This window comes from Muscardinus avellanarius, assembly GCF_963383645.1.
Source record: "Muscardinus avellanarius genome assembly, chromosome: 18".
NCBI classification, from domain to species: Eukaryota; Metazoa; Chordata; class Mammalia; order Rodentia; family Gliridae; genus Muscardinus; species Muscardinus avellanarius.
Genome location: NC_137804.1, coordinates 48,819,853 through 48,891,941, shown reverse-complemented (window position 1 = coordinate 48,891,941; position 72,089 = coordinate 48,819,853).

The window sequence follows — 72,089 nt, the reverse complement described above, 5'->3', positions numbered from 1 at the left end:
ATATAAAATTAAATAAATAATATAAATAATATATATTATATATATGTATTGGCCAAGTGTAGTGGTGAAACGGGGGTTTCTTGAGAGAAAACCCGGCGAGTTCTTGTCTACGGTGTGTGAAGAATGACACCCGCAGACCTCAGGAAGGGGAGTAAAAGGTTTTTTGGAAGCAGCAGGGAATGGGGCAAGGGTGGCTGAACACCCCCAAAGGGGCTGGAACTCTGGGTCCAGCAACTGCCTTAAGGACAATACTTGAGAGTAGCCCAAGCCAAATCAGCTAATTTTGCTTTTGTTGTTATACTGGGAGTGGAATTCAGGAGCCTTCTACCTTCAAGCCAGGGTGTGGAGGTCCCAGAATTCAGTTCCTGCTGCTTAAGTTTTTTTTTAGGATCTGAGGATGGAACCCAGGGGCATTCAACATTCGAGCCACACCCCATGCTCTATTTTTTAATCTTTAATTTGAAATAGGGTCTCTCTAAGTTGAGGAGACCTTCGCTACTTAGCTGAGGCTGTCCACAAACTCCGATTCTCCAGTCTCAGCCTCCTGAATGATCGGATTACAAGTGTGCGCCACCGCGCTTGGATAGATTTTTTGTTTTTGAAAAAAGAGCTCAAGAGCAGAGTGTCGTGGCGCACGCCTGTAATCCCAGCATTTGGGAGGCTGAGACCAGAGGATTGCGGTTCGAGGACAGCCTCAGCTCCTTAGTGAGGCCCTTTGCAACTCAGTGAGACTCGGTTTCCAAATAAAGATTAAAAAAATAGGGCAGGGGGTGTAGCTTGGAAGTCAGATGTCCCTGGGTTCCATCCCACACCCTCAAAAAAAAAAAAAAAGAGCTCTCAGGCTGCTGAGTCTTGCCACCTGTTGAGAATGGGTCAAACCCACAGTCCGCTTTTACCCTCTTCAATGCTGGAATCACAGGTGAGTATGCAACCACAGCCTGCTTTATAACTTAGTTACCTAACGAGTTTATTTATGTATTTATTTTAAGATGCTGCGATTAAGTGACAGGCATTCTACCCTAAGGCCAATTTTTTATTTTTTTATATTTTAAAACAGGGTCTCACTATGTTGATGGGAGGCTCACTGGGTTCCTTGGGCTGCCTTTGAAGGTGTGGTCCTGCTGTCTCAGCCACCCAAGTGCTGGGACCCCAGGCCGGTGCCACCATAACCGACCGTCCTCAGGATTCTGTGCCATTTTGGCATCAGTGCCCACAACAGAACCACAGATCTGCCAGCGAGCCTAGCAACTCGTCCCCGGGTGCGCAGACCTCGCCCCCCTCCCGTGTCTGCCTTTCTTCTCTGGCTTGCCCCCTGCTCTCCTGCCTGGTGGCAGCCTGCGCTCTGACCTCTGCCTGCTGGGCCTCTGGGGTCCTGTGAGCTCTGCTGCTGTTTGTTATCGCCTAGTGTGTGAAGTACGGGTCACATGGCCCCTGAAAATGGGGACAGGCACATAGGAGTCCGTGTGTACTAGGGACTGGATCAGGGCAGTGGACTCTGAGATACATTCTGGCCCTGTTATTTTATTTTTGTGATACTGGAGATTGGACCCAGAGGTATTCTAACTTGAAATTTTACCCCAGCCCAATTTTATTTCTCATTGGGAAAAGTGTCTCACTATGTTGATGAGAGTCTGACTACTTGCTGAGACTGTCCTCGAACCTGCAATCCTCCTGTCTCAGCCTCCCAAGTGCTGGGATTACAGGCATGAGGCACCACACTTGGTTACTCTCTTCTTTTAAGATAGGACCTCTCTAAGGTGCTGGGGCAGGCCTAAACCTACTATTCTCCTGTCTCTGTCTCCCAAGTAATGGAATTATAGGCACATGTAACCACATGCAGCTAGGACTTTGTTTTGAGAGGTGTCACAGTGCACAGAGAAAAGTTGGGATGACCCTGAAAGACTGTGGGTGTTTTGCTGTGAAATTTTTTGTATGTGTGAGTGTGGTACTGGAGGTGGAACCCAGGGGCTTTTCTACCTGCGGGGTATACTCCCAGACCTATTTTATACTTTATTAAGTGGCTGAGGCTGGCTTTGAACCTGTATGATCCTCTTATCTCAGCCTCCCAAACCCTGAGTTTATAAGGGTCTGTCCTCATGCCCAGCTTCTGCTGTGGAATAAGCAATAGTTAGAGCCTTGTATCAGAATTGTTGCAGGACATGCTGGGCGTGTTGGCACACGCTTGTAATTCCAGTATTTGGGAGGCTGAGATAGGAGGATTGCGGTTCACCAGCAGCCTCAGCTACTACTTTGTGAGGCCCTTTGCAACTCAGTGAGAGTTATTTTAAAAGAAAAGAATAAAAATATATGGCTGGGCATATATCTCAGGTGTAGAATGCCCCTGGGTTCCACCCCCAGTAATGCAAAAAGAAAAAATTGCAGAACACGATGTGGGGAGGGATGGAGCGTGAGCGCATACTGAGCAAGACATGGAGGGGACGTTTAGGGAACAGAGCATCGTGTGAACGTCTCGTGAGGTTGGTGTAGATCTGCCGTGACCTGAGCCTCACCCCTCATCCTGGAAATATGTGATGTTTTAGGTGTTGGTGGCTTTTGAGGATGTGGCCGTGACCTTCACCAAGGAGGAGTGGGCTTTGCTGGACCCATCTCAAAAGAACCTCTACCGCGATGTGATGCAGGAAACCTTGAGGCACCTGGCCTGCGTAGGTAAGGGCGGCGTCCTTCCCTGCATTAGTCAATGAGTGCACGTGGTTCTTGCTCATCAGGGCTGAGGCGTGATTTGAAATGTTGAAGGGGAACATTTAGTAAATTAGCAGGTAGCTTTGCATTATTTGTATCACACATTCAGCCTAGAATATAATAATTTTTCTGGATTGTTGTAATAATTCATAATGATCCTTCTGGGTGTACACTTTAGGTCATGACCAGGAAGAACAGAACATTAACGATGACTACAAAAATCCCAGGAGAAATCTAAGGTAATTTTCACTCCCATAAACAAGCAGTGGCAGGGGAAGGTGATGCACATTGTAATCCTGGTTCTTGTGGGGTCGAGGCAGAAGCATCGCAGGTTCAAGGCCAGCCTCAGCAACTTAGTGAGACCCTGTTTGTTTTTGTTTTTGTTTTTTTTTTTTTTTGGTGGTACTGAGGGTGGAACCCAGTGCTTTCTACCTCCGGGCTGTACTCCCCGACCTATTTTATATTTTATTTGGAAACAGGGTCTCACTAAGTTGCTGAGAGCCTCACTATGTAGCTGAGGCTGGCTTCGAACCTGTGCGATCCTCCTGTCTCAGCCTCCCAAGCGCGGGGATTACAAGCGTGCGCCACCACGCCCGGCTGTGAGACCCTGTTTGAAAACCAAAAAAAAAGAGGCTGGAGGTATAGCTTGGAGTTAGCATGACCCTCGGTTTAATCTCTAGAACTATCCCACATTAGTACTATTACTTCTACTACTACTACTACTACTACTACTAATAATAATAATAATAATAATAATAACAATAATATAGATAGAAAGAGAGAGAGGAAGCAATGCATCTCCATAATCCCAGATGTCAGGACATTTAACAAGTAAGCGGGGCAGTAGAACAGTTGTGTAGCATGTATAAGGGACTCGGTTCCAACCTCAGTACCACAAAATATCAAGAAGACGGACAGAACACATGACTCAAAAGAGAGAGAAAGGCCTGATGGGAGTTCTATTGCTTAATAATAACTCCCAAATCTACCATGAAGAGCATTCTAACCAATCATGTTTCAAATTCCTACATGAGCCGGGCAAGCGGCACACGCTTGTGATCCCAGTACTTGGGAGGCTGAGACAGGAGGTCTCAGGTTCGAAGCCAGCCTCTGCAGCTTAGTGCGGTTCTCAGCCACTTAGTGAGACCCTGTTTCCAAATGAGATATAGGGCCGGCGTGGTGGCGCACGCTTGTAATCCCCGCACTGGAGAGGCAGAGACAGGAGGAGGACACAGGTTCAAAGCCAGCCTCGCTGGTTTTAGAGACCTGGTTTCCAAATAAAATATAAAATATGTGTGGGAGTGTAGCCCGGAGGTAGAAGGGTTCCATCCCCAGTACCACGTGGGTGGGGGATCCAAATAAGATATAAAGAATAGTCCTGGCAGAGTTACCCAGAGGTAGAATGCCCCTGGGTTTCATCCCCAGTACTACAAATAAATAATAAATTAAAATAAATAAATAAATATTCCTGCATGACATAAATCCAATGTATCTCATAGAAAATCATTAATAAACACATCAATAGTAATGTGTCTCTTCTTTTTACAGAAGTCAAGTGTTAGAGAGATTCCTTGAACATAAACGAGGTACTGAATGTGGACCAACCCTTAACTGGTCTCCAGACCCTAACCTCAAGAAAAAAACACTTCCAGGACTCACCCCAGGAGACAGGCAGCTGTGTGGAGAAGTTCTCACTGGTCACTTGTCCTTCAATGAGCCCCCCAGAGCTCAGTCTGGACAAACACTCTGTGCGCATTTGAGATATGGAGAGAAATCTGATAAATGTAATGAACGGGGAGCAGCCTTGAGTTCCCCCCAACGCCTTCTGAGGCATGAAGGGAGTCCCAGCAGAGATGGACTCCATGAAAGTAATCACTGTGGGAAAGCCTGGAGTAGTTTTCATTCGCTTCGGGGACATGAGCAAACACGCAAAAGGGAGATACGATATGTGTGTAAGCACTGTGGCAAAGCCTTTAGTAGATCTCGTTATCTTCGTGTCCATGAAAGAATTCACACTGGTAAGACCTATGTTTGTAAGCAATGCGGGAAAGCTTTTATTTCCTCCGCCTCCCTTAAGAGCCATGAGGTACTTCACACTGGTTTGAAGCCCTTTGTATGTCAGCAGTGTGGGAAAGCCTTTAGATCTTCTAGATACCTTAAGAGACATGAGCCAATTCACACAGGTGAGAAGGCCTATGTGTGCGAGCAGTGTGGGAAAGCCTTTTCTACTTCTACGTATCTTAAGGTGCATAAGGGAACTCACTCTGGTGAGAAGCCCTATGCATGTCAACACTGTGGGAAAGCCTTTAGGCGTTCTAACGTTCTTCACAATCATGAGCGAATTCACTCTCTTGAAAATCCCTATGTTTGTAAGCAGTGTGGGAAAGGCTTGAGTTCTTCTCATGGTCTTCAGGTGCATGAGCGAATCCACTCTGGTGAGAAGCCCTATGCGTGTACGCACTGTGGGAAAGGCTTTATTTCTGCAAACTCCCTTCAGAGACATGAGATCCTTCACAGTAATTTGAAGCCCTTTGTATGTCGGCAGTGTGGGAAAGCCTTCAAATTTTCTAGATACCTTAAGAGACATGAGCAAATTCACACTGGTGAGAAGCCCTATGTATGTAAGGAATGTGGGAAAGCCTTTAGGAGTTCTTATTCTCTTCAGTGTCATGAACGAACTCACTCTGGTGAGAAGCCCTATGTGTGTAAGGAATGTGGGAAAGCCTTTAGTAGTTCTTATTATCGTCAGAAGCATGAACTAAATCACTTTGTTGAGAAGCCCTATGTGTGTAAGGAATGTGGGAATGCCTTTAGGAGTTCTAATCGCCTCAAAATTCATGAGCGAATCCACTCTAGTGAGAAGCCCTATGTGTGTAAGCAGTGTGGGAAAGCCTTTCGTTATTCCTGCTCCCTTCAGACACATGAGTTCCTTCATACTGGTTTGAAGCCCTTTGTATGTAGGCAATGTGGGAAAGGCTTTAGATCTGCTCAATGTCTTAGAATACATGAGAAAAATCACTCTGGTGAGAAGCCCTATGTGTGTAAGCAGTGTGGGAAAGCCTTCAAGTTTTCTCATCATCTTGGGAGTCATGAACGAACTCACTCTGGTGAGAAGCCCTATGTGTGTAAGCACTGTGGGAAAGGCTTGAATTCTTCCAATCAACTTCAGAGGCATGAGCAAATTCACTCTGGTGAGAAGCCTTATGTGTGTAAGCAGTGTGGGAAAGGCTTTAGTCATTCTCCTTCTCTTCAGTATCATGAGCGAACTCACTCTGGTGAGAAACCCTATGTGTGTAAGCACTGTGGGAAAGCCTTTAGGCGTTCTTCTCATCTTCAGGGTCATGAACGAACTCACTCTGGTGAGAAGCCCTATGTGTGTAAGCACTGTGGGAAAGCCTTTAAGTGTTCTCCTTACCTTCAGGGTCATGAGCGAATTCACTCTGGTGAGAAGCCCTATGTGTGTAAGCTCTGTGGGAATGCCTTTAGGCGTTCTTCTCATCTTCAGAGTCATGAACGAACTCACTCTGGTGAGAAGCCCTATGTGTGTAAGCAGTGTGGGAAAGCCTTTAGGCGTTCTTCTCATCTTCAGGGTCATGAACGAACTCACTCTGGTGAGAAGCCCTATGTGTGTAAGCTCTGTGGGAATGCCTTTAGGCGTTCTTCTCATCTTCAGAGTCATGAACGAATTCACTCTGGTGAGAAGCCCTATGTGTGTAAGCACTGTGGGAAAGGCTTGAGTTCTTCTCGTTCTCTTCAGCGGCATGAGCGAATCCACTCTGTTGATAACCCTTATGTTTGTAAGCACTGTGGGAAAGCCTTTATTTCTTCTTATCATCTTGGGAGTCATGAACAAATTCACTCTGGTGAGAAGCCCTATGTGTGCAAGCACTGTGGGAAAGCCTTTAGTTCTTCCAGTCAAGTTCAGAAGCATGAGCGAATTCACTCTGGTGAGAATCCCTATGTGTGTAAGCAGTGTGGGAAAGGCTTTGGATATCTCCTCTCCCTTCAGACACATGAGTTCCTTCATACTGGTTTGAAGCCCTTTGTATGTAGGCGATGTGGAAAAGGCTTTAGATCTGCTCAATACCTTAGAACACATGAGAAAAATCACTCTGATGAGAAGCCCTATGTGTGTAAGCAATGTGGGAAAGGCTTTATTCGTGCTCGTTCTCTTCAGGTGCATGAACGAATTCACTCTGGTGAGAAGCCCTATGTGTGTAAGCAGTGTGGGAAAGGCTTTAGTCATTCTCCTTCTCTTCAGTATCATGAGCGAACTCACTCTGGTGAGAAGCCCTATGTGTGTAAGCTCTGTGGGAAAGCCTTTAGTTGTTCCAGTCACCTGCAGAGGCATGAGCAGATTCACTCTGGGGAGAAAGCCCTGTGTGAGTAAGCAATGTGGGAAAGGCTTGAATTCTTCCAGTCAACATCAGTCATGATCGAATTCACTCTGGGGAGAAGCCCCTTGTATGTAAGCACTGTGGAAAGCCTTTATATGTACCAGTAAACTTCCGAGGCATGAACAGGTTCACTCTGGTGAGAAGCCCTGTGTGTGTGCGCACTGTAGGAAAGCCTTTATGTGTTCTATTACCTCATGGTTCCTGAGCGAATCCACTCTGGTGAGAAGCGCTATGTGTGTACGCCCTGAGAGAACACATTCAGACTGTACAGTTCAATGTACACACGTGGAAGAACTCACACATTAGAGTAACCCCAATGCACACTGGGGAGGCTTCACTCTCACAGAAGGACGCGCAGTTGAGAGGCCCCTGTCTATGGAACGCAAACCTTACAGCTGTGTAAAGTGTAAAGAAGTTATCAGTCACAATAAAAAATTCTGTTTCTTAAAAATAGCACTTGTAGTAGAGTCCTCTGAAGATGTGATTATGAAGAGTTCGTTGCCAACGACTTGTGTGAAATACTACAGAAAACTCAAGTTGATAAAAATGATCCCAAACTTAGGAGTTTATTGCTTTCTCTGTTTTTTTTTTTTTGTTTTTTTTTTTTTTCCTGGTACTGGGGATGAAACCCAGGGGCATCCTACCTCCTAACTGCATCCCCTGCCCTACTTTTTATTCTTTATTTGAAATGGTGTCTTACTGAGCTACAGAGGGCCTCACTTTAAAGTGGTGATGCTGTGAACGAAGAGCCTCCTCCTTTGAGTCCTGCTGTGATGGCTTTCACTGTTACCCTGCTCCAAGTGGTTTTGCCCTCTAGCTCCTCAAGATGATGGTCCAGGTGGCAGGCATGAGTCCAGATGCTGTGTGCCCAGGAAGCATTCCGTTCTCTGCTTTTTTTTTTTTTTTGGTTGGTGTTGTATTTTTGTGGAGATAAGCCCTCTGTATACAACCAATGTGTTAAAGCCTTCTGTGCTTCCACCTACACCCCCAGCCCTATTTTTTATTGTTTGTTTTGAAACAGGGTGTCACTGAGTTGCAGAGGGCCTAAGTAGCTGAGGCTGTCTGCTAACCAAGATCCTCCTGTCTCAGCCTCCCAAAGGCTGGGATTACAAGAGTGTGCCGCTATGCCCGGCTCTTTCCATTTTGTCAGAGAGGCCGACCTTTCTTCCCCTCACTCCTGGTCCTCGTGTGCATGCGGACCCCTCCCAATGAACCTGGATATGTGGAGCAGTGTCAGGATATTTAGGGGTTTGGGGGCAGCCCAAGGAGTGCAGGGCTGAGGAACAGGCCATGGACTGGGACCCTGCTTCCGGACAACTAGAGAACTGAGGAATCCAGTCTGTCAGAGGTGGCAGGAAGAGGGGGACCCACTCTGCTACCCCCCAGCTCCAGAGAGGTCTCCTAGAGGACAAAGGCCAAGAGCACTGCAGAACTGAGTGTTGGATGGGCCTTGCAGTGAGACCCTGCTCAGACCATTAGAAAGTCTTCCCGGGGAGCCAGAAGGGATCAGAGACCCACCTCACTGCCACTCCACATGCCTTAATGGGAGTCTTGGTTAGATATGGTGACATGTGCCTGTAATAAAAATACCTGCTATAGCCGGGAGTGGTGGTGCAAGCTTGTAATCCCAGCATTTGGGAGGCTGAGACATGAAGATCGTGGTTCGTGAAAAGCCTCAGCTACTTAGTGAAGCGCTTTGCAACTCAGTGAGACCCTGTTTCCAAATTAAAAAAAAAATAGGACTAGGGGTGTACCTCAGAGATGGAATGCCCCTAGGTTCCATCCCCAGTACCACAAACTACACACACAAAAAAACCTGCTAAGCCGGGTGTGGTGGTGCACACTTGTAATCCCAGTATTCAGGAGGCTGAGACTGGAGGATCAGAGACAGCCTCAGCTACTTATGCGGCCCTCCACAATTTAGTGAGACCCTGTTTCAAAATAGGGCAGGGGGTGTGGTTCGGAGGTCAAATGACTCTGGGTTCCATCCCCAGACCCACAAAAAAATAAATAAAAATAATACTGTGGTGGTGGTGGTGGGGGGGGTCCTTTCAGTGGTTGACTCTCCACTGGTTCATCCCCAAGTACCATGGCCCAGGTGAAGGACTCACAGAAGAGAATGTAGAGGTCAAGGGTGGGCGTGTGGAGCCCAGGGAGAGGTGCACTGTAAGGGCAGAAGTAAAAGGAGGAAAACTGCAAAGAAAGGAGATAAATACAGCTTTAAAATTTAGAAACCTCATTATACCCTGCAGGGTGTCTTCTGTCTTAGATAAAAGGCCCTAAAGAGGCTACACTAGTCATCACTAGGGCAGATCTCCTCACCTGGAATCCCTGTGCTTTGTGCTAAAGAATTCCTCCCAAAATCTGACCTTGGTGGAGCCCAGGCTGCCCCAGCCCCAGCCAGGACAGCAGGACCTTGCATGCCAGATAAGAGAGGGCCAATTTCTGCTCTGTAAACCTGCCTAATAGCTGGCTCAACCCTGTGGTTTTCTCCCTTCTAAACCCCCACCCCATCCAGTGGTCCGCCCCTCCAGTCAGATTTCTGGACTGAGGGCACCGCCGCCTGCCAGCTAATACAGGCTGTTGGCACAATCCCTCGGACTCTGCACTCTCTCTTTTCTCCCTAACCTGCATAAAAGGGCAGAGTGGTGTGTGTGGGTCCTTGGAGTGGGGTGAGGAGTTAGATTTGAGACTGACCTCAGATTGGGAACCCAGGGTGTTATGAATTGCAGCCAGAGAGTGACCTATATTTACGCAACACACTTCCCCATCCCCAACACCGTGGTGCTTGGGTATTCTATCTCTGAGAAAACACCCCCACATTTTTTTTTTTTTTTTTTTTGGTGGTACTGGAGGTGGAACCCAGAGGCTTTCTACCTCCGAACTATACTCCCAGAACTGTTTTATATTTTATTTGGAAACAGGGTCTCACTAAGTTGCTGAGAACCTAAGTAGCTGAGGCTGGCTTCGAACCTGTGTGAGCCTACTGTCTCAGCCTCCCAAATGCAGGGATTATGAGAGTGCGCCACCACGCCCGGCTTCACCCCACCCTTTTTAAAACATAAAAACAAGGTCTTCCTAAGTTGCTGAGGTGGCCTGGAAGCTGCGATTTCCCACTCAGCCTCCCAAGTACTGGCATTACAGGCATGTGCCACCACGCCCGGCTTACACACCACACTCTGACACCCAATGTGTGGGTACAACAGATCTCCACGTCTGCAGACGCCGAGCGGGTGTGGACCAGAGCCGCCGAGTTCTGACTCTCCAGGAGCTGGAGTCTCCCGGGACACCTGGCTGGGGAGAGAGTTCCTGGGCTGAGACTCAACCTATCCTTAGGCTCCTCTGCCCTCTGTGGACCGCGCCCCTGTCACTCATTGCTCAGGGGCGGGTCGTGAATCTCTATCCAATCAGAAGCTCAGGGCCCTGTGCGTCTTGTCCAATAAGGAGCGGAGCCGGCAGGGGCGTGGCGGCCCGCGGCTCCCGGAATCTTTGGGTGCGCGGCGCCATCCTCGGACCAGAGCGCTGAGGCCTCAGAGCGCTCGGCGCTGGCGGCCACCGAAGCCGGGAGCCCTGGGCGGGACCCCGGGGCCAGAAGCCGACAATGGTGAGGATGGACCAGGGCAGGATGGAGGACTGGAGAGGGGGGGAGCCGACGCGCTGCGAGCCCGCCATGTGGACAGGGGGCAGCTCGGCGCGTCCTTCCCTGAGCCGGCGGACCCGGGCAGCCGGGAGCCCCGCGGGCAGCTCGGCCCCAGCCCTTCATTGTGGGGCGCGGAGGGTCCTGACCCGACTCCGAGCAGCGACACGGTCCCGTCCTCCCCCTCCCCAGGCGGACACCATCCCGGTCTCTAAGGGTCTGGAGCAGGTCTCAGCGCACGGCCTGTCCCCAGCCCCGCTCTGCTCGGCTGCAGTGAATCCCTGAGCATCCTGACGCCAACCCAGCCCAGACTCTGGGGAAGGGGCCGCACGCCCGCGTGGGTGGGAGGGAGGGCAGGAGACGGCTAGGCCTCTGCCAGGAGACCCTGAAAGTGAGAAAGGAAATGTGACTTTAGATGAAGGGCACGTGGCGGAGGGGAAAGCCCGAATGGAAGTGTGCAAACTTGTCAGTGTGGAGGAGAAAGGACTGTTCTTTATAAGCTGGAGCCTGCAGGGTAGAGAGATGGAGGAGAGAGGAGGAGGGTGGGACTTTGAAAGACCCCTGCAGAGGGGAGACCCTCAATCAAGCCTTGGGATACGCGAGTCCAAGTACACACAAGAGACTTTATTTTCCTTGATGCAAAAGCAAAAGGTTTATTAAGGAGCCAGTGGTCTGGGGCCGACTTGTATTACAGGCATGAGGCACCACACTTGGCTTCTTTCTTCTTTTAAGCTAGGACCTCTCTAAGGTGCTGGGGCAGGCCTAAACCTGCTATTGTCCTGTCTCTGTCTCCCAGGTGCTGGAATTATAGGCACATGTAACCACATCCAGCTAGGACTTTGTTTTGAGAGATGTCACAGTGCACAGAGAAAAGTTGGGATGACCCTGAAAGACTGTGGGTGTTCTGCTGTGGAATTTTTTTTTTTGTAGTACTAGGGGTGGACCCCGAGGCTTTTCTACCTGTGGGGTACACTCCCAGACCTATTTTATACTTTATTTGGAAACAGGGTCTCACTAAGTTTCTGAGTGCCTCACTAAGTGGCTGAGACTGGCTTTGAACCTGTGATCCTCTTATCTCAGCCTCCCAGTCCCTGGGATTACAAGCCTCTGCCATCATGGCCAGCTTCTGCTGTGGAATAAGCAATAGTTAGAGCCTTGTATCAGAATTGCTGCAAGACATTCTGGGCGTGGTTGCATAAGCTTGTAATTCCAGCATTTGGGAGGCTGAGACAAGAGGGTTGTGGTGCACCAGCAGCCTCAGCTACTACTTAGTGAGGCTCTTTGCAACTCAGTGAGAGTCATTTCAAAAGAAAAGAATAAAAAAAAAATAGGGCTGGGTGTGTAATAAGGATGTAGAATGCCGCTAGGTTCCACCCCCAGTAATGCCAAAAAAAATTGCAGAACACGATGTGGGGAGGGATGGAGCGTGAGAGCGTCCTGAGCAAGACATGGAGGGGACGTTTAGGAACAGAGCATCGTGTGAACGTCTCGTGAGGTTGGTGTAGATCTGCCGTGACCTGAGCCTCACCCCTCATTCTGAAAATATGTGACGTTTTAGGTGTTGGTGGCTTTTGAGGATGTGGCTGTGACCTTCACCCCAGAGGAGTGGGCTTTGCTGGATCCATCCCAGAAGAACCTCTACCAGGATGTGATGCAGGAAACCTTGAGGCACCTGGTCTGCGTAGGTAAGGGTGGCGTCCTTCCCTCCTTAGTCAATGGAGTGCACGTGGTTCTTGCTCCTCAGGGCTGAGACGTGATTTGAAATGTTGAAGGGGAACATTTAGTAAATTACCAGGTAGCATTGCATTATTTCTATCACACATTCAGCCTAGAATATAATAATTTTTCTGGATTGTTGTAATAATTCATAATGATCCTTCTGGGTCTACATTTTAGATCATGACCAGGAAGAAGAGAACATTAAAGATGACTACAAAAATCTCAGGAGAAATCTAAGGTAATTTTCATTCCCATGAAAAAGGCAGCAGCAGGGGAAGGTGATGCACATTGTAATCCTGGGACTTGGGTGGTCGAGGCAGAAGCATCGCAGGTTCAAGGCCAGCCTCAGCAACTTAGTGAGACCCTGTTTGAAAACCAAAAATAAAAAGAGGCTGGAGGTATAGCTTGGAGTTAGAAAGTCCGTGTGATTAATCCCTTGAACCATCCCACATTACTACTACTACTACTACTAATAATAATAATAATAGGAATAATAATAACAGAGATACGAAGAGAGTTAGAGAGGAAGCAATGATTTTCTATAATCCCAGATGTCAGGACATTTAACAAGTAAGCGGTGCAGTAGAACAGTTGTGTAGCATGTATAAGGGACTCGGTTCCAACCTCAGTACCACAAAATATTAAGAAGATGGACAGAACACATGACTCAAAAGAGAGAGAAAGGCCTGATGGGAGTACTATTCCTTAATAATAACTCCCAAATCTATCATGAAGAGCATTCTAACCAATCATGTTTAAAATTCTTACATGAGCCGGGCAAGCAGCACACGCTTGTGATCCCAGTACTTGGGAGGCTGAGACAGGAGGATCACAGGTTGGAAGCCAGCCTCTGCAGCTTAGTGCGGTTCTCAGCCACTTAGTGAGACCCTGTTTCCAAATGAGATATAGGGCCGGGCGTGGTGGCCCACGCTTGTAATCCACGCGCATGGGAGGCAGAGACAGGAGGATCGCGCAAGTTCAAAGCCAGCCTCGCTGGTTTAAGAGACTCGGTTTCCAAATAAAATATAAAATATGTGTGGGAGTGTAGCCCGGAGGTAGAAGGGTTCCATCCCCAGTACCACCAAGGGGGAAAAAAATCCAAATAAGATATAAAGAATAGTCCTGGCAGAGTTACCCAGAGGTAGAATGCCCCTGGGTTTCATCCCCAGTACTACAAATAAATAATAAATGAATAAGTAAATAAATAAATATTCCTACATGACATAAATCCAATGTATCTCATAGAAAATCATGAATAAACACATGAATAGTAATGTGTCTTTTCTTCTTTTTCTTCTCCTTTTTCTTTTTTAATAGAAGTCAAGTGTTAGAGAGATTCCTTGAACATAAACGAGGAACTGAATTTGGACCAAACCTTAACTGGTCTCCGGATGCTAACCTCAAGACAAAAACTCATCCAGGAGTCACAGCAGGAGACAGGCAGCTGTGTGGAGAAGTTCCCACTGGTCACTTGTCCTTCAATGAGCCCCACAGAGCTCAGTCTGGACAAAAGCTATGTGCGCATTTGAAATATGGAGAGAAATCTGATAAATGTAATGAACGGGGAGCAGCCTTGAGTTCCCCCCAACGCCTTCTGAGGCATGAAGGGAGTCCCAGCGGAGATGGACTCCATGAATGTAAGCACTGCGGGAAAGCCTGCGGTAGTTCCCGTTCTCTTCGGAGACATGAGCAAACACACACAAGGGAGAAACGATATGTGTGTGAGTACTGTGGGAAAGCCTTTACTAAATCTTGTTATCTTAGTGTCCATGAAAGAATTCACACTGGTAGGGCCTATGTGTGTAAGCAATGCGGGAAAGCCTTTTGTGTTTTCTCTTACCTTCAGATACATGAGCGAATTCACTCTGGTGAGAAGCCCTATGTGTGTAAGCAATGCGGGAAAGCCTTTAGTGTTTTCACTTACCTTAAGGTACATGACCGAATTCACTCTGGTGAGAAGCCCTTTGTGTGTAAACAATGCGGGAAAGCTTTTATTTCTTCCTCCCCCCTTAAGAGACATGAGTTAATTCATACTGGTTTGAAGCCCTTTATATGTAGGCAGTGTGGGAAAGGCTTTGGATCTGCTGGAAACCTTAAGGCACATGAGCAAATTCACAGTGGTGAGAAGCCCCATGTGTGTAAGCACTGTGGGAAAGCCTTTAAGTATTCTTGTTACCTTCAGACACATGAGCAAATTCACTCTGGTGAGAAGCCCCACGTGTGTCAGCAGTGTGGGAAAGCCTTTGCGTGTTCTCGTTACCTTCAGTCACATGAGCGAAATCACTCTGGTGAGAAGCCTTATGTATGCAAGGACTGTGGGAAAGCCTTTGCAACTCCTCATTACCTTAAGGCACATGAGCGAATTCACTCTAGTGAGAAGCCCTATGTGTGTAAGCAGTGTGGGAAAGGCTTGAGTTGTTTTCGTTCTCTTCAGGCACATGAGCGAATTCACTCTGGTGAGAAGCCCTATGTGTGTAAGCAGTGTGGGAAAGCCTTTAGGAGTTCTTTTCGTCTGCAGTATCATGAACGAAGTCACTCTGATGAGAAGTCTCATGTATGTAAGGAATGTGGGAAAGCCTTTATGTATTCTCATCGCCTCCAGAATCATGAGCGAATCCACTCTGGTGAGAAGCCCTATGTGTGTAAGCACTGTGGGAAAGCCTATAAGCTTTCTAAAAACCTCCAAAATCATGAGAAAATACACTCTACCTAGAAGCCCTATGTGTGTAAGCACTTTTGGAAAGCCTTTAAGTTTTCTGATTACCTCCAGATTCATGAGCGAATCCACTCTGGTGAGAAGCCCTATGTGTGTACGCACTGTGGGAAAGCCTTCAGACTGTACAGGTCAATGTACACACATAAAAGAGCTCACACATTAGAGTAACCCCAATGCACACTGTGGGGAGGCTTCACTCTCACAGAAGGACGCGCAGTTGAGAGGCCCCCGTCTATGGAACGCAAACCTTACAGCTGTGTAAAGTGTAAAGAAGTTATCAGTCACAATAAAGAATTCTGGTTCTTAAAATAGCACTTGTAGTAGAGTCCTCTGAAGATGTGAAATATGAAGAGTTCATTGCCAAAAACTTGTGTGAAATACTGCAGAAAACTCAAGTTGATAAAAATGATCTAAAACTTAGGAATTTATTGCGTTCTCAGTTTTTCAATTGTTTTTTTCTTTCAGTACTGGGGATGAAACCCAGGGGCATCCTACCTCCTAACTGCATACCCTGCCCTACTTTTTATTCTTTATTTGAAACGGCATCTTACTGAGCTACAGAGGGCCTCACTTTAAAGTAGTGAGGCTGTGAACCAAGAGCCTCCTCCTTTGAGTCCTGGCTGTGATGGCTTTCACTGTTACCATGCTCCAAGTGGTTTTGCCCTCTAGCTCCTCAAGATGATGGTCCAGGGAGGGCTTTTTAAATGGCCTTAGTTCCGCCGGGCGTGGTGGCGCATGCTTGTAATCCCCGCGCTTGGGAGGCGGAGACAGGAGGATCGCGCAGTTTCGAAGCCAGCCGTACGCTGGCTTAGGAGACCCTGTTTCCAAAATGAAAATGTAAAAATAGGTCTGGGAGTGTAGCCCCGAGGTAGAAGGGTTTCCAGGAACCCCAGTACCACCAAAAAAAAAAAAAAAAAAAAATGGCCTTAGTTCCCATGGACTCCTATGACCTAGAACCCTGGGCAAGAGGAGTCTCACCGTCGTAATGTGCACACAAGAATGCTGGCTCAGTTGGCGCCACAGATTAATAGTGATGCCCAAGACTCATGGAGTGCTGAGCAGGTGGCAGGCATGCGTGCAGGTGCTGTGTGCCCAGGAAGTATTAAGTTCTCTGTGTGTGTTTTTTTTTTCATGTGTGTGTGTGTGTGTGTGTGTGTGTGTGTGTGTGTGTGTGTGTGTGTAGATAAGCCCTCTGTATATCACCAATGTGTTAAAGCCTTCTGTGCTTCCACCTACACCCCCAGCCCTATTTTTTATTGTTTATTTTGAAACAGGGTCTCACTGAGTTGCAGAGGGCCTAAGTAGCTGAGGCTGTCTGCTAACCAAGATCCTCCTGTCTCAGCCTCCCAAAGGCTGGGATTACAAGAATGCACCACTATGCCCGGCTCTTTCCTTTTTGTCAGAGAGGCCGACCTTTCTTCCCCTCACTCCTCCTGGTCCACGTGGGCATGCGGACCCCTCCCAATGAGCCCGGATATGTGGAGCAGTGTCAGGATATTTAGTGATTTGGGGGCAGCCCGAGGAGTGCAGGGCTGAGGAACAGGCCGTGGACTGGGACCCTGCTTCCAGACAACTAGAGAACTGAGGAATCCAGTCTGTCAGAGGTGGCAGGAAGAGGGGGACCCACTCTTCCGCCCCCCAGCTCCAGAGAGCTCTCCTAGAAGACAAAGGCCAAGAGCACTGCAGAACTGAGTGAGGGATGGGTCTTGCAGTGAGACCCTGCTCAGACCATTAGAAAATGCACGTCTTTCCGGGGAGCCAGAAGGGACTAGAGACCCACCTCACTGCCACTCCACACGCCCTAATGGGAGTCTTGGTTAGATGTGGTGACATGTGCCTGTAATAAAAATACCTGCTATAGCCGGGAGTTGTGGTGCACACTTGTAATCCCAGCATTTGGGAGGCTGAAACATGTGTATCGCGGTTCCTGAAAAGCCTCAGCTACTTAGTGAAGCGCTTTGCAACTCAGTGAGACCCTGTTTCAAAATAAAGAATAAAAGAGAAAAAAACTAGGGCTAGGGGTATACCTTGAAGATAGAATGCCCCTGAGTTCCATCCCCAGTACCACAAACTACACACACACACACACACACACACACACACACACACACACACACACACACACGCGCGCGCGCGCGCGAAAAAAAAAACCCTGCCAAGCCGGGCGTGATGGTGCACGCTTTTAATCCCAGCATTCAGGAAGCTGAGAGTGGAGGATCGTGGTTCGGAGACAATCCCAGCTACTTTGTGAGGCCCTCCGCAATTTAGTGAGACCCTGTTTCAAAACAAAGAATAAAAAATATGGCCGGGGTGTAGCTTGGAGGTCAAATGACTCTGGGTTCCAACCCCAGAACAAACAAAAACAAAAAAAAAACCCTGCTATGAGACAGAAGGATCACAGGTTCAAGACAAGCCTCCGCAGATTAGTGAGTCCCTGTTTCAAAACAAAATTAAAAAGGGCTGGGTGTGTAGCTTGGAGATAGAATATCCCTGGGTTCAATTCCCGCCATCACACACACACACACACACACACACACACACACACACACACACACACACACTAGTGTTTTAGCTCTCAGTCGCTGTCAGAGCAAAAAAAAACCTGAATATTTAGCACTTTCTGACTTGGTACAACACATTGTGTGTCACCCCGCCCACTCCCACCCTCATACCTCATTGGACAGCTCGCACTGGGCAAGGAGCCTCTGATTGGATAGTGATTCAGGACGGGCCAATGGGAACGAAGTAACCGGGAAGGAATCCTCACTGAGCCCAGAGAGGACAAAGATGGATGGAATATGGTCCCCGTGAACCTACCCATGCTGAGGTTCTTGGGTTCTGTCTCTTGTCGAGAACAGGCAATCATAGGCAACGTATTTTCCTGAATCTTGTGAATAATTTTAACAAATGATTGAACCTGATGTGATTGGAAGACTGCAGGGCAGGATTGAGGTACCTCAACATCGGACCCAAGTTGGGCAGAAGTTAGGGTCCCCTGAGCCCCCACATGCTGTGACTGGCATCTGATGCGAGGGCCTTCCTGAGGGACTAAGCCCTTAAGCTTGAGAAGTAAGACTCCAGCTCCAGGGGTGTCAGAACTCAGTGGGCCTGTTCCACAACTGCTTGGTGCCTGGAGAGCTGGAGACCTGGTTATGGGTGTAGAAAGAACACACAGCTTTGGTGTCAGAAGTGTGGTGTGTAAGCTGGCGTGGTGGTATATGCATGCAATCCCGTTTTTTGGAGACCAAGAAAGGAAAATCACAAGTTCTAGGCCAGCCTGAGCAACTTAGAAAGACCTTGTTTCACAATTTTAAAACGGTGGTGGTGTTTTGGGGTTCTTTCAAGGGTTGAATCTCCACTGGTTCATCCCCAAGTACCACGGCCTGGATGAAGGGTAGAGAAGAGAATGTAGAGGTCAAGGGTGGGCGTGTGGAGGCTGGGGAGAGCTGCACTGTAAGGGCAGAAGTAAAAGGAGGCAGACTGGAAAGAAAGGAGAAAAATACAGCTTTAAAATTTAGAAACCTCATTATACCGTGCAAGGTCTGTTCTTTCTTAGATAAAAAGACCCTTAAAGGCCACACTAGTCATCACTAGTGCCGATCTCCTCACCTGGAATCCCTGTGCTTTGTGCTAAAGAATTCCTCCCAAAACCCTGACCTGGGTGGAGCCCAGGCCGCCCCAGCACCTGCCAGGACAGCAGGACCTTGCATGCCCTATACGAGAGGACCAATTTCTGCTTCTGTAAACCTGCCTCTTAATAGCTGGCTCACCCTGTGTGGTTTTCTTTCTCCCTTTTAAACCCCTACCCGGCCAGTCGCGGGCCCCTCCTGTAAGATTTCTGGACTGAGGGCGCCGCCGCCGGCCAGCTAATAAAGGCTCCATTGGCACAATCCCTCGGACTCTCCAGTCTCTCAATTTTCTCTAAACCTGCAGACAAGGGCACAGTGGTGGGTGTGGGTCCTTGGAGTGGGGCAAGGAGTCAGATTGGAGACTGACCTCAGATGCAGAATGCAGGGTGTTACGAATTGCAGAGAAAAGAGTGACCAGTATTTACCCAACACACTTGTCCATCCGCCAACACCCTGTTCCTTGGGAAAGAATCCAGGGGGATTCTATCACGGAGAAAACACCCCACCCTTTTTAAAAGTTTGAAACAAGGTCTTCCTAAGTTGCTGAGGCGGCCTGGAAGCTGCGATTTCCCACTCAGCCTCCCAAGTACTGGCATTACAGGCATGTGCCACCACGCCCGGCTTACACACCACACTCTGACACCCAATGTGTGGGTACAACAGATCTCCACGTCTGCAGACACCGAGCGGGTGTGGACCAGAGCCGCCGAGTTCTGACTCTCCAGGAGCTGGAGGCTCCCGGGACACCTGGCTGGGGAGAGAGTTCCTGGGCTGAGACTCAACCTGTCCTTAGGCTCCTCTGCCCTCTGTGGGCCGCGCCCCTGTCACTCATTGCTCAGGGGCGGGTCCTGCATCTCTATCCAATCAGAAGCTCAGGGCCCTGTGCGTCTTGTCCAATAAGGAGCGGAGCCGGCAGGGGCGTGGCGGCCCGCGGCTCCCGGAATCTTTGGGTGCGCGGCGCCATAAGCGCTCGGCGCTGGCGGCCACCGAAGCCGGGAGCCCTGGGCGGGACCCCGGGGCCAGAAGCCGACAATGGTGAGGATGGACCAGGGCAGGATGGAGGACTGGAGAGGGGGGGAGCCGACGCGCTGGGAGCCCGCCATGTGGACAGGGGCAGCTCTGCGCGTCCTTCCCTGTGCCGGCCGACCCGGGCAGCCGGGAGCCCCGCGGGCAGCTCGGCCCCAGCCCTTCATTGTGGGGCGCGGAGGGTCCTGACCCACTCCGAGCAGCGACACGGTCCCGTCCTCCCCCTCCCCAGGCGGACACCATCCCGGTCTCTAAGGGTCTGGAGCAGGTCTCAGCGCACGGCCTGTCCCCAGCCCCGCTCTGCTCGGCTGCAGTGAATCCCTGAGCATCCTGACGCCAACCCAGCCCAGACTCTGGGGAAGGGGCCGCACGCCCACGTGGGTGGGAGGGAGGGCAGGAGACGGCTGGGCCTCTGCAAGGAGACTAAGAAAGTGAGAAAAGAAATGACTTTTTTTTTTTTTAATAGTACCGGGGATGGAACCCTTCTACCTCGGGGCTACACTCCCAGACTTTTTTTTTTTTTTTTGGTGGTCCTGGGTGTGGAACCCTGAGGCTTTCTACCTCCGGTCTATACTCCAAGACCTATTTTATATTTTATTTGGAAACTGGGTCTCACTAAGTTGCTGAGTGCCTCACTAAGTAGCTGAGGCTGGCTTCGGACCCGTGGGATCCTCCTGTCTCAGCCTCCCAAGTGCGGGGAATACAAGTGTGCGCCACCACACCCAGCTCCAGACATTTTTTTTATTATTATTTATTTTTTAATTTGGAAACAGGGTCTCTTAAGCCATTGAGGCTGGCTTAGAACCTCTGCGATCCTCCTGTGTCCTGTGTCGGCCTTCCAAGCTAGGGGATTGGGAGCATGCTCCACCACACTGGGGCTCAATAGAACTTTAGATAAAGGGAAGGTTGCTGGAGGGGAACACTCTAATGGAAGTCTGCAAACTTGTCAGTGTGGAGGAGAAAGGACTACTCTTTATAAGCTGGAGCCTGCAGGGCAGAGAGGTGGAGAAGAGAGGAGGAGGGGTGGTGAAGGAATGCAGGAAGAGGAATCTAAGATATTGACAATATTAGTATATGGAATCTACTAGAAATAAGAAAGTAGGATATTAGAATTAAAGTAGGACCCTTGTAGAAGTAAGAGAGTAACAAAAACATGTAAGAGTGCCGTGAGGAAACATTCCCCTCTCCTTATAAAATTAAAATGTGAAGACATAGAATTAACCTAGAATAAAACTGCGAGTCTCTGCTTCGGTAACCCCACTTGCCAATATAAAGTACAACTTGTAAGTTCCTGCTTATAATAACTGCCTGAGTTCTGGCTTCTGTGAAACTGCTTGCTTATGTCCCAGCTACCTTAATGTTAAAAGTTGTTTTAATTTAAAAAACCTAGGTTACTATTAGAAATTATTTTAAGGATAGACTAGTCTTTCAAAATTCTTGATGCTAAGAGTTGTTTTTTTTAAACTTTGAGATATTTTAAAATAGTATAGTTTAGAGAGTGAAGCTATTTTTCTTGGAAGTGAGTCCCAAGCTCACCACAACCTTATCTAAAGAAAACACCCGGACAGTTCCTCCAAGGGTCTGTACTCATGGGCCGAGCTGAAGGTTACCATAGTAACCAAGCATGAAAGAGAAAGTCACTCCTTGGCGGGCAGTGACGTAGAAAGGCTGTCCTTTAAAACTATTTGCTGTGATTCAAGTGTGTGTGTGCATTCTTTTGAAATCATTGGTTGTACTTGTTTACCTTTTTATTTGATTGGTTGTATCCTACTTTTTGGCGGGCTGTGACGTGTGTAACCACCCCTCCAGGGGCTATAAATATAGCGCCTGAAGTGTGCTCAGGGTCGACTCTGACCACTTGCTCTCTGTTGGTGAGGCTGGACGTTGGCTCGGCCAGGGCACTCCCTGGTAGCCACCCGGACAGTTCCTCAAACCACAGGCGGGCTTGTAAAGGAGCTTCGGACACTGGCTAGCCAGTACAAAGGGCTGCAGCACAATAAAACTCTGCCTGTGTGTTACATCCTTGGTGAGTCCTTCGTCATTTGGACAAGGGGGCGCATCTCGGACCCTAACAGTGGGACTTCACCTCCTGGACTGGGGAGGTTTTGGGAGCTTGAGCTTGTTAGAATAACCAGAAAGCTGTGGGGCCAGTTTCACTGGCTCGGGGTTTGTCAAAGGTCAGAGGCCTGGGGGGAGGAGAGAGCCTTAAGGAAAGATGGCCTCCTGGATGTCTGTGTTGTAGACATTCTCTGCAGTGGTCAGCCCAAGGCCAGTTAGGGGGGAACAGAGGAGTTTGTTACGCCTGCGGGCTAGGTTAGAATAGTGTGCGCAGGTGACTGCCTGACACGTGTGGCTCTTACAGACAGTGGCCTGGACACCTGCCTCCCCGAGCTGCCTGTCTGTGTTCCATCCTAGCTCAGGGTCTGGGTTTAGGAATTTCCTGCTCCCTCCTCACAGCTGGTGCTGAGCAGAGAAAAGAGTGCCTGGCCAGTCCCTGGCCAGCCCTGCCCTAGGCCACCAGGAGATGGCGCTAGTGGGGAGTCCCTTCTAGTGTGAACAGCATCAGCCTGGTAAGAGGGATGGGACACTTGAATACTTTCTGGTTTTTGTACCACAGTCCTGCTGGGTGTAATCCCCCTCTAACTCCTCACTGAGTTACCTGGCCCAGTGGTGGGAGGTTGAAATGTCTCTGTTTATGTCCCAGGGGCTGGAAAGCAGGAATTAACTGGCTGGACAGTGGACTCAGGTTGATTGCAGAGAGACCCATTCTCCTGATTTCAGCCTCTGCAATTTTCTTTGTCTCTGAAATCTTGCTTGGGGAACACTCTCCAAGGTAAAGGGAAATTTCGGCCTTTTATTTTAATAATTTTGGAGGCCTACTACATATGCTTTCATATGTAGTAGCTAATTTTGCTTTTGTTGTTGTGCTGGGGGTGGAATTCAGGAGGCTTCTACCTTCAGGCCAGTGTGTGGAGGTCCCAGAATTCAGTTCCTGCTGCTCAGGTTCCCTCCCTCCCTCCTGGGCCTGAGGCCCCTGGGCTGCAGCTGCTCAGTGAGAGTGTCTCCATCTAAGCTCAGGGTCCTGTGTGGCCTTCTGAGGTTTGTTCCCCTGTGTGCTGTGGGTGAGGCTGGGCTTCCCTGAGCTGCTTCCTTGTTCCTTTTATTTATTTTTTCTTTCAGTACTGGGGATGGAACCCAGAGGCATTCTATCTCCAAGGGACACTCCCAGCTCTATTTCTTTTCTTTCTTTCTTTTTTTTTTTTGTGGGTCTGGAGATGGAATCCAGGGGCATTCGACCTCCGAGCTACACCCCCTGCCCTATTTTTTATTCTTTATTTTTAAACCGGGTCTCACTGAGTTGCAGAGGGCCTCACTAAGTAGCTGAGGCTGTCCAAGAACCGCGATCCTCCAGGTCTCAGCCTCCCTAATGCTGGGATTACAAGCCTGTGCCACCACGCCCGGCTCCCAGCTCTATTTCTATTCTTTATTTTGAAACAGGGTCTCACTGGGTTGCAAAGGGACTCACTAAGTAGCTGAGGCTGTCTGTTAAGGAAGATCCTGTCTCAGCTTCCCAAATGCTGGGATTACAAGCTTGCACCACCACACTGGCTAAAAATAAAATTCTTAGATGATGAAAAAATGTTATTGTACCCGTATCAGAAATGGCCTAGGAAGATTTGAGAAAACTATGATTATTAATATATTTCAAAAATGGGTGAGGGGCAAATCTGTGCAAGGATTTAGTTTCTGCCTAAAAGCAGGCAACTGTTCCAATGTAAATATACCTAGCTGAAGGTAATTGGCAAGTCCATAGGAGAGGAGAACTAGGCCTCTCACTATCTAAAGACAGATCTACATGATTAGATAAACTAGCCAAGATGATAGGAAGGGTCAACCTTCATTAAAGACACCCTGCCACACCTTGTTGGCAGAGGTACCTCAAAGGGTAAGGGGAGGTACCTTACAGGGAAGGTCACTACATCAGATTTACCCAAACAAGAGGGAGGTCATGGGTATAAAAAGGTCGAGTCCACTTGTGATCCTTCAGTGTATTTATTCGAGTCACCCCTCCATGCCAGTCTAGTAGGGAGCTGTATTTATATTTTCTGAATTTCTATCTTTCTAATAAACTTCTTTAAATCTTCAGCAACTGTCCAAGCTATGCATATTTATTCTTAGCTTAGGCCAAGGACTCACGGTTTTATTTCTGTTCCAGAACTCACAGTTTTATTTCTGTTTTTGGTCATTTGGGGTTTTGTTGTGGTTTGAGGGAAAGTGTGTCCGGGACACTAACAGAGATCCCCAGGAAGAGTTTCCCCACAGCCATACTCCTAAAATCGACAACAGTTATTTTATAGAAAGAGGATTCTACAAAGAAAGTCACAGGCAGCTGGGCGTGGTGTGGTGGTGCATGCTTGTAATCCCATCATTAGGGAGGCTGAGAAGGGAGGATTGTAGTTTGAGGTCAGCCTCAGCTACTTAGTGAGGACCTTTACAACTCAGTGAGACCCTGTTTCAAAATCAAGAATAAACAATAGGGCTGTATGTATTGCTTGGAGGTAGAATGCCCCTGGCTTCCATCCCCAGTATGGAAAAAAAAAATGTATACACACACACACATACATATTGGCCGAGTGTAGTGGCACATGTTTATTTTTATTATTATTATTATTATTATTATTATTATTATTATTATTTTGGGGGGTACTGGGGATGGAACCCAGAGGCTTTCTACCTCTGTGCTATACTCCCAGACCTATTTTATTTTTTTACTTTTTATTTTATTTATTTTTGGCAGGTATGGGGATGGAACCCAGGGGCATTTGACCTCTGAGCTACACCCCATAGCCAGTTTTTTATTCTTTATTTTGAACAGGGTCTCACTGAGTTGTGGAGGGCCGCACTAAGTAGCCGAGGCTGTTCGCGAACCACAATCCTCCAGTCTCAGCCATCAGAATGCTGGGATTACAAGCATGTACCACCACTCCTGTCTCCAAACCTATTTTTTCTTTTATTTGGAAACAGGGTCTCACTAAGTTTCTGGCCTTACTAAGTAACCATGGCTGGCCTTAAACATGTGTGATTCTGCCCGGCTTGGTGGCACACCCCCAGCCCTATTTTTTATTCTTTATTTTGAAAACACATTCATTAAGTTTCAGAGGGCCTTACTATGTAGCTGAGTCTGTCCATGAACCATGATCCTCTGGTCTCAGCCACCTGAATGCTGGGAATACAAGTGTGTGCCACCATGCCCGGCTATGAAAGCTTATTCTTATTAGCCGTCAATACAGCTCTTACTGACAATCAATACAGGCTCAGTCCCCATCAGGTAATATCTGAATTTGCTCTAACCGAGTGACCCATGATGCCACTTTTCTACAACTTAGGCTGGGGTCTGGTAGCAGTCAGAGCAAGCTCACGCTCTGCACGGCATCTGCAGGGACAGTGTGGTCCACCTGAGCCCTGAACTTGTCAGGACGGTGTTGACTCTGGGTGGTGTCAGATTGAATGGTGGGGCACCCAGGTGGTGTTGGAGAACGGGTGGGTGTCCAGCAAAGCCCACAGATTGGGAGTCAGCAAGATCCCTCAGGTCAGAACCTACACCTGACTCTGGGTGAGTGCTGGGGAATGTGGGGTGTGGAGGTCCCAGAATTCAGTTCCTGCTGCTCAGGTTCCCTCCCTCCCTCCTGGGCCTGAGGCCCCTGGGCTGCAGCTGCTCAGTGAGAGTGTCTCCATCTAAGCTCAGGGTCCTGTGTGGCCTTCTGAGGTTTGTTCTCCTGTGAGGGGTGGGTGAGGCTGGGCTTCCCTGAGCTGCTTCCTTGTTCTTTTTTTATTTTTTTTTTTTATTCAGTACTGGGGATGGAACCCAGGGGCATTCTATCTCCAAGGGACACTCCCAGCTCTATTTCTATTCTTGATTTTGAAACAGGGTCTCACTGAGTTGCAAAGGGCCTCACTAAGTAGCTGAGGCAGTCTGTTAAGGAAGATCCTGTCTCAGCTTCCCAAATGCTGGGATTACAAGCTTGCACCACCACACTGGTTAAAAATAAAATTCTTAGATGATAAAAAATGTTCTACAGAGAAAGTCACAGGGAGCTGGACATGGTGTGGTGGTGCATAGGGCTGGGGTGTAGCTCAGAGGTAGATGTACCTGAGTTTTTTTCCAGTCCAGCAATAATGATAATAATAATAATTTTACCTTTTAAGATATGCCTGTAAGATGGTGGTTTTCTTGCTTGAACAGGAAAGGATAGAATGATGGATTCTGAAGCAAAGAGAACTCTGGAAATTATTGGTTTAGCAGTAAATGTAGCTGAGCGCAGTGGTCCACAACTGTCGTCTCAGTATTTTGGAAGCTGAGACATGAGGTCACAGGTTGGAAGCCAGCCTCAGCGACCCAGTGAGCTACCCCATGACTTACCAATACCCTATTAAAAAACAACTGAGAAGGCTGGGGTAGAGCTCCAAGGTAGGATGTCCTGGATTCAGTCTCCCACACCAGAAATCAAATGTGAGAAAAATATAAATATTGATTGAATTCACATGCAGGTAAAACGGGCTTCTTTTTTTGAGTTATTTATTGTCCTAGGAATTGAAGAAAGTCGTGTTCTTCATCTGAACTATATATTCATCCTATTTATTTATTTACTTATTTATTTCATTTATTATGGGACTGGAAGTTGACCCTGAGCATTCTGCATTCAGGGTACAGCCTCATCCCTTTAGAATTTTTATTTTTTAATTTTTTTTTTTAGGTCTGAGAATGGAACCCAGGGGCATTCAACCTTCCAGATACAACCCCGGCCCTATTTTTTATTTTTAAAATTGAAACAAGGTCTCGCTAAGTTGAGACCTTCGCTACTTAGCTGAGGCTGTCCACAAACTCCGATTGTTCAGTCTCAGCCTGCTGAATGCTGGGATTACAAGTGTGCGCCACCGCGCTCGGATAGATTTTTTTTTTGTTTTTTTTTAAAGAGCTCACAGGCTGCGGAGTCTTGACACCTGTTGAGAATGGCTCAAACCCGCAGTCCTCTTTTACCCTTTTTGGTGCTGGTATCACAGGTGTGTATGCCACCACAGCCTGCGTTATAACTTAGTTACCTAATGAATTTATTTATTTTTCTTTAAGATGCTGCGATTAATAGACAGGCATTCTACCCTAAGCCCAGTTTTTAATTTTTTTGTTTGAAACAGGGTCTCACTAGGTTGATGGAGGCTCGCTGGTTCCTTGGGCCGCCTCTGAAGGTGTGGTCCTGCTGTCTCAGCCGCCCAAGTGCTGGGACCCCAGGCCGGTGCCACCATAACCGACCGTCCTCAGGATTCTGTGCCATTTTGGCATCAGTGCCACAACAGAACCACAGATCTGCCAGTGAGCCTAGCAACTCGTCCCCGGGCATGCAGACATCGCCCTCCTTCCGCGTCTGCCTTTCTTCTCTGGCTTGCCCCCTGCTCTCCTGCCTGGTGGCAGCCTGCGCTCTGACCTCTGCCTGCTGGGCCTCTGGGGTGCTGTGAGCTTTGCTGCTGTTTGTTATTGCCTAGAATGTGAAGTACATGTCACATGGCCCCTGACTATGGGGACAGGCACATAGGAGTCAGTGTGTACTAGGGTCTGGATCAGGGCAGTGGACTCTGAGATACATCCTGGCCCTCTTATTTTATTTTTGTGATACTGGAGATTGGACCCAGAGTCATTCTAACTTGAAACTTCAACCCAGCCCAATTTTATTTCTCATTGGGAAAAGAGTCTCACTATGTTGACGAGATTCTGACTACTTGCTGAGACTGTCCTCGAACCTGCAATCCTCCTGTCTCAGCCTCCCAAGTGCCGGGATTACAGGCATGACACACCAAACTTGCTTTCTTTCTTCTTTTAAGCTAGGACCTCTCTAAGGTGCTGAGGCAGGCCTAAACCTGCTATTGTCCTGTCTCTGTCTCCCAAGTACTGGAATTATAGGCACATGTAACCCCATTCAGCTTGGACTTTGTTTTGAGAGATGTCGCAGTGCATAGAGAAAAGTTGGGATGACCCTGAAAGACTGTGGGTGTCCTGCTGTAGAATTCTTTTTGTTGTGGTACTAGGGGTGGACCCCAAGGCTTTTCTACCTGCGGGGTACACTCCCAGACCTATTTTATACTTTATTTGGAAACAGGGTCTCACTAAGTTTCTGAGTGCCTCACTAAGTGGCTGAGACTGGCTTTGAACCTGTGTGATCCTCTTATCTCAGCCTCCCAATCCCTGGGATTACAAGCCTCTGCCATCATGGCCAGCTTCTGCTGTGGAATAAGCAATAGTTAGAGCCTTGTATCAGCATTGTTGCAGGACATGCTGGGCGTGGTGGTGCACGCTTGTAATTCCAGCATTTGGGAGGCTGAGACAGGAGGATTGCGGTGCACCAGCAGCCTCAGCTACTACTTAGTGAGGCTCTTTGCAACTCAGTGAGAGTCATTTCAAAAGAAAAGAATAAAAAAAAATAGGGCTGGGGGTGTAATAAGGATGTAGAATGCCCCTGGGTTCCACCCCAAGTAATGCAAAAAAAAATTGCAGAACACGATGTGGGGAGGGATGGAACGTGAGCGCATACTGAGCAAGACATGGAGGGGACGTTTAGGGAACAGAGCATCGTGTGAACGTCTCGTGAAGTTGGTGTAGATCTGCCGTGACCTGAGCCTCACCCCTCATTCTGGAAATATGTGACATTTTAGGTGTTGGTGGCTTTTGAGGATGTGGCTGTGACCTTCACCCCAGAGGAGTGGGCTTTGCTGGACCCATCTCAAAAGAACCTCTACCAGGATGTGATGCAGGAAACCTTGAGGCACCTGGCCTGCGTAGGTAAGGGTGGCGTCCTTCCCTGCATTAGTCAATGGAGTGCACGTGGTTCTTGCTCATCAGGGCTGAGGCATGATTTGAAATGTTGAAGGGGAACATTTAGTAAATTAGCATGTAGCATTGCATTATTTCTATCACACATTCAGCCTAGAATATTATAATAATTTTTGTGGATTGTTGTAATAATTCATAATGCTCCTTCTGGGTCTACATTTTAGATCCTGACCAGGAAGAACAGAACATGAAAGATGACTACAAAAATCTCAGGAGAAATCTAAGGTAATTTTCATCCCATAAAAAACCAGTGGCAGCCGGGCATGGTGGCGCACGCTTGTAATCCCCGCGCTTGGGAGACAGAGAAGGAGGATCGCGCAGATTCAAAGCCAGCCACACTGGCTTAGGAGACCCTGTTTCCAAATACAAATATAAAAATAGGTCTGGGAGTGTAGCCCAGAGGTATAAGGGCTTCCAGGAACCCCAGTACCACCAAAAAAAAAAGTAAATAAAAAAAATTAAAAATTAAAAAATTAAAAACCAGTGGCAGAGGAAGGTGATGCACACTTGTAATCCTGGTACTCGGGGGGGTCGAGGCAGAAAGATCTCAGGTTCAAGGCCAGCCTCAGCAACTTAGTGAGACCCTGTTTGAAAACCAAAAATAAAAAGAGGCTGAAGGTATAGCTTGGAGTTAGAAAGTCCCTGGGTTTAATCCCTAGAACCATCCCACATTACTACTATTACTCCTACTCCTATTCCTAATACTAATACTACTACTAATAAATAATAATAATAATAATAGAGATACAAAGAGAGAGAGGAAGCAATGAGTCTCTATAATCCCAGATGTCAGGACATTTAACAAGTAAGCGGGGCAGTAGAACAGTTGTGTAGCATGTATAAGGGACTCAGTTCCAACCTCAGTACCACAAAATATCAAGAAGATGGACAGAACACATGATTCAAAAGAGAGAGAAAGGCCTGATGGGAGTACTATTCCTAATAATAACTCCCAAATCTATCATGAAGAGCATTCTAACCAGTCATGTTTCAAATTCCTACATGAGCCGGGCAAGCGGCACAAGCTTGTGATCCCAGTACTTGGGAGGCTGAGGCAGGAGGATCACAGGTTCAAAGCCAGCCTCTGCAGCTTAGTGCGGTTCTCAGCCACTTAGTGAGACCCTGTTTCCAAATGAGATATAGGGCTGGGCATGGTGGGGCACACTTGTAATTCCCGTGTTTGGGAGGCAGAGACAGGAGGATCACGCAGGTTCAAAGCCAGCCTCGCTGGTTTAAGAGACCTGGTTTCCAAATAAAATATAAAATATGTGTGGGAGTGTAGCCCGGAGGTAGAAGGGTTGCATTCCCAGTACCACCTGGGTGGGGGTCCAAATAAGATATAAAGAATAGTCCTGGCAGAGTTACCCAGAGATAGAATGCCCCTGGGTTTCATCCCCAGTACTACAAATAAATAATAAATTAAAATAAATAAATAAATATTCCTGCATGACATAAATCCAATATATCTCATAAGAAAATCATTAATAAACACATCAATAGTAATGTGTCTCTTCTTCTTTTTACAGAAGTCAAGTGTTAGAGAGATTCCTTGAACATAAACGAGGTACTGAATGTGGACCAACCCTTAGCTGGTCTCCGGATCCTAACCTCAAGAAGAATACGTATCCAGCAGTCACCCCAGGAGACAGGCAGCTGTGTGGAGAAGTTCTCACTGGTCACTTGTCCTTCAATGAGCCCCACAGAGCTCAGTCTACGCAAACACTATGTGCGTATTTGAGATATGGAGAGAAATCTGATAAATGTAATGAACAGGGAGCAGCCTTGAGTTCCCCCCAACGCCTTCTGAGGCATGAAGGGAGTCCCAGCAGAGATGGACTCCATGAATGTGAGCTCAGTGGGAAAGCCTGTAGTAGTTCTCATTCCCTTTGGGGACATGAGCGAACACGCACAAGGGAGAAACGATATGTGTGTAAACAATGCGGGAAAGCCTTTAGTCTTTTCACTTACCTTAAGAAGCATGAGCGAATTCACTCTGGTGAGAAGCCCTATGTGTGTAAGCAATGCGGGAAAGCTTTTATTTCCTCCTCCTCCCTTAAGAGACATGAGTTACTTCACACTGGTTTGAAGCCCTTTGTATGTAGGCAGTGTGGGAAAGGCTTTAGATCTGCTGGATACCTTAAGGTACATGAGCACATTCACTCTGGTGAGAAGGCCTATGTGTGCGAGCAGTGTGGGAAAGCCTTTAAATGTTCTCGTTACCTTCAGAAACATGAGCGAATTCACTCTGGTGAGAAGCCCTATGTTTGTAAGCAGTGTGGGAAAGGCTTTCGTTATCCTGGTTCCCTTCAGACACATGAGTTTCTTCACACTGGTTTGAAGCCCTATGTGTGTCAGAAGTGTGGGAAAGCCTTTAAGTGTTCTCGTTACCTTCAGAAACATGAGCGAATTCACTCTGGTGAGAAGTCCTTTGTGTGTAAGCAGTGTGGGAAAGGTTTTAGGCATTCTTATTATCTTCAGTGTCATGAACGAACTCACTCTGGTGAGAAGCCCTATGTGTGTAAGCACTGTGGGAAAGCCTTTAGGACTTCTTATCAATTTCGGAGTCATGAACGAACTCACTCTGGTGAGAAGCCCTTTGTATGTAGGCAATGTGGGAAAGCCTTTACATCTTCTCGATATCTTAGAACACATGAGCAAAATCACTCTGGTGAGAAGCCGTATGTGTGTAAGCAGTGTGGGAAAGCCTTTAGTTATGCCAGCTACCTTTTTACACATGAGTTCCTTCACACTGGTTTGAAGCCCTTTGTATGTAGGCGATGTGGGAAAGGCTTTAGATCTTCTCAAGGCCTTAAAATTCATGAGCAAAATCACTCTGGTGAGAAGCCCTATGTGTGTAAGCACTGTGGGAAAGCCTTTAGTAGTTCTCGTTATTTTCGTGTCCATGAAAGAATTCACACTGGTAAGGCCTATGTGTGTAAGCAGTGTGGGAAAGCCTTTAGTGTTTTCTCTCACCTTAAGAGGCATGAGCGAATTCACTCTGGTGAGAAGCCCTATGTGTGTAAGCAATGCGGGAAAGCTTTTCTTTACTCCTCCTCCCTTAAGAGACATGAGTTACTTCACACTGGTTTGAAGCCCTTTGTATGTAGACAGTGTGGGAAAGGCTTTAGATCTGCTGCATACGTTAAGGTACATGAGAGAGTTTACTGTGGTAAGAAGCCGTATGTGTGTCAGCACTGTGGGAAAGCCTTTAAGTGTTCTCGTTACCTTCAGAAACATGAGCAAATCCACTCTGGTGAGAAGCCCTATGTGTGTAAGCAGTGTGGGAAAGCCTTTAAGTGTTCTCGGTACCTTCAGGCACATGAGCTAATTCACTCTGGTGAGAAGCCCTATGTGTGTAAGCACTGTGGGAAAGGCTTGAGTTCTTCTCGTTCTCTTCGGGGGCATGAGCGAATCCACTTTGGTGAGAAGCCCTGTGTGTAAGCACTGTGGGAAAGGCTTTAATTCTTCCAGTCAACTGCAGAGGCATGAGCAGATCCACTCTGGGGAGAAAGCCCTATGTGAGTAAGCAATGTGGGAAAGGCTTGAATTCTTCCAGTCAACGTCAGTCATGAGCGAATCCACTCTGGTGAGAAGCCCTATGTGTGTACGCACTGTGGGAAAGCATTCAGACTGTACAGGTCAATGTACACACGTAAAAGAACTCACACATTAGAGTAACCCCAATGCACACTGGGGAGGCTTCACTCTCACAGAAGGACGCGCAGTTGAGAGGCCCCCGTCTACGGAACGCTTGGAGGAATGTCCCTTGTGATGTTGGACCAGTTCACATACGCAAGAACACGGTATGGGGGAAACCCTGAGCAAAGAGACGGGCCAAGTCCTGAGGTACTCCACCTGTAAAGAGGCTCACTGGATGAAAGCCTTACAGCTATGTAAAGTGTAAAGAAGTTATCAGTCATAATAAAGAATTCTGTTTCTTAAAAATACCACTTGTAGTAGAGTCCTCTGAAGATGTGAAATATGATGAGTTCAATGCCAACAACTTGTATGAAATACTGCAGAAAGCTCAAGTTGATAAAAATGATCCAAAACTTAGGAATTTATTGCTTGGATTACAAGAGTGCACACTTCACCCGGCTCTTTTTCATGTCAGAGATGCCGACCTTTCTTCCCCTCACTCCTCCTGGTCCACGTGTACATGCAGACCCCTCCCAATGAACCCGGATATGTGGAGCAGTGTCAGGATATTTAGGGGTTTGGGGGCAGCCCGAGGAGTGCAGGGCTGAGGAACAGGTCGTGGACTGGGACCCTGCTTCCAGACAACTAGAGAACTGAGGAATCCAGTCTGTCAGAGGTGGCAGGAAGAGGGGGACCCACTCTGCTACCCCCCAGCTCCAGAGAGCTCTCCTAGAGGACAAAGGCCAAGAGCACTGCAGAACTGAGTGAGGGATGGGCCTTGCAGTGAGACGCTGCTCAGACCATTAGAAAGTCTTCCCGGGGAGCCAGAAGGGATCAGAGACCCACCTCACTGCCACTCCACACGCCCTAATGGGAGTCTTGGTTACATGTGGTGAGATGTGCCTGTAATAAAAATACCTGTTATAGCTGGGTATGGTGGCACACATTTGTAATCCCAGCATTTGGGATGCTGAGGCATGAGGATCGCGGTTCCTAAACAGCCTTAGCTACTTAGTAAAGTGGTTAGCAACTCAGTGAGACCCTGTTTCAAAATAAAGAATAAAAAAGAAAAACAAAATAGGGCTAGGAATGTACCTCGGAGATAGAATGCCTCTGAGTTTCAGCCCCGTTACCGTAAAGTACACACATACACACACGCCCCCCCCCAAAAAAAAAAAACCTTCTAAGCCAGCCTGGTGGTGCACGCTTGTAATCCCAGCAGAAGTGCACAATTTATCTTTGAAGGGTACCCCCATTTTAGAGGCTGGTAGTCAATGACGGGTAAGATTTCCTTGGGACAAGGAAACTTAAGACAGGATAGACAGCTTAGCTCTGTATTATCCAAAGACGGGCAATCCTTGATACCTGAAGGAAACAACCTAAGACAGGCATAGTCCTCTTAGGATATAGAAAAAAAAAAAAAAAGGGAATTGTTGGGAGCCATTAAGGCCTTCCCCTCGATTGGTGTCTCTGACTCAGCTGATTCACCCAGAGTCAATAAGGTTTGGGGTTATGGAAAGTTCAAAGAGGTCTGAGAGAGGATCAGGTGGTGATGACGAGGGTGCTGATAGGCCTATCTGTAATGATGTGTTTTGTATTGGTCTGTATTGTATTCTGGTGGTGGTAGCACGAGAATGTTGATTGACCTGTAGCTGGGTATAAATACCTCTGGAAAAACAAAGTCGGCGTCGGCACAATAAAGACGAGATTGACCCAGAAGCTGCGTTGGCCAGGAGTGTCCGCGGGATGGAGAATACTGACCCAGGCGTATTCATTGACCCGTAGGAAATATTGACCCAGGAACAGGGCTCGACCAGTAGAGATAGTAGGCTGGCGGCTCCCCCACGTTAGGGTTAAAAACTCTTCATCCTGGTGCCTCACTTCAGAACCCCTACTCTTGCCGGCAGGCTCTGGCACCACCGTATACAAGAACCCTGTAAGGAAACGTCGAGTTCCTTCTTTCATGTCGAGGAAATGCCAGGTTTCCTCTCAAGAAACCCTGTTTCAGTGGTACATGCATGCAATCCCAGTTTTTGGGAGACGGAGAAAGGAAAATCACAAGTTCTAGGCCAGCCTGAGCAACTTAGGAAGACCTTGTTTCACACTTTAAAACGGTGGTGGTGGTTTGGGGTTCTTTCAGGGATTGATTCTCCACTGGTTCATCCCCAAGTACCACGGCCTGGATGAAGGGTAGAGAAGAGAATGTAGAGGTCAAGGGTGGGCGTGTGGAGGCTGGGGAGAGCTGCACTGTAAGGGCAGAAGTAAAAGGAGGCAAACTGTAAAGAAGGAGAAAAATACAGCTTTAAAATTGAGAAACCTCATTATACCGTGCAAGGTCTGTTCTTTCTTAGATAAAAAGACCCTTAAAGGCCACACTTGTCATCTCAAGTGCTGATCTCCTCACCTGGAATCCCTGTGCTTTGTGCTAAAGAATTCCTCCCACAACCCTGACCTGGGTGGAGCCCAGGCTGCCCCAGCACCTGCCAGGACAGCAGGACCTTGCATGCCCTATACGAGAGGGCCAATTTCTGCTTCTGTAAACCTGCCTCTTAATAGCTGGCTCACCCTGTGTGGTTTTCTTTCTCCCTTTTAAACCCCTACCCGGCCAGTCGCGGGCCCCTCCTGTAAGATTTCTGGACTGAGGGCGCCGCCGCCGGCCAGCTAATAAAGGCTCCATTGGCACAATCCCTCGGACTCTCCAGTCTCTCAATTTTCTCTAAACCTGCAGACAAGGGCACAGTGGTGGGTGTGGGTCCTTGGAGTGGGGCAAGGAGTCAGATTGGAGACTGACCTCAGATGCAGAATGCAGGGTGTTACAAATTGCAGAGAGAGAGTGACCTGTATTTACCCAACACACTTCCCCATCTCCAAGACCGCGGTCCTTGGGAATAAACCCAGGGGGTTTCTGTCACTGAGAAAACACCCAACCTTTTTAAAAGTTTGAAACAAGGACTTCCTAAGTTGCTGAGGTGGCCTGGAAGCTGCGATTTCCCACTCAGCCTCCCAAGTACTGGCATTACAGGCATGTGCCACCACGCCCGGCTTACACACCACACTCTGACACCCAATGTGTGGGTACAACAGATCTCCACGTCTGCAGACGCCGAGCGGGTGTGGACCAGAGCCGCCGAGTTCTGACTCTCCAGGAGCTGGAGGCTCCCGGGACACCTGGCTGGGGAGAGAGTTCCTGGGCTGAGACTCAACCTGTCCTTAGGCTCCTCTGCCCTCTGTGGACCGCGCCCCTGTCACTCATTGCTCAGGGGCGGGTCCTGCATCTCTATCCAATCAGAAGCTCAGGGCCCTGTGCGTCTTGTCCAATAAGGAGCGGAGCCGGCAGGGGCGTGGCGGCCCGCGGCTCCCGGAATCTTTGGGTGCGCGGCGCCATAAGCGCTCGGCGCTGGCGGCCACCGAAGCCGGGAGCCCTGGGCGGGACCCCGGGGCCAGAAGCCGACAATGGTGAGGATGGACCAGGGCAGGATGGAGGACTGGAGAGGGGGGGAGCCGACGCGCTGGGAGCCCGCCATGTGGACAGGGGGCAGCTCGGCGCGTCCTTCCCTGAGCCGGCCGACCCGGGCAGCCGGAGCCCCGCGGGCAGCTCGGCCCCAGCCCTTCATTGTGGGGCGCGGAGGGTCCTGACCCACTCCGAGCAGCGACACGGTCCCGTCCTCCCCCTCCCCAGGCGGACACCATCCCGGTCTCTAAGGGTCTGGAGCAGGTCTCAGCGCACGGCCTGTCCCCAGCCCCGCTCTGCTCGGCTGCAGTGAATCCCTGAGCATCCTGACGCCAACCCAGCCCAGACTCTGGGGAAGGGGCCGCACGCCCGCGTGGGTGGGAGGGAGGGCAGGAGACGGCTGGGCCTCTGCAAGGAGACCAAGAAAGTGAGAAAGGAAATGACTTTTTTTTTTTTTTAATAGTACCGGGGATGGAACCCCTCTACCTCTGGGCTACACTCCCAGACCTATTTTTTATTATTATTTTGTAAATTTGGAAACAGGGTCTCTTAAGGCAGTGAGGATGGCTTAGAACCTCTGCAATCCTCCTGTGTCCCAGCATTCGTGAGGCTGAGACTGGAAGATCGCGGTTCGTAGACAGCCTCAGCTACTTTTTGAGGCCCTCTGCAACTCAGTGAGACCCGGTTTCAAAATAAAGAAGAAAAAATAGGGCGGGGGTTGTATCTCGGAGGTTGAATAACCCTGGATTCCATCCCCAAACACACACACACACACACACACACACACACACACACACACACACACACAAAGAGTGGTCCTTTAGATTGTCTATCTCGCCAGGTGTGGTGGCACACATTTCTAACTCCCCTGCTTGGGAGGCAGAGACAAGAGGATCACGCAGGTTCTAAGCCAGCCTCTCTGGCTTAAGAGATCCTGTTTTCAATATAAAAATATAAAATAGGTCTGGGAGTGTAGCCCAGAGGTAGAAGGGTTTCCAGGAACCCCAGTACCACCCCCCCCCCCCAAAAAAAAAGAATGTGTGTGTCTGAAGCTACTTCTGCTGGGTCATTTCTTTTCCCCAGTATTTGGAGACTGAGACCGGAGGAGTGCAGGTTCATGGCCTGCATCAGAAACTTACTAAGACCTTCTGCAACTTAGTTAGACTGTTTCAAGTACAAATGGGGACGGTGGTGTAGCTCGCAGGCACAGTGCTCCAGTGTTTCATTATCAGTACTGCAAAAAAAAAAAAATGTGTGTGTCTGGCCTTATCATAAGATAAAAATGGGGCATCCTTGAAGTGTAACAGGAAAGGTATTTGTATGCACTAGGATGTTTCTCCAGACCAGCAAGTGCTGGATGTGGGGGTCTTTAGTCACTGCTATTTACTGAGAATTTCAGTGGGTTTTTTGGTGTGCAATATAAGAATAATAGTGTCTCCTAATTCTGGTACAGAGAGCTTTAGAACACTTGGAAAATCATGAACAGAAGTGTCTTTGACAGGTAATATCTGAATTTGCTCTGACCAATGACTCATGAATTGGCTCTGACCAAGTGACTCACGATGCCACTTTTCTACAACTTAGGATGGGGTCTGGTAGCAGTCAGAGCAAGCTCACGCTCTGCACGGCATCTGCAGGGGACAGTGTGGTCCACCTGAGCCCTGAACTTGTCAGGACGGTGTTAACTCTGGGTGGTGTCAGATTGAATGGAGGGGCACCCAGGAGGTGTTGGAGAACTGGTGGGTTCTCCAACCCCAGCAAACCCCACATATTGGGAGTCAGCAAGATCCCTCAGGTCAGAACCTACACCTGACTCCGGGTGAGTGCTGGGGAATGTAGGGTGTGGAGGTCCCAGAATTCAGTTCCTGCTGCTCAGGTTCCCTCCCTCCCTCCTGGGCCTGAGGCCCCTGGGCTGCAGCTGCTCAGTGAGAGTGTCTCCATCTAAGCTCAGGGTCCTGTGTGGCCTTCTGAGGTTTGTTCTCCTGTGAGTGGTGGGTGAGGCTGGGCTTCCCTGAGCTGCTTCCTTGTTCTTCTTTTTTTTTTTTTTTTTTTCCATTCAGTACTGGGGATGGAACCCAGGGGCATTCTATCTCCAAGGGACACTCCCAGCTCTATTTCTATTCTTGATTTTGAAACAGAGTCTCACTGAGTTGCAAAGGGCCTCACTAAGTGGCTGAGGCTGTCTGCTAACCAAGATCCTCCTGTCTCAGCTTCCCAAATGCTGGGATTACAAGCGTGCGCCACCACACTGGCTAAAAATAAAATTCTTAGATGATGAATAAATGTTATTTTATACAAAGAAAATTCTACAAATAAAGCCACAGGGAGCTGGGCGTGGTGTGGTGGTGCATGCTTGTAATCCCATCATTTGGGAGGCTGAAAAGGGAGGATTATAGTTTGAGGTCAGCCTCAGCTACTTAGTGAGGACCTTTGCAACTCAGTGAGACCCTGTTTCAAAATCAAGAATAAACAATAGGGCTGGAGGTCTTGCTGGAGGTAGAATGCCCCTGGGTTCCATCCCCAGTATGGCAGGGGGGGAAAAAAAAAAGAAAAAAAAAATATATAATTTTAGCTGAGTGTAGTGGCACATGTTTATTTTTTCTATTATTATTATTATTATTATTATTATTATTATTATTTTGTTGGTACTGCGGATGGAATCCAGAGGCTTAACTGCCTCCGTGTAATACTCCCAGACATATTTTTTATTTTATTTATTTTTTCCGGGTCTGGGGATGGAACCCAGGGGCATTTGATCTCCAAGCTACACTCCCTGGCTAGTTTTTTATTCTTTATTTTGAATAGGGGCTCATTGAGTTCCAGAGGGCCTCACTAAGTAGCTGAGGCTGTCCGCAAACCACAATCCTCCAGTCTCAGCTTCCAGAATGCTGGGATTATAAGCATGTGCCACCACTCCTGTCTCTAAACGCATTTTTTCTTTTATTTGGAAACAGGGTCTCACTAAGTTTCTGAGAACCTTACTAAGTAACCCTGGCTGGCTTCAAACCTGTGTGATTCTGCCGGGCGTGGTGGCGCAAGCTTGTAATCCCAGCATTTGGGAGGCTGAGACCAGAGGATCATGGTTCATGGACAGCCTCAGCTACTTAGTGAGGTCCTCTGCAACTCAGTAAGACCCAGTTTCAAAATAAAGAATAAAAATTGGACAGGGGGTGTGGCTCGGAGGTCAAATGCCTCTGGGTTCCATCCCCAGACCTAAAAAAAAAAAAAAAAAAATCATGTGTGTGATTCTCCTGTCTCAGCCTCCCAAGTTCCCAAGTGCAGGATTACAAGCATGCGCCACCACGCCCAGTTTAGCAGTGCATGTTTATAATTCCAGCTATTTAATGAGCCCTTTTGCAAATTTAATGAGCCCTTTTGCAACTCAGTAAGATCCTGTTTCAAAATAAAGAATAAAGCCGGGCGTGGTGGCACACACTTGTAATCCCAGCATTCTGGAGGCGGAGACCTAGAGGATCCTGGTTCACGTACAGCCTCAGCTACTAAGTGAGGCCCTCTGCAACTCAGTGAGACCCTGTTTCAAAATAAGGAATAAAAAATAGGGCTGCGGTGTAGCTCAGAGGTAGATGTTCCTGAGTTTCTTTCTAGTCCAGCAATAATGATGATAATAATAATTTTACTTTTTAAGATATGCCTGTAAGATGGTGGTTTTCTTGCTTGAACAGGAAAGGATAGAATGATGGATTCTGAAGCAAAGAGAACTCTGGAAATTATTGGTTTAGCAGTAAATGCAGCTGAGCGCAGTGGTCCACAACTGTCGTCTCAGTATTTTGGAAGCTGAGACATGAGGTCACAGGTTGGAAGCCAGCCTCAGCGACCCAGTGAGCTACCCCATGACTTACCAATACCCTATTAAAAAAAAAACAACTGAGAAGGCTGGGGTAGAGCTCCAAGGTAGGATGTCCCTGGATTCAGTCTCCCACCCCAGAAATCAAATGTGAGAAAAATATAAATATAAATATTGATTGAATTAACATGCAGGTGAAACAGGCTTCTTTTTTTTTTTTTGAGTTATTTATTGTCCTGGAGTTGAAGAAAGTCATGTTCTTCATCTGAACTTCATATTCTTCCCATTGATTTATTTATGTACGTATTGATTTCATTTATTGTGGGGCTGGAGGTTGACCTGAGCATTCTACCTCCAGGGTACAGCCTCATCCCTTTAGATTTATTTTTTTTAGGGGTGAGGATGGAACCCAGGGGCATTCAACCTTCGAGCCACACCCCCTGCCCTATTTTTTATTCTTTAATTTGAAACAGGGTCTCGCTAAGTTGAGACCTTCGCTACTTGGCTGAGGTTTTCCACAGACACTGCTTGTCCAGTCTCAGCCTGCTGAATGCTGGGATTACAAGTGTGCACCACCGCGCTCGGATAGATTTTTTGTTTTTGAAAAAAGAGCTCACAGGCTGCGGAGTCTCGCCACCTGTTGAGAATGGCTCAATCCACAGTCCTCTTTTACCCTCTTCGATGCTGGAATCACAGGTGTGTATGACATCACAGCTGCTTTATAACTTAGTTACCTAATGAATTTTATTTATTTATTTATTTATTTATTTATTTATTTATTTATTTATTTATTTATTTACATGCTGCGATTAAATGACAGGCATTCTACCCTAAGCCCAATAATTAAATTTTTTTTTGGAAACAGGATCTCACTAGGCTGATGGAGGCTCACTGGGTTCCTTGGGCCGCCTTTGAAGGTGTGGTCCTGCTGTCTCAGCCGCCCAAGTGCTGGGACCACAGGCCGGTGCCACCATAACCAACCGTCCTCAGGATTCTGTGCCATTTTGGCATCAGTGCCACAACAGAACCACAGATCTGCCAGCGAGCCTAGCAACTCGTCCCCGGGCGCGCAGACATTCCCCCCCCCCCCCCCCCCCCCCCCCCCCCGTGTCTGCCTTTCTTCTCTGGCTTGCCCCCTGCTCTCCTGCCTGGTGGCAGCCTACGCCCTGACCTCTGCCTGCTGGGCCTCTGGGGTCCTGGAGCTCTGCTGCTGTTTGTTATCGCCTAGTGTGTGAAGTACGGGTCACAGCCCCTGAGGATGGGGACAGGACATAAGAGTCCGTGTGTACTAGGGACTGGATCAGGGCAGTGGACTCTGAGATACATGGTGGCCCTTTTTAATTTTATTTTTGTGATACTGGAGATTGGACCCAGAGGCATTCTAACTTGAAACTTCACCTCAGCCCAATTTTATTTCTCATTGGGAAAAGAGTCACACTATGTTGATGAGAGTCTGACTACTTGCTGAGACTGTCCTCGAACCTGCAATCCTCCTGTCTCAGCCTCCCAATTACTGGGATTACATGAATGAGGCACCACACTTGGTTACTCTCTTTTAAGCCAGGATCTCTGTAAGGTGCTGGGGCAGGCCTAAACCTGCTATTGTCTCTGTCTCCCAAGTACTGGAATTATAGGCACATTTAACCACATCCAGCTAGGACTTTGTTTTGAGAGGTGTCACAGTGCACAGAGAAAAGTTGGGATGACCCTGAAAGACTGTGGGTGTTCTGCTGTGGAATTTTTTGTGTGTGTGAGTGGTACTGGGGGTGAAACCCAGGGTCTTTTTCACCTGCGGTGTACACTCCCAGACCTATTTTATACTTTACTTGGAAACAGGGTCTCACTAAGTTTCTGAGAGCCTCACTAAGTGGCTGAGACTGGCTTTGAACCTGTGTGATCCTCTTATCTCAGCCTCCCACTCCCTGGGATTACAAGCCTCTGCCATCATGGCCAGCTTCTGCTGTGGAATAAGCAATAGAGCCTTGTATCAGAATTGTTGCAGGACATGCTGGGCGTGGTGGCACACGCTTATAATACCAGCATTTGGGAGGCTGAGACAGGAGGATTGCGGTTCACCAGCAGCCTCAGCTACTACTTAGTGAGGCCCTTTGCAACTCAGTGAGAGTCATTTCAAAAGAAAAGAATAAAAAAATAGGGCTGGGGGTGTACCTCGGGTGTAGATGCCCCTGGGTTCCACCCCCAGTAATGCAAAAAGAAAAACTGCAGAACACGATGTGGGGCGGGATGGAGCGTGAGAGCGTGCTGAGCAAGAAATGGAGGGGACATTTAGGGAACAGAGCATCGTGTGAATATTTTATGGATTGGTAAGATCTGGACTAATCTGAGCCTCACCCCACCCCTCATCCTGGAAATATGTGACATGTTTTAGGCTTTGTTGGCTTTTGAGGATGTGGCTGTGACCTTCACCAAGGCAGAGTGGGCTTTGCTGGATCCATCTCAAAAGAACCTCTACCGCGATGTGATGCAGGAAACCTTGAGGCACCTGGCCTGCGTAGGTAAGGGTGGCGTCCTTCCCTGCATTAGTCAGTGGAGTGCACGTGTTTCTTGCTCCTCAGGGCTGAGGCGTGATTTGAAATGTTGAAGGGGAACATTTAGTAAATTAGCAGGTAGCATCGCATTATTTGTATCACACATTCAGCCTAAAATATAATAATTTTTGTGCATTTTTGTAATAATTCATAATGATCCTTCTGGGTCTACATTTTAGATCATGACCAGGAAGAACAGAACATTAAAGATGACTACAAAAATCCCAGGAGAAATCTAAGGTAATTTTCACTCCCATAAAAAAGCAGTGGCAGGGGAAGGTGATGCACAATGTAATCCTGGTTCTTGGGGGGTCAAGCCAGAAAGATGGCAGGTTTAAGGCCAGCCTCAGCAACTTAGTGAGACCCTGTTTGAAGCCAAAACTAAGCCGGACATGATGGTGTACGCTTGTAATCCCTGCGCTTGGGAGGCTGAGACAGGAGGATTGCACAGGTTGGAAGCCAGCCTCAGCTACTTAGTGAGTTTCTCAGCAACTCAGTGAGACCCTGTTTCCAAATAAAGTATGAAATAAGTCTGGGAGTGTAGCCTGGAGGTAGAAAGCCCCTGGGTTCCACCCTTGGTACCATGTAAAAAAAAAAAAGAAAGCCAAAAATAAAAGCAGGCTGGAGGTGTAGCTTGGAGTTAGAAAGTCCCTGGGTTTACCCTAGAACCATCCTACATTACTACTACTACTACTACTACTACTACTAATAATAATAATAATAATAATAATAATAAAATAATAATAATAATAATAGAGATAGAAAGAGAGTTAGAGAGGAAGCAATGAGTTTCTATAATCCCAGATGTCAGGAAATTTAACAAGTAAGAGGTGCAGTAGAACAGTTGTGTAGCATGTATAAGGGACTCGGTTCCAACCTCAGTACCACAAAATATTAAGAAGACGGACAGGAAACATGACTCAAAAGAGAAAGGCCTGATGGGAGTACTATTCCTTAATAATAACTCCCAAATCTATCATGAAGAGCATTCTAACCAATCATGTTTCAAATTCCTACATGAGCCAGGCAAGCGGCACACGCTTGTGATCCCAGTACTTGGGAGGCTGAGACAGGAGGATCACAGGTTGGAAGCCAGCCTCTGCAGCTTAGTGCGGTTCTCAGCCACTTAGTGAGACCCTGTTTCCAAATGAGATATAGGGCCTGGCGTGGTGGCGCACGCTTGTAATCCCCGTGCATGGGAGGCAGAGACAGGAGGATCACGGAGGTTCAAAGCCAGCCTCGCTGGTTTAAGAGACCTGGTTTCCAAATAAAATATAAAATATGTGTGGGAGTGTAGCACGAAGGTAGAAGGGTTCCATCCCCAGTACCACCAGAGGGGAAAAAAAATCCAAATAAGATATAAAAAATAGTCCTGGGAGAGTTATCCAGAGGTAGAATGCCCCTGGGTTTCATCCCCAGTACTACAAATAATAAGTGAATAAATAAATAAATATTCCTACATGACATAAATCCAATGTATCTCATAGAAAAATCATTAATAAGCACATCAATAGTAATGTGTCTTTTCTTCTTTTTCTTCTCCTTTGTTTATTCTTTTTTAATAGAAGTCAAGTGTTAGAGAGATTCCTTGAACATAAACGAGGTACTAAATGTGGACCAACCCTTAGCTGGTCTCCGGATCCTAACCTCAAGAAGAAAACGCTTCCAGGACTCACCCCAGGAGACAGGCAGCTGTGTGGAGAAGTCCTCACTGGTCACTTGTCCTTCAGTGAGCCCCACAGAGCTCAGTCTGGACAAACACTCTGTGCGCATTTGAGATATGGAGAGAAATCCGATAAATGTAATGAACGGGGAGCAGCCTTGAGTTCCCCCCAATGCCTTCTGAGGCAGGAAGGGAGTCCCAGCAGAGATGGACTCCATGAACGTGAGCTCAGCGGGAAAGCCTGCGGTAGTTCTTGGTCCCTTCAGGGACATGAGCGAACACGCAAAAGGGAGAAACGATATGTGTGTAAGCACTGTGGGAAAGCCTTTAGTGTTTTCACTTACCTTAAGATGCATGAGCGAATTCACAGTGGTGAGAAGCCCCATGTGTGTACGCAATGCGGGAAAGCTTTTATTTCTTCCTTCACCCTTAAGAGACATGAGTTACTTCACACTGGTTTGAAGCCCTTTGTATGTAGGCAGTGTGGGAAAGGCTTTGGATCTGCTGGATACCTTAAGGAACATGAGCAAATTCACAGTGGTGAGAAGCCCTATGTGTGTAAGCACTGTGGGAAAGCCTTTAGTATTTCTCGTTATCTTCGTGTCCATGAAAGAAGTCACGCTGGTAAGCCCTATGTGTGCAAGCAGTGCGGGAAAGTTTTTATTTACTCCTCCTCCCTTAAGAGACATGAGTTACTTCACACTGGTTTGAAATCCTTTGTATGTAGGCAGTGTGGGAAAGGCTTTATATCTGCTGAATACCTTAAGGTACATGAGCGACTTCACAGTGGGAAGAAGCCCTATGTGTGTAAGCACTGTGGGAAAGCCTTTGCTCGGTCACAATATCTTCAGTGCCATGAACGAACTCACTCTGGTGAGAGGCCCTATGTGTGTAAGCACTGTGGGAAAGGCTTGAGTTCTTCTAGTTCTCTTCGTGTCCATGAAAGAAGTCACACTGGTAAGGCCTATGTGTGTAAGCAGTGTGGGAAAGCCTTTAGTAGTTCTCATTATCTTCATGTCCATGAAAGAAGTCACACTGCTAAGGCCTATGTGTGTAAACAATGTGGGAAAGCCTTTATTGTTTTCACTTCCCTTAAGATACATGAGCGAATTCACAGTGGTGAGAAGCCCCATGTGTGTAAGCAATGCGGGAAAGCTTTTATTTCTTCCTTCACCCTTAAGAGACATGAGTTAATTCACACTGGTTTGAAGCCCTTTGTATGTAGGCAGTGTGGGAAAGGCTTTGGATCTGCTGGAAACCTTAAGGAACATGAGCAAATTCACAGCGGTGAGAAGCCCTATGTGTGTAAGCACTGTGGGAAAGCCTTTAGTATTTCTCGTTATCTTCGTGTCCATGAAAGAAGTCACGCTGGTAAGCCCTATGTGTGCAAGCAGTGCGGGAAAGTTTTTATTTACTCCTCCTCCCTTAAGAGACATGAGTTACTTCACACTGGTTTGAAATCCTTTGTATGTAGGCAGTGTGGGAAAGGCTTTATATCTGCTGAATACCTTAAGGTACATGAGCGACTTCACAGTGGGAAGAAGCCCTATGTGTGTAAGCACTGTGGGAAAGCCTTTGCTCGGTCACAGTATCTTCAGTGCCATGAACGAACTCACTCTGGTGAGAAGCCTTATGCATGCAAGGACTGTGGGAAAGCCTTTATTTCTGCAAACTACCTTCAGAGACATGAGATCCGTCACAGTAATTTGAAGCCCTTTGTATGTCGGCAGTGTGGGAAAGGCTTTAGATCTTCTAGATACCTTGAGAGACATGAGCAAATTCACACTGGTGAGAACCCTTATGCGTGTAAACACTGTGGGAAAGCCTTTAGCAGTTCTTTTAATCTTCACTGTCATGAGCAAATTCACTCTGGTGAGAAGCCCTATGTGTGTAAGGAATGTGGAAAAGGCTTGATTTCTCCTCATTCTCTTCAGATGCATGAGCGAACTCACTCTGGTGAGAAGCCGTATGTGTGTAAGCAGTGTGGGAAAGCCTTTAGACTTTCTCATCATCTTCAGAGGCATGAACGAACTCACTCTGGTGAGAAGCCCTATGTGTGTAAGCAGTGTGGAAAAGGCTTGAGTTCTCCTCGTTCTCTTCAGATGCATGAGCGAACTCACTCTGGTGAGAAGCCCTATGTGTGTAAGGAATGTGGAAAAGGCTTGAGTTCTCCTCGTTGTCTTCAGATGCATGAGCGAATTCACTCTGGTGAGAAGCCCTATGTGTGTAAGCAGTGTGGGAAAGGCTTTACATGTTCTAATCGCCTCAAGATTCATGAGCAAATCCACTCTGCTGAGAAGCCCTATGTGTGTATGCAGTGTGGGAAAGCCTTTAAGTGTTCTAATTACCTCCAGATTCATGAGCGAATCCACTCTGCTGAGAAGCCCTATGTGTGTACGCAGTGTGGGAAAGCCTTTAAGTGTTCTAATTACCTCCAGATTCATGAGCGAATCCACTCTGGTGAGAAGCCCTATGTGTGTCAGCAATGTGGGAAAGCTTTTAAGTGTTCTAATTACCTCCAGATTCATGAGCGAATCCACTCTGGTGAGAAGCCCTATGTATGTCAGCAATGTGGGAAAGGCTTTAGGAGTTCTCCTAATCTTCTGAAACATGAACGAACTCACTCTAAGTGAGAAGCCCTATGTGTGTAAGCAGTGTGGGAAAGGCTTGAGTTCTTCTCGTGATCTTCAGGTGCATGAGCGAATTCACTCTGGTGAGAGGCCCTATGTGTGTAAGCAATGTGGGAAAGCCTTTACGTGTTCTCGTTACTTTCAGAAACATGAGCGAATTCACTCTGGGGAGAAAGCCCTATGTGAGTAAGTAATGTGGGAAAGGCTTGAATTCTTCCAGTCAACATCAGTCATGAGCAAATTCACTCAGATGAGAAGCGCTATGTGTGTACGCACTTAGGGAAAGCATTCACACCGTACAGGTCAATGTACAGACATGAAAGAACTCACACATTAGAGTAACCCCAATGCACACTGGGGAGGCTTCCCTCTCACAGAAGGACGCGCAGTTGAGAGGCCCCCGTCTACGGAACGCTTGGAGGAACGTCCCTTGTGATGTTGGACCAGTTCACAGATACGCAAGGACACAGTACGGGAGAAACCCTGAGCAAAGAGACGGGCCAAGTCCTGAGGTACTCCACCTGTAAAGAGGCTCACTGGATGAAAACCTTACAGCTGTGTGGAGTGTAAAGAAGTTATCAGTCATAATAAAGAATTCTGGTTCTTAAAATACCACTTGTAGTAGAGTCCTCTGAAGATGTGAAATATGAAGAGTTCGTTGCCAACAACTTGTATAAGATAATGCAGAAAACTCAAGTTGATAAAAATGATCTAAAACTTAGGAATTTCTTGCGTTCTCAGTGGTTCAATTTTTTTCTTTCAGTACTGGGGATGAAACCCAGGGGCATTCTACCTCCTAACTGCATCCCCTGCCCTACTTTTTATTCTTTATTTTAAACGGTGTCTTACTGAGCTACAGAGGGCCTCACTTTAAAGTAGTGATGCTATGAACCAAGAGCCTCCTCCTTTGAGTCCTGGCTGTGATGGCTTTCACTGTTACCATGTTCCAAGTGGTTTTGCCCTCTAGATCCTCAAGATGATGGTCCAGGGAGGGCTTTTTAAATGGCCTTAGTTCCCATGGACTCCTATGACCTAGAACCCTGGGCAAGAAGAGTCTCACCGTCGTTCTAATATGCACACGAGAACGCTGGCTCTGTTGTTGCCACAGATTAATAGTGATGCCCAAGACTCATGGAGTGCTGAGCAGGTGGCAGGCATGCGTGCAGGTGCTGTGTGCCCAGGAAGCATTCAGTTCTCTGCGTGTGTCAGATGGGCATCCAATCTTCATCAAGCTCTTATTGTTAACAAGGGAGATTGTGAAAAACTAGATTCTCTCTTGCATTTCCCCATTAGCTGGGATTACATGTGCATCATCATGCCTGGCTAGTTCAGGTGTTTGTTTTTGTGGAGATAAGCCTTCTGTATATAACCAATGTGTTAAAGCCTTATGGCTTCCACCTACATCCCCAGCCCTACTTTTTATTCTTTCTTTTGAAACAGGGTCTCACTGAGTTGCAAAGGGCCTCACTAAGTACCTGAGGGTGTCCTCGAACCACGATCCTCTGGTCTCAGCCTCTGGAATGCTGGGTTGACAAGCGTGCGCCACCATGCCTGGCTTTCCCTCCATATCTTACTCTCCGTCCATTCCCACATCATCTCCTGCAGCAATGTTTTTTTTTTTTTTTGCAGGTTTCCCATTTTTATCTTATGACAAGTCCAAACACAAACACATACATTCGAAATTTCCACTTTTTTTTCCTTAAAAATAACTGATTGGCAGAAAAAAGACACCTATTAAGCAATCTTTCCTTAAGTCTCTCTCCCTCCAGACCTCTGACCTTTGATCCACCCTCAGCCTGACCAGCGCACAGCCTTTCTTTATTGGCATCCTAACACGCTCACACCAGGCAAAACCTTCTCAGGTCTAGGATCAAATGTCACCACCTGGTCTCCTCCCGTCTCCCATTTTCTCTCTACTCAGGCTGTCCTGCCTAGAAAGAACTTCTTTCTGCCTCCACATTGAGAAGTTTTCAGACCTTACAGCTGACTTGTAATCTCAGTGCTTTTGAGGCTGAAACAGGAAGATCACAGGTTTGAGGCCAGCCTCAGCAACTTAGCAAGACCTTATTTTAAAATAAAAATAAAAAGAGCTGGGATGTTGCTCAAAAGTGGAATTGCCCTATGTTCAATTCCCAGTACTGCAAGGGGGCAGGGGAAATGTGGTGGGTAAAAACAGGTCACTTTCTACCTCTCTGCAATTTGTAACACCCTCCAGTCCACCTCTGAGGTCAGTCCCAAATCTGACAATTTGCCCCATTCCTGGAGCCCACACCCACCACTGTCCAGCTTTCCCTGGGCTCCACACACCCGCCCTTGACCTCTACAGTCAGCTCTCTGCACAGGAAAAAGGGAAAACATTCCTCAAAGAGTAATCACATCACTCAAACTTAAAACTAACCCACTGCTACAAAAACCTTTTTTTTTTTTTTTCAGTACTGAGGATGGAACTTAGGTGCCTTCTACCTCCAAGCTACACCCCCACGGTATAGCATTTATAGGTTTATAGGACTTTTATAGGTTCAGAGGGCATGCTATTAGGTAAGGGCATGTGTGGAATGAATGAAAATAAAAATTGGGTGGGAGCATAACCTAGAGGTAAAATGCCCATGGTAACTAAGACACACACACACACACACACGGTAGGAAAGTGAATATGCAGAAAAGAAAACATCTCCATGTGTAAGAGTGCTCTCTGTGAGAAACAGCCTCCCCCTTTTAATTGGTGAATTGTAATCATACATTGTAAAATTACTGAGTTGCAGACTCCTGCTTAAAGGGTTAACAAAGCAACTCTGGCTCCTGAGAAGCAGCTTGGAATTGCTGGGAGGCAAGCACGCTTTCCCTAATCAGTAAGCTATGAGTCTTGCCAGATGGCCTTCAAGGCCGGGAAGCAGCACAGGAGTTAACTGTAAAAGAAAAAGTTGTTTTGAGAGCCCCCTCCCCTTATAACCCTCTCCTTATAAAATTAAGATGTTAGGATGTGAAGAGATACAATTAAGTTAGAGGAAACTTGCAAGGTCCTGCTTCTGTAAAACTGCTTGCTTACTCCATACCTGCTTTGTTATTAGAAAATGTTAGAGGAATTGTTTCTTTTAAGTTTAAAAGTAGAAAAATACTTCTCCTTGAAGTAAACTCAAAGCCTGCCTGTGTCACTCCCTTATCTCTACATAGAACATCTGGTTTTCACAGTGAGGCTTCAAGGCCGGGTGCGAGCCAGGTACAAGGGAGATAACATCCTAACATCCTTTCCCAAGCTTTTCCAAGGCCAGCTCAGGGACCAGGCACGTATCTTGAACAAAAGAGATAACCTTCTTGGGCAAAGTCTGACGTGGGAAATTGACCTCTACATCCTGTTGCTATAGTTAAACTATAATGTGCATTCTTTTGAACTGATGAGCTATACTTGGTTATCTTGTGAACCTATTGGATGTACCCCACGTGAATACCCCTTCTGCGACTATAAATGTAGAGCCTGAAGTGTGCTCGTGGTCGAGCTCCGACCGCTGGCTGGCTATCTATGAGGTTGAACGCTAGCTCGGCCAGGGGGAAACCCCTGGTAGCTGCTGGGCAATTCCCCTAAAGACAGCCAGGCTCTGAAGGAGTTTCGACCCTGATATATCAGCAATAAAACTCTGTGTGATTTACATCCTTTGGTGAGTTCTCAGTTATTTGGGGAAGGGGCGACTCGCATTCAAACACATGTCTCAACTGTGGTTTTGCTGTCATTTGTACACATGAAGAAATTACGTGAAAATGTCTTAGAGGAACACTTTTAGGTACTTTCCCGGAGAAATGGTTTATGAACTTGCCATTTTTATTAGTTCTGATCTTTACTGACTCCACGTGAGAATTCACTGAAACTTTGGCTGTTGAAAGAGGAAGAGTTTTGCCGGGCGTGGTGGCGCACGCTTGTCATCCCCGCGCTTGGGAGGTGGAGACAGGAGGATCGCGCAGGTTCGAAGCCAGCCGCGCTGGCGTAAGAGACCTTGTTTCAAAAATATAAAATAGGTCTGGGAGTGTAGCCCGGAGGTAGAAGGGCTTCCAGGAACCCCAGTACCACAAAAAAAAAAAAAAAAAAAAGGAAGAGTTTCCATTCTACTAGGGGACTGCAGGGCATGGGGAGCCCCCAGAGTGCCATCCTTTGTGCCAGAATCATTTCCTGGTGCTAAGGTAAGCTCTATTTCAGCAGGCCTCCATGTCAGTGGGGATCCGTGTTAGTAGTCAATCTGAGCTCAGGGGTCGTCTCCAAGGGACATTGTTGGACACTGAGTATATTCTTGGCCCCCTTTCCAGGAGGAAAAGGCAGGAAGAGCCTAGTAACTGTAGGAATAATCAAGTGCCCGCTCTGAAAAGCCCGGAGCTACTACGGTTTAAACGCAAAGATCCCGCAGTGGGGGCCGGTCGGGGCTGGGGAAGGAAAGGAGGTCTGGGGAAGGCGGCGTCTGCATCTGCCTTTGGCTCCTCTGGATTTAGCGGGCATCGCTTCCTGGTTACTTCGTCTCCAGGGGCGGGTCCTAGATCACTATCCAATCAGAGGCTCCGGACTGGGCGCCAGCTGTCCAATGAGGGGCGGAAGCGGCGTCTGGGGGCGGGGCGGCGCCACTTCTCGCGAGATCTTCCCTTCCGCGTCGCCGTAGTCCCGGCCGAGTCTCGGCGGCTGGGCCAGCGCGGCGGCTCCGGCAGCCCTGACGCCGACGCCCTGGGCGGACGCCGGGCGGCCGGGAGCGGGAAATGGTGAGCGCTCGGCCGGCGGGGAGCGGAGGCCCGGAGCCCTCCCCGCACGGCCGCCGTGTCCCGCCGTGGGCGGCGGCCCGTCCTGCTCCTCCCCGGCCTGGAGCAGAGGCCCCCGCACGGCCTGGGCCTCGCCCGCGGCCCCCAGCCCGACCCCAGCCCGTGCCCAGGTCCTGGGAGGGGCCGCGGCCGCGTGGGGGGGTGGAGGGACGAGCGGGCGCCCGTGACGTCATAGAACGGGAGAGACGGGAACGGGCTGTGACGTCATAGAACGGGAGAGAGACGGGAACGGGCTGTGTGTGCACGCCGCGTGGGGGCCGGGGAGCCCAGGGTGAGCGCTGCGGACTTCTCCGCGCGAGGACCGAGCTTTCTAGGTGGGAAGAAGGTGGGAGAGGAGAGGAGGCCGCGGGGGGACGGCAGCCCCTAAACCTGAGCAGGTGCTGCCAGGCGTCCCCTTGGAAGAAGGTGGGAGAGGAGAGGAGGCCGCGGGGGGATGGCAGCCCCTAAACCTGAGCAGGTGCTGCCAGGCGTCCCCTTGGAAGAAGGTGGGAGAGGAGAGGAGGCCGCGGGGGGATGGCAGCCCCTAAACCTGAGCAGGTGCTGCCAGGCGTCCCCTTGGAAGAAGGTGGGAGAGGAGAGGAGGCCGCGGGGGGACGGCAGCCCCTAAACCTGAGCAGGTGCTGCCAGGCGTCCCCTTGGAAGAAGGTGGGAGAGGAGAGGAGGCCGCGGGGGGACGGCAGCCCCTAAACCTGAGCAGGTGCTGCCAGGCGTCCCCTTGGAAGAAGGTGGGAGAGGAGAGGAGGCCGCGGGGGGATGGCAGCCCCTAAACCTGAGCAGGTGCTGCCAGGCGTGCGCTGGTTGGGATGCCAGGAGAGGGGGTGGTGTGCTGGCTCCGGCTGAGGGCGGGTCAGAGGTCAGAGGCCTGGAGGAAGGAGAGAGACTTAAGGAAAACAGGTGTTTTATTTCTACTGACCAGTTTATTATTTTTTAGAACAAAAATGGGATTTAGAATGTGTGTGTCTGGACTGTCATAAAATAAAAACCTGGGCATCCTGTTAGCGTGATAGGGAAGGTGAGTGTTTGTATACAACACTCACCTAGATGTTTCTCTAGTCCCCAGAGTTTGGAGATTGTGATCTTATAGTTAATGCTATTTATTGAAAATTTGACTGTTTATTTGGGTTGTATTAAAATAGTTATTAAATTGTTCTTAATCTGATGCTGGCATAGAGTTTCCTAAAACCATTGGAAATTCTGTGAACACAAGTGTGTCTTTAGTTGTTTATCATAAACCCCCTTTAGGTAATATCTCAATTTATGCTAAGAAAGTGGCTCAGGGTGCCATTTCGTTGTAACTTCTGGATGTGGTCTGGTAGCAGTCAGAGCAAAAAGACGCTTTGAACTGGCATCTGCAGGGGACAGTGTGGTCCACCTGAGCCCTGAACTTGTCAGGACGGTGTTGACTCTGGGTGGTGTCAGATTGAATGGTGGGGCACCCAGGTGGTGTTGGAGAACGGGTGGGTGTCCAGCAAAGCCCACAGATTGGGAGTCAGCAAGATCCCTCAGGTCAGAACCTACACCTGACTCTGGGTGAGTGCTGGGGAATGTGGGGTGTGGAGGTCCCAGAATTCAGTTCCTGCTGCTCAGGTTCCCTCCCTCCCTCCTGGGCCTGAGGCCCCTGGGCTGCAGCTGCTCAGTGAGAGTGTCTCCATCTAAGCTCAGGGTCCTGTGTGGCCTTCTGAGGTGTGTTCTCCTGTGAGGGGTGGGTGAGGCTGGGCTTCCCTGAGCTGCTTCCCTGGGGCTTTCTTTGTAGAAAATTCTTTCTATAAATTGGCATTTTACTTCACCTTCTAAGAATTTTTTTCATGATTTACATTAAGATAGTGATTTCCTTGCTTGAACCAGAGAGGATAGAATGATAGATTCTGAAGAAGCAAAGAAAGTTCTTGAAAAAATTTATTTAACAGTCAATTTATCTGGGTGTGGTGATGCATGCCTGTAGTCCCAGCACTGGGGAGGCTGAGCCATGAGCATCGCAGGCTGGAGGCCAGCCTCAGTAACTCAGTGAGACACTGGACAATTTATCAACACCTCATTTGAAATAAAATGGGACAAGGGATTAGAGGTGTATCTCAGAGGTAGAATGTGCATGAATTCAGTATCCAATACCAAAAAGGTTTATATTTAATGAAGAAAATAAATATTTTTGAAAATCATCATGCAGTTAAATAGGCTTTTTTTTCTCTTTTTTAAAAGTGTTTGTATGATATTGGGAATCAAACCAAGTGGAATTCTACCAGTGTGCTGTACACTCATTCCTACAGTTTATTAATTAATTTATGCATTTATTTTCTGGGGCTGAGGGTTGAACCCAGGGCATTCTACCTCCAAGCTATATCACCATCCCTTTAGATATTTTGTTTTTGAAACAAGACCTCACACATTGCTGAGAGGTTTGCCACATGTTGAGGATGGCCTCAAGCTGCAGTCTTCCTGTTTAGCCTTCCAAGACCTGGGGTTACAGTTCTGTGCACCCTTGCCAGCTTTTTAATATTTATTCATATATGATGCGACTTAAACCACAGGCTCCCTACCTCTGATATACACCACGGCCCTGTTTTTATTTATTATGAGTGGTAACAGGGTTTCACTAAACTGATGGGATCCTCGCTGAGATGCTGAGGTTGCCGATGAAGCTGTGATTCTGCTGTCTCAGCCTCCCAAGCACTGGGATTACAGGCAGATGCTACCACGCCTGGCTGTCCTCCGAGTTTTGGTGCCATTTAATCATCAGAGCCAACAAGACCACAGGTCTGCAAGTGAGCAGAGCGACTCGCACCTGAGCTGGGTGTCCAGACCTCGCCCCCCTGCCGTGTCTGCCTGCCTTCTCTGACTTGCCTAGCTGCTCCCCTGCCTGGTGGTGGCCTGCACTCTGACCTCTGCTTGCTGGCGTCTGGGGTCTTGTGACCTTTGCTGCTGTTTGATGTTACCTAATATATGAATGACGAGTTACATGGCCACTTTACAATAGAGACGCATATAGAAGTCAGTGTGTACTAGGGATTGGATCCAAGGACAATCTACCACTGACCCTGGAGCCTTCTACCTCGGGGCTACAGTCCCAGACCTATTTTATATTTTATTTGGAAACAGGGTCTCGCTAAGTTGCTGAGGCTGGCTTTGAACCTGTGCCATTCTCCTGTCTCAGCTTCCCAAGTGCTGGGATTACAAGCATGCACCACCACGCCCGGCTTATTTTTTATTTTTGAAACAGGGTCTCACTGAGTTGCAAAAGGCCTCATTAAGTAGCTGAGGCTGTTTGCGAACCACGATCCTCCTGTCTCAGCCTCCCAAGTACTGGGATGACAAGCGTGCGCCACCACGCCTGGCAAGGGGCTTTGTTTTGAGAGATGCTACAGTGCACCAAGAAAAGTCGGGGTGACCCAGAAACACCATGGGCATTGCTTTGCTTCTTTGGAGCTACCAAATAATCCCAGCCTCACAACAGAACTGATGCAGGGAAAGGAGGGAGAGTAGATTAAGCATAAGAGCGTGCTGAGTAAGACATGGAGGGAACGTTTAGGGAACAAAGCATCGTGTCAGTGTTTTATGGAGTTGTTAAGATCTGAGAGATCTGAGCCTCACCCCACCCTTCATCCTGGAAATATGTGACATGTTTTAGGCCTTGGTGGCTTTTGAGGATGTGGCTGTGACCTTCACCCGGGAGGAGTGGGCTTTGCTGGATCCATCCCAGAAGAACCTCTACGGAGATGTGATGCAGGAAACCTTGAGGCACCTGGCCTGCGTAGGTAAGGGTGGCGTCCTTCCCTCCATTAGTCAATCGGAGTGTGTGTGGTTCTTGCTCATCAGTGCTGTGACACGATTTGAAATGTTGAAAGAAAACATTTTGGTGAATAGACCGGGCATCATCACATTATTTACATCATGCATTCAGTCTGGAATTTAATAATTTTTGTGTAATGTTGTAATAATTCATAATGATCCTTCTGGGTCTACATTTTAGGCCAAGACCAGGAAGAGCAGAAGATTAAAGAAGAATATAAAAAATCCAGGAGAAATCTAAGGTAATTTTCATCACAGAATAAAGCATGAAGCCAGGTATGATGGTGCACACTTATAATCCTAGTACTTGGGTGGCCAAGACAGAAGGATCACAGGTTCAAGACCAGTCTCAGCAACAGAGTGAGACTTTGTTTGGAAACAAAGAAAAAGAATTGGGGTATAGTTTGGAGGTAGAATGTACCTGAGTTCAGTCCCTAGAACCACAAACACACCAAACAGAGAAAGAGAGAGCAATGAATCTCAAGAATCGTAGAGTGGCAGAAAAATGAATAACTAAGCAAATGATTAAAATAACTCCAACTGGCCGGGTATGGTGGCACACGCTTGTAATCTCAGTACTTGGGAGGCTGAGACAGGAGGATCACAGGTTTGACGCAAGCCTCAGTAACTTGTGAGGCTCTCTGCAACTTAGTGAGACCCTGTTTCAAAATAAATAAAAAAATAGGGCTTTGGGTATAGCCTGGAGGTAGAATGCCCTGGTTTCAATCCCCAGTGCCACAAAGATACACACAAAACTCCACAACAGAAAATTCATTTAGTCTCAGAATAGTTTCTAAAAATGCTTACCAGTTAAAATTTTACAATTGAAAATCCAGAATCAGAAATGTTTTGACATTAGAAATATCTGGATTGCAACATGATACCATCATAGTCCAGCTTTCCTGATAATTGAGTATTGATACATGTTGTTCCATATTCAGTATTATTACATATGTAAGGTTTGGGCATAAGGTGTAGATGATACAAAAGTTAATTTTCTGTTGAGATTCGGACACCTGATTGAGATATCTCATTATGCACATATTTCAAAATCTAAAACAGATTTTTCTCTTAACTTTGCATATGGGATACTGAAGCGTTTTTTAATATTATATAAATATTTAGTGTATTCCTTTAGTGAACTGGTAAAGAATATTATGAAACCTAATATGAATCAGGTGTGGTTTTTCATACCTGTATTCTCAACTATGTGGAAGGCCAGGGCAAGAGGAATATGAGTTTTTGACCAGCCTGGAACCTTAAGGGAAACCCTGTCTAAAATTCAATGAAAACTACCAGGAAGGTGGAACAGGCCTGTAATCCCACTTATGTAGGAGGCTTTGCCAGGAGGATCACAGTCTTAAAACCAGCCTCAGCAACTAGTAAGGCGTAGAGAGACCATGCTTCACGTGTAGAGAGACCTGTGTCAAAATCAAAAGGGATGGCACTGGGTTGTGACTCGGAGATAGAATGACCCTCGGTGTAATCTTAATTTTAAAGCCCGGGTGCGGTGGCTTTAAAATTAAGTACCATCCCCAGTACCACAGATTAAATTTAAAAGGGGGGGGGGCAGAAATAATGATTAAAAAGAGAAAAAGGCCTGATAGGAACATTACTACTTTGATAATATCTGTCCTAGATCCGTTCTGCAGAGCATTTGAGCCATTCATGTTCAAAACTTCCTACCCAGCATAAAACCAGTGTGTCTCACAGAAAATTATTAATAAACACATCACTAGTAATGTACTTCTTCTGCTGCTGCTTCTTTTTTTTTTAGCAGAAGTCAAGTGCTAGAGAGATTCTTTGAACAAAAACTTGGTAGTGAATGTGGAATAATCTTTAGCTGGTCTCCAAATCCTCTTCTCAAGAAGAAAACTCATCCTGGAGTCAAACCAGGTGGAAGGCAGATTTGTGGAGAAGTTCTCACTGGTCATTTATCCTTCACTGAGCCCCACAGAGATAAGTCTGGACAGAAGCCATGTGCACATTTGGAAGATGGAGAGAAATCTGATGAATGTAAGAAACAGGGGGAAGTCTTCAGCTCTCCCAAAGGCTTTGTCATGCATGAAGAGAATCACACTGGAGATAAACACCATGAATGTAAAGAATGTGGGAAAGCCTTCAGTAATTCCCATTACCTTAAAATTCATGAAAGGAGTCACACTGGAGAGAAACCCTATGTGTGTAAGCAGTGTGGGAAAGCCTTTAGTTCTTCCAGTTACCTTCACATACATGAGCGAACTCACACTGGAGAGAAGCCTTATGTATGTAGACAATGTGGCAAAGGCTTTACTTGTGCCAATTACCTTCAGAAGCATGAGCGAACTCACTCAGGAGAGAAGCCGTATGTTTGTAAGCATTGCGGGAAAGCCTTTAGTTCATCTGGTAACATTCAGCTCCATGAACGAACTCACACCGGGGAAAAGCCCTATGTGTGTAAGCAGTGTGGGAGAGCCTTTAGTTCTTCTAGTCATCTTCGCACACATGAGCGAGTTCACGCTGGAGAGAAACCCTACGTATGTAAGCAGTGTGGGAAAGCCTACTGTGAATCTTATTCTCTCAGAACACATGAAATGAATCATACCGGAGAGAAGCCGTACGTGTGTAAGCAGTGTGGGAAAGGCTTCCGTTTTTTCTGTAGCCTTCAGAGGCATGAGCAGATTCACTCTGGAGAGAAGCCCTACGTATGTAAGCAATGTGGCAAAGCTTTTAGTTCTTCTGGTTACGTACAGATACATGAACGAATCCACACTGGGGAGAAGCCTTATGTGTGTAAGCAGTGTGGAAAAGCCTTTAGCTCTTCCTGTCAGCTTCACACACATGAGCGAACTCACACTGGTGAGAAACCCTATGTGTGTAAGCAATGTGGGAAAGCCTTTAGTTCTTCCAATAACTTTCAGATACATGAGAGAATTCACACTGGGGTTAAACCTTATGCATGTGAGCAATGTGGGAAAGCCTACTATTCTCCTTATTCTCTCAGAACACATGAGAAGACCCACACTGGAGAGAAACCCTATGTGTGTAAGCAGTGCGGGAAAGGTTTTAGTTCTTCCAGTTCTTGTAAGAGACATAAGAGATCTCACACTGGAGAGAAACCGTATGTGTGTAAGCACTGTGGGAAAGCCTTTAGTTCTTCCAGTTACCTTCAGAAACACGAGCAGATTCACACTGGTGAGAAGCCCTACATATGTAAGCAGTGTGGGAAAGGTTTTAGTTCTGCCAGTTCCTTTCAAGCACATAAAAGGTCTCACACTGGAGAGAAGCCTTATGTGTGTAAGCTATGTGGGAAAGCCTTTATTTCCTTCTTTTCCCTTCAGATCCATGAGCGAATTCACTCTGGGGAGAAGCCCTATGTATGTAAGCAATGTGGGAAAGCCTTCAGAGTATCCAGTCATTTGTGTAGACATCAAAGAACTCACACATGAGAGTAATCCCAAATATACACTGTGAGAAGGCTTCCCTGTCACAAAAAAAATGCACAGTTGAGAGTTTATTTATCAAAGCTTAAGGGAAATGCTTGTAGTAATCTTGGACCAATTAACAGATACGAGAGAACACAGAATGGGGAGAAACATTGAATAAAGATGTGCAAAAGTCCTCAGTTGCTCCCCATGTACAGATGCACACTGGATCGAAACCTTACCGATGTGAAAAGTACAAGAAAGTTGTCACTTGTGCAAAAGAGTTCCTAAGTCCTGTGAAAATTCTCCTTGTAGTAGAATCCTCTAAAGACAAGTAATACGAAGCCTTTAATTTAAACAACTTGTGTGAAATACTCCAGAAAACACGCAAGGTAAAGGAAATGATCTAAAACTTCGGAATATATTATGTTTATCAGTGGCTCACTTTTTTTTTGAAGTACAGGGGATGGAACCCAGGGGCATTCTACCTCCAAGCTACACTCCTGGCCCTATTTTTTATTTTTTATTTCGAAACAGGGTCTCAATGAGTTGCAAAGAGCCTAAGTAGCTGAGGCTGTCTGCAAACCCTGATGCTCCTATCTCAGCCTCCCAAATGCTGGGATTACAAGCGTGCACCACCCAGCAGTGGCTCACCCTTAAAGTAAATCTCTGGACTATGTTGCTAATTTTTACACGTCCATTTTTACCGAGTGGTGGCAGGCTGAGCACAGGAGAGTTCTGGAAGAGTCTTCTGTGCAGTGCACAGTCCCAGTCCAAGTCATGTAGAAAATCAGAACAGAAGCAGTGGCTGGCCAGGGCAAGGAGTTACAGAAGGCCTTTGGGAGTCTTCAAGAACATGCCTGGTTGTTTTTCATGAAACAGCCATTGCCAGGAGGAGGACAGGAAGAGTAAGTCACGGTATGTCTTGACTATCCCCACTAACTCCACTGGATTCAGTCCACGGCACACACCCGCACACACAAACACACAGATACAGAAATGATGCATTCTCGGTCTGTTGAAGGTCTAGGAGGCCCAGGGCATTCTTCTGGAGCCCTTGGAAGTCAAATGCTAAGGTTTCAGAGGCAGCCTGCAGCAATCTTCAAAGAGCAAAAAAGCAAAAACTTTTTTCCCCTTCTCTGAGCTAAAGCAACAGGAAAACCACAAAGAGCAAACTCTTCTATGCCTGCAGCAGCGTGCTCCACTAGACCCTACCAGAAAGTGCCTGACACTTGTCCTTTGCACTGTCCCAACCCCAAAGTATCACCTGATGACTCAGTAAGTAGCGAAGGATTAAAAGTGGCATGAAGTTGACCCACATCAGCATCTCTATATTAACCACTCACTTCAGTTCTATCTGTGTTGGTCTTCCATCCATATTGTCTAACATGTGTGTTAGTATCTAATTCTAAGAACTGTCTCCTCCTCTGTTTATTACTTTGAGTGACCATGGACTGTCAGGATGTATTTTACAACTGAAGAACTCAGAAGGACGTAAAATCCCCTGTATCCACAGTGTAGAGGTTGAACCTTATTTTGAGCAGAAGCTTTCTCATGGTGGTTCTGGTAACTCTTCTGTAAAGTGGTCTTTATCACTGCCCAATAATGTTACCAATTCATGCTTTGAACTACTCATCCATCTGTTCCATTACCTCAGTCCTTAATTTAAAAAAAAAAAAGGTTGGGAGGGATGTAGTGACCCGGATCCATAATGTGTTTATTGACAGACTAGTTGGCAAACTCAGAACAAAGGTCTAGACGTGAGCAGAACTAGGAATCCTGGAGACAGACTTAGTGTAACGGAATCATGGCCAGGTGACTTGGCATTTGGCCCAACAGGAGGCTGTGGGTGTAATGTCTTAGAGATGATGGTATGGAACTTCTCTTGTTCTTCTTCCTGCAAGTTATACCCAGAAACGTAATTTTGTGTTAACACATGAAAACCCCTTTTTCTACTTGCCAAATAAGTTGTTATATTGTTAATAAAGACAGAGTGGCCATCAGCCCATCTTTGCTTATGTGTGTGTTTATTTATTTTATTTTTTATTCTTATTTATTTTGTGGTACTGGAAATTGAACCCAGGGGCATTGAACCTCTGAGCTACACCCCCAGCCCTATTTTTTATTCTTTATTTTGAAGCAGGGTCTCACTGAATTGCAAAGGGCCTCACTTGGTAGCTGAGGCTGTCTGTAATCCATCATCCTCCTGTCTCAGCCTCCCAAATGATGGGATTACAAGTGTGCGCCACTACGTCTAGCTTTTATTTCTTAATCAGAGGTCACTCGTCTCCAAGAAGATGACTATGTAAGAACATTGAAGACTTTAACATCTTTCTGGGATTTGGGACTATGTGCTGTTCAAGTACCCACGGGTTGGTTGTTATTGACCTTCCACTCACTGTAAAGGGAGGCTATTATATTAAATTTTTATTATATCCAAATTTATCACTGACATCAGTGGGTTTGTTCAGCATCACCAGGAAAACATCTTATTCTTGCATTGAGTTGCCTTTCTCTACGTGCCAATAAGCTTATCTTGCTCCCCATCAGAACGCTGGTGTCCTCTTCTGGGAATCACCTTTGGTTATCCATTGCGGACTTTCTGAGGTGACTGTGCTCTTACTCTTTCCTGGTTTGTGGATGGTTGTTTTCGATTCTAGGTATTATCCTTTCAATATTGTGAATGTCTTCAGGCTGCCATCTTGTTTTACTATTTTATCATTATGTGTCTGCTGGGCCCCCTCAGATGCCTGTTTTTTTTCTTTCGCACTTTTGTTGGTACAATGTAATTATGTATTTTATTTTTTTTTGCGGGATATATTCTAATGAGATTCAAAGAGGTGCCAACAAGCATGCACGCATATCTTGGTGTATTTCTGTTTTTGTACCCATCCGGCCTCCTTTTCCTTGCTTCCTCCGCACACTATGTCAAGCCCTATTCTGTTTTGCTCAAAACATATCCTTCAAGCTGGGCATGGTGGCCCACAGCTGTAGTCCCAGTACTTGGGAGGCTGAGAGAGGAGGATCATAGGTTTGTGTTCAGCCTCAGCAACTGAGGCCCGCCACAAGTTACTGAGACCTTGTTTCTAAAATAGTGCTGAGAGTACGGTCAGAGGTAGAATGCTCCTGGGTTAAATAATCAGTACTACACACACAGACACACATGCACACACACACACGCAATCACAATATAGGAGGCTGGATGGAAAGCCAGGAAGGTATGTAGACAGATGAGAAAGCCCAGGGAGGACACCTTCCAGATCTTGGACCGTGCAGCCTTCACTCCTAGACAGGCTCAATGGAGAGGCCTCTGGGATCCTGGCCCTGGGGAGGACACCTGCGGAGATCAATCTCCTGCCCCTCCCACCGCAGCCACCCAGGCTGGGCTGCGGCTGCAGGACATCCCCAGAGATCTGCGAGGAAGGTGAGTGCACCCTCTGCTTCCCAGGCCATTTTCCAGACGGCAGATATGAAGAGCTAAGAACACCGGAGCAGAGCGACCCCATGACTGGGGACAGACAGGTGAGGATGGGAAAATGGTGGAGTGGGGCTCCTGCATCCCTAGCAAGCTGGCTCCTGTTCACCCTCTGAGTCCACCTCCTGCCCACAGCTGCCCCCTTCCCCACTAGTTGGGGACTCCAGGATCCGTCCTGGAGCAGACGAGGGTGTTTCCGAGGCAGAAGGACAAGTGTCATCACACGAGCATGTGTTTATGCATCGCTCCAGGATGCTTCTGTCTGTGTTTTGTGTCGTGTGTGCTGGCTTGACATCCCTGGGGTTGCCATTGCAAATGACTGCAAAAGCCAGAGAAACTTAGCTGGCCATGGTGGTGCACACCTATAATCCCTGTGCCTTGGAGGCTGAGACAAGGGGGTCGCAGGTTTAAAACCAGCCTCAGCAACTTAGTGAGACCTTTAACAACTGAGCAAGATCCTACTTCAAAATGAAGAAAAAAATAAGGCGGGGAGATGTAGCCCAGTAGAATGGTCCTGTCTTCAATCCCCAGTGCCAAACCAACCACCAACTCAACAGACAAAATCCTCAGAAATTTCCTCTCTAGTAGCCACAGAGTCTACAAGCCTGAAACAAGATGTCCGCAGAGCCACGCTGCTGCTGAAGACACAGAAGGGAATCCTCCTTCACCTCCTAGTGGCTGCCTCCAACCTCTGGTTCCATCACAGGGCAAGCTTTCCTCCATGTGTCCACCTTGCTGATGGGGACACCAGTCATTGCGCTGAAAGCCCACCTTACCCCAGGAAGATCCCTAGGACCTTGTCTTCATTAAATCCACCAAGGTCCAATTTCCAAGTCAGGCGACATTTTGAGACTCCAAGGGACGTGGATTCAAGGTTCACTGCTTGAGCAACACAAAGCCCTCGGGCGTGTTGACACTGTCCCGAGTTGACCCCAGTGCGAGGAGTGACAGGCAGCGTGATGAGCCAGTGGTCCATCCACAGGTGTGAGCGGAGGGAGTGATGCGTCTCCATCTCTGGATGAGGGTTTCATGGACGTCACTTCCACCATGTATTTCAGAGTCAACATGTATGTATACGGAATCATTAGAAAAACTGGACTGGACAAAACAAAACTTATGTCATGTTGGTGTTCCAGATGTTTCCAATGTTAAAACAGTTCTGATTTTGGATTTTCCAATTGTAAAAGTTCAACCTGTAGCCATTGTTAGAAAATATTTTGAGATCAAATCAATTTAAGTTGGGGTATTTGAATCGTTTGCTTAGCTGTTAAATTTCCTGACATCTAGGATTCTTGAGATTCATTGATTTCTTTCTCTCTTCCTAGTCTATGTGTCTGTGTGTCTATGTTTCTGTGTGTGTTTCTAGGGACTGACCCAGGGATAGTCTACCTCTTAGATACACCCTCAACCCTTTTTATTTTGTGTGTGTGTGTGTGTGTGTGTGTGTGTGTGTGTGTGTGGTGTTGGGGTTGGAACCCAGGGGCTTTTCTACCTCTAGGCTGTACTCCCAGACCTATTTTATATTTTATAAAATATATATATTTGGAAACAGGGTCTCACTAAGTTGCTTAGAGCTTCACTCAGTAGCTGAGGCTGGCTTCGAACCTGTGCGATCCTCCTGTCTCAGCCTCCCAAGCACTGGGATTACAAGTGTGCATCACCACACCTGGCAAGCTATTTTTGTTTTCAAACAAGGTCTTATTAATTTTCTGAGCCTGGTCTTGAACCTGCAATCCTTCTGTCTCAGCCTCCCAAATACTAGGATTACAAATGTGCATCACCACACCTGGCTCATTGCTATCTTCTGTGAGTGAAAATTACCTTTGATTTCTCCTGGAGTTTTTGTAGTCATCTTTAATATTCTGCTCTTCCTGGTCTTGGCCTAAAATGTAGACCCAGAAGGATCATTATGAATTATTAGAACATTACACAAAATTATTAAATTCAAGGCTGAATGCCTGGCATAAATAATGTGATGGTGCCTGGTACATTGTCCACAATGTTTCCTTTCAACATCTCAAATCGTGCCACAGCGCTGAGGAGCAAGAACCATGTGCTCTCCATTGACTAAGGAGGGAAGGACGCCACCCTTACCTACGCAGGCCAGGTGCCTCAAGGTTTCCTGCATCACATCGCGGTAGAGGTTCTTTTGAGATGGATCCAGCAAAGCCCACTCCTCCAGGGTGACGATCACAGCCACATCCTCAAAAGCCACCAACACCTAAAACATGTCACATATTTGTAGAATGACGGGTGAGACTCAGATCACCGCAGATCTACACCAACTTCACAAGACGTTCACATGATGCTCTGATCCCTAAATGTTCTGTCCATGTCTTGCTCAGCACACTCTCACGCTCCATCCCTCCCCACATCGTGTCCTGCAGCAGTTCTGATGGAAGGCTCGAACTATATGATAATTCCACAGCAGAACAGAAATGACTGGTGTTTTCTGGGTCATCCCAACCTTCCTTTGTGCACTGTAGAATCTCTCAAAACAAAGTCCTACCTCTATGTGGTGATACATGCCTGTAATCTCAACATTTGGGAGGCTGAGATGGAAGGATCGCAGGTTTCAGGCCAGCCTCAGCAACTTACACCCTGTTTCAAAATAAAAAATGAAAAGGGCTGGGGTGTAGTTCAGGGGAGAATGCTTCTGGGTTCATTCTCTACACCATAAATAGATTAGATAGATAGATAGATAGATAGAACTAAAAATCCAGCTGTGGTGGAATACAACTGTGATCCCAGCACTTGGGGACTAAAAAGACTACAGGTTTCAAGCAATCCTCTGTGTATGGCAAGACTGTCAGCAATGTAGCATGATCTTGTTTCAAAACAAAAAATCTAAAGGGATGGGGATGTAGCTTAGATACAGACTATTTTATTTATTTATTTATTTATTTATTTATTTATTTATTTATTTTTGCAGGTTTGGGGATGGAACCCAGGGGCATTTGACCTCCGAGCTACACCCCCTGCCCTACTTTTTATTCTTTATTTTGAAACCGGGTCTCACTGAGTTGCAGGAAATACAGACTATTTAGATGGAGACACTCTCACTGAGCAGCTGCAGCCCAGGGGCCTCAGGCCCAGGAGGGAGGGAGGGAACCTGAGCAGCAGGAACTGAATTCTGGGACCTCCACACCCCACATTCCCCAGCGCTCACCCAGAGTCAGGTGTAGGTTCTGACCTGAGGGATCTTGCTGACTCCCAATCTGTGGGCTTTGCTGGACACCCACCCGTTCTCCAACACCACCTGGGTGCCCCACCATTCAATCTGACACCACCCAGAGTTAACACCGTCCTGACAAGTTCAGGGCTCAGGTGGACCACGCTGTCCCTGCAGATGCCGTGCAGAGCGTGAGCTCGCTCTGACTGCTACCAGACCCCATCCTCTAAGTTGTAGAAGGGTGCCACCCCGAGTCACTTTCTTAGCATATTACCTAAAGGGGGTTTATGATAAGCAACCAAAGACACTTCTGTTCATGGAATTTCCAAGGGTTATTTCTATGCCAGAATCAGGGACAAAGAACAAATTATTATCATCATCATTATAATACACACCCTAATAAACACTCTTATTCTTGGTAAATAACAGGGATTAAAGATCCCCACCTCCAGTGGCATATCATACAGCTTCTTTCTGTATGCATGCAGCTTACGCTTCTTCAAGGCTCGCACTGTCCTAAGCCCCAGAATCTCCTCTCCAACCTGGAGAGCACACAGGACATAAACTAAAACATTTAACCACGGGGAAAGTGATGTGCTACACCTGCTTTGTCCTCAGACATTCCCACCAGGCAGAGCTGCCTGCAGCATCCCAGTGTCCATGTCCACACATGAGCAGCTGCTGACACAGGGCTGGGTGGTACTGGATGTAGAAAGAAATGATCAGAGTTGGCAGCCTGGTCGCTCTCACACTGACCTCCATGCAGAAGACAACACACAGCTTTTATGCTATGTTACCAGCAATACTTTACAGCCGTGTGTGTGTGTGTGTGTGTGTGTGTGTGTGTGTGTGTGTGTGTGTTACTGGGGGTTGAATCATAGCTTTCTACCTCCATTCCACACCCCAAGCCTTTTAATTTTTTTTGTTTGGAAACAGTCTTGCTAGGATGCTGAGGCTGTCCTCAAACCTGTGATCCTCTTGTCTCAGCCTCCCAAGTACTGAGATTATCAGGATGTGCCACTATGCCCGGCCTCTCTATCTTCTACATGAGTTAGCCAGAGTGAGTTTCTGTTACAGGGACCCAAGAGAGCTTCCACTAGAAATTTCCTAACCCGGTAACTGAAATTTTTGAGGACGTAGTCTCTGTGGGCACATTAAAGGTATTCAATAAATATTTATGCCTTCTCAGTAGCTATTTTCTTTTTCTTTTTCTTTTCTTTTTTTTTTTTTTGGCGGGTCTGGGGATGGAACCCAGGGGCATTTGACCTCCAAGCTACACCCCCTGCCCTAATTTTTATTCTTTATTTTGAAACCGGGTCTCACTGAGTTGCAGAGGGCCTAAGTAGCTGAGGCTGTCTGCGAACCGCCATCCTCCAGGTCTCAGCCTCCCAAGTGCTGGGATTACAAGTGTGCACCACCACGCCCGGCTCAGTAGCTATTTTATAGACTAGAACTATCTCGATCTGTGAACTTGGATTGCAGTGAGGCACAGGGGCCGTGTGGTAATGGGGCAGTCATACATCTGTGGATCCACTGATATTCATTCCAGATGACGATGATGCCTGCTTCACTCAGCTTTTTGTCCCATGACCAAAAAACCCCAAGGAACAACTTAGAAAACTAAAAGACTTATTTGGGCTTGCGGGTTGAGAGGATCAGTCCATGGCTGGCCAGCTCCAAGGCAGACACATGGTGGTGGCAGAGTGTGGTAGAGGAAAGTTGTTCAGGGTGAAAGTTGACATTGAGGGAGAGGGAGGGAGCAGAGGCAGACAGAGTCACATCCCCAGTGACCCACTCCCGCCAGCAACACCTAACACCTGCCTGCCCCGTTACCACCCCGGAAGCCCACTCCCATGGTTAATCCATCAGTGGAGTTCTCCACAGATAAGGTCAGAGCCCAGACCCAGTCATTTCACCCCTCCATTGTCAACACACGAGTTTTTCTGGGGAACACTCTATAGCCAAACCATAATTATACTAAACTTGAAAAACAACAACAATAACAACAAAAGGTCCAGTTTCTTACTGTAGAAAGTTCTCTAGGGGGATAGACATGTGCAGCAGATAAACGTCCCTCTGATTGGCTAGCGTAGCCAAAACATAATGTCTTCTCCCCGCTCCATGACTCTGGCAGAGCCGGAGGGCAAGCTCCCAGTGGGTGAGGAGACAGTGTCCCGTCCCCCAGTGAATGCAGAATCCCGCCCATCAGTGTTGATTGCTGTTTACATCCAACCGATCACGATGACGCATCTCCTTCCTGCTGGGCTGTGGTTGGTATCTGAAATTCAAGATCGGCTCCCGCAGTCCCTCTAGGCAGTGGGAGGATTTTTTTTTTTTTTTTTTTTTTTTTGGTGGTACTGGGGGTGGAACCCAGAGGCTTTCTACCTCCAGGCTACACTCCCAGACCTATTTTATATTTTATTTGGAAACAGGGTCTCACTTAAGTTGCTGAGAGCCTCACTTAAGTAGCTGAGGCTGGCTTCAAACCCGTGCAATCCTCCTGTCTCAGCCTCCCAAGCGCGGGGATTACAAGCGTGCGCCACCACGCCCGGCCAGTGGGAGAATTTTTATGAAATGCCAGACTGCCATTCAATCACCCTCCCAAATCTCCAGTTGGAAGATGCTCAGAGGCACGAGCCCTTACCTCCTGTCGCCCACCCGTCGTGGGGCAAGCCAGGTGGTGTCCTCACAGCCAGACATGCATGCACTGATGGATGAACTTGCTTCATGACTGTGAGTTAGCACATAAATTATCAGTGATCAGATTATCAAGGGAATTACCAAATGAATTCATGCATACTTTTTTTTCTTAGTATTAGCAATGTGCCCTGCATCGGGCTAGGTGCCAGGGAGAGTGGAGGATGAAGTAGATGGGTGGTCAGTGTGTCCCAGGAAAAGGGTTGATTCTGTGAAGGGTAGGTTAGGAGGGGACATGAAACTCAGGACTGATGGGGTCCTTGGCTTACATGATGGAAAAGAATTTCTGCACAGGCCAATTAGAGACAGAGAAAAAGCTTTATTTAGGAAAGTAGGAAATAAAAAATCAAGGGAGAAGCTGGGATATCTCTAGAGGGAGAGATACATTTGGGGGTTCAAGGACTCTTAATATGTATGTATGTATGTATGTATGTATTTATTTATTTATTTATTTATTTTTGGTGGTACGGGGGGGTGGAACCCAGAGGCTTTCTACCTCTAGGCTATACTCCCACACCTTTTTTAATATTTTATTTGGAAACAGGGCCTCACTAAGTTGCTGAGAGCCTCACTTAAGTAGCTGAGGCTGGCTTCGAACCTGCGCGATCCTCCTGTCTCAGCCTCCCAAGCGCGGGATTACAAGCGTGCGCCACCACGCCCGGCTATTTATTTATTTATTTATTTATTTATTTATCGCAGTACTGGGGATGGAACCCAGGGGGCATTCTACCTCCAACTTACACCCCCAGCCCTATTTTTTATTCTTTATTTTGAAACAGGGTCTCACCGAGTTGCAAAGGGCCTTTCTAAGTAGCTGAGGCTGTCCGCGAACCACGACCCTTCTCTCTCAGCCTCCCAAATGCTGGGATGACAAGCGTGTGCCACCATGCTCGACTGTCTACCTATTTCTTCTATCCTACGTCCATTTCTTTTCCTCCCGGATTCTGCAGTCAGGCAGAGACCAGGGATGTTCCACGGAGAGTTCCACAGAGACCACTGAGACCGGCCTTGAGGAAAATGGCCCAGAACACGAGAGCCAATAAGAGATGGTCCGAGGCCACAGAGTGCCCTGCAGGGTGTCATGAAGTCACCGGGCAGCTGAGTGTTCTGCAGGGCTAAACTAGGACAGAGAGGAGAGGATGCTTGGGGTTGGGGAACAATGTGTCCCAAGGTCCAGGCCAGAGGGAGCAGCTCCATTAACTCAGTGGCCACACCCTAGAGGCTTGGGTAAGGATTCATGCTGTGTCCAAATGCCAGCTCTCAGGCTAGGCTCATCATCCCAGTACTTGGGAGGCTGAGATAGGAGGTTAGCTAAATTCAAGGCTAGCCTCAACAACTTAGCAGGACTTTGTTTCAAAAAATTAAAAAATAAGCTGGCACACAGTTGTAATCTCAGCATTCTGCAGGCTGAGACAGGAGGATTGTGGTTCGTGGACAGCCTCAGCTACTCAGTGAGGCCCTTTGCAACTCAGTGATACCCTGTTTCAAAATAAAGAATAAAAAAAATAGGGCTGGAGGTGTCGCTCAGAGGTAGAATGCCTCTAGGTTCCATCCCCAGTACAGTAAGAAAATAAATAAATGAATGAATAAATAAATAAATAAATAGGGCTGGGGTATAGCTCAGTGGTATAATGCCCTAGATCTAATCCCCAGTACCAAATATACATATATATGTACTTTTTTTTTTTTGGTACTGGGGATTGAACCCAGGGGCATTCGACCTCTGAGCTATACCCCAGCTCTATTAATTAATTAATTAATGTATTTATTTAGTGTGTGTGGTACTGGGGATGGAACTCAGGGGCATTCTACCTCCCAGCTATACCCCCAGCCCTATTTTTTATTCTTCATTTCAAAAGAGGACCTCACTGAGTTCCAGAGGGCCTCACTAAGTAGCTGAGGCCGGCTTCGAGGTTGTGATCCTCCTTTCTCAGCTTCCCAGGTACTGGGATTACAGGCGTGCACCACCATGCCCTGCTCCGAAAAAAGATCTTTAAAAGAAACAAAACCTCCACCTTTCAGAAAACAAATGCGCTTCTGTTGGAACCAAAATAACTGTCTGGTGGGTGAGAAGCCCGCAATCAAAACATGTTGGAAGCTGTGTTATTGACGTCAGGAGGTTTAAAAATAAAGTGGAGTTTCTAAAATAGCCCCTGCCTCCTGCCCTGGATCTTCTCTCTCCTCCCCCCAGGCCTGCGGACTTCAGACAAGCCAGGGGTCCCGCGGGACCTTTCCCACACAAAGGAAGCGGCTGGAGGCAGCTTTCCTGTGCCACCCGGGTGAACCTCAGCTTGGCAACAGAGTCAGAGACAAAACAGCTGAGCCCCCAGCAGGAGGGAGAGCAGCGAGTGTGAGGCCAGAGGCTGAGCCCCAAACCCCTCTCTGAAAGACCTGGGCCGGCAGCTGTGCCCGGCGCCTGTGATCTGCACCTCCTTCTCCTGAAAATCCTCATGGTAGCAGAAGGGGAGACATATGAGCTGTTATCTCGTCTGTAAGCATCATGGGGGAAAAAAATTACACCCGTATCATCTCATTTAATCCGGACACTACTCTGTAAAGTCGGAGAACACGAAGCGGTCAATACTCAACAATGTTATGCTGGACCAAAATGCCCATTTCATTAGTTTGAACTTAATGTTCTTTCCCCGAGGCCCAGAGGACCTGGAAAAATTGTCCACTTTAAGCTGGGCGTGGTGGAGCACACGTGTAATCCCAGCATTCAGGAGGCTGAGACAGGAGGATCGCGGTTCGCGGACAGCCTCAGCTACTTAGTGAGGCCCTCTGCAACTCAGTGAGACCCTGTTTCAAAATAAAGAATAAAAAATAGGGCTGGGGGTGTAGCTTGGAGGTCGAATGCCCCTGGGTTCCATCCTTAGACCCGCAAAAAAAAAAAAAAAAAAAAAAAAATTGGGCTGGGGGTGTCGCTCAGAGGTAGATGACAGGTTTGAGCCCCTGCCCCGCAGAGGGCGGGGCCGGAAGCTAGGAGGCGGAGCCCTGTGATTCCCAGAGGAGACCACGCCCCTCGATTTAAGAGAAGCGGGATAGAGACAGACGCACTCTCCCCCACTAGCCCCCGCTGGCCCGCGAATAAAGGCATGCGTATCATCATATCGGACTCCTGCGTGTATCTGTGCCAGTCTTATAGTAGAATATCCCTGGGTTCCATACCCAGGACCTCAAAAAAAAATTGTTCATTTGGCAGAGCTGAGACCCATCCCCAGGTGTACATAGGCCCAGAGTTGAGCTCATTTGCTTGATGCATAAAAAAGAGAGACCGCGTGTGGTGGTGGTACATGCCCACAATCCCAGCACTTGGGAGGCCGAGGCAGGAGGATCACAGGTTCGCGACCAGCCTTGGCAACTAAACGAGACCCTCACAACTAAACAAGACTCTTTCCAAATAAAAAATTGAAAGCCGGGCGTGGTGGCGCACACTTGTCATCCCAGCATTCGGGAGGCTGAGACGGGAGGATCACAGGTTCGCAGACAGCCTCGGCTACTTAGTGAGGCTTTCCGCAACTTAGTGAGACCCTGTTTCAAAATAAAAAGAATAAAAAAATAGGGTAGGGGGTGTAGCTCAGAGGCCAAATGCCCCTGGGTTCCATCCCCAGACCCGAAAAAATAAAATAAAAATAAATAAAAAATTGAGGCCAGGCGTGGTGGTGGACATTTGTAATCCCAGCATTCGGGAGGTCGCGGGAGGTAGAGACCGGAGGATCACAGTTCATAGCCTCAGCTACTTAGTGAGGCCCTTTGCAACTCAATGAGACCCTGTTTCAAAAATAAAAAGACTGAAAAATAGAACTGGGAGTGTAACTCGGAGGTAAAATGCCCCTGGGTTCCGTCCCCAGTACCGCCAAAAAAAAAAAAAAGAAAAAGAAAGAAAGAAAGAAAAGAAAAAAGATAAAGAAAGGGCTGGGAGAATAGCTCGGAGGTAGAATGCCCCTGGGTTCCATCCCCAGGACCCAAAATAAAATAAATAAAAGAGTAAGAGACAGGGAGGGCAGTGGTGATGTGTAAACTTTCTTTTCTTTTTCTCTGTGGCCGGAGGATGTGAATTTGCAGTCTCCAAACACGCTTACTCTAGGCTCTGCTGACCCATCGCAGCCCTCCCTGATAGGTACCCGCCCCAGGGCACACCTAAGAGGAAAACAATAAATAACACGGACACAGACCAGGTGGGAGAGGCAGGCGGGCGGGGCTCTCTCTGGCCCCTGGTCCAAGCTTACATTCACTCTAACGGGGAGAGGTCTGCAGAGTCTGGGAGGTCATGTTTAACTAGTGAACAGGCAGGGAGACCTAGGGGTAAAGTCTGAGTAAACCGC